We start from the raw sequence: 72089 nt of genomic DNA on the forward strand, positions 1-72089 counted from the left end.
TGTGCCATATATTCGTTGATTCACTCACAGCAATAATATAAAACAACATACCGTAAATCTGAACATACAAATGCGTTTGTTCCACAATATATTCAACGACAATATAAACTTCACATACACATCTAAGGAAATATATACACTACTAATATTGCAATCCTTGCTTAAGAGGAGGGACCTTCCTCCCTAGCAGGGTGCATGAATGGAATAAAAATGCTTAAGAATTCAACATAATAATCGTAAAATCATCACCAAGTACTTGTTGTAATAAAATGGCTGAAAGTTACAAGATCAAAATGTCGGTGTTGTTTCAAAAATTGTTGCCCCCTTCTCAGAGGACTGGGTCTCCTTATAAAGTCTTACAGAGCCTCGAAACCAAGGAATGAATCAGTCATGGGAATCTCATGATTCTCATGCTAATCATTTTAACAGAAACAAAGTAAAATAGAAATTGCTACAACCAGTTTCCAATTAAGGATCTATTATAGTTACACCACTTTTCATAGCTATAACTGCTAAGATATTTTCAACGTTGCGTATAAAGTTACAGCTCAAGGTCTTCATATATATCTTTAGAATAGTTGCCTCGGTCTTTAACAATTTGCAGCAGCATCACAGTGTAAACAACTGTCCGACCAAAATCCTTGATAATTACAACATCACCTAAAAGAAAAACATCTAGAAGACATTTTCTACAATTGCCCTGGTTAGTCATTTCAGAAAGACATTGTTTCTTTCGATACTCAACAAAAATGGCACAATAATATGTCATAGAAAAAGATTACTTTTCGACCAGGGAGAGTGTCATGTAAAGGGATTGATTGATTCGGTGGAGAGAAATAGCTAAAAGTAGGGAAAAAGGTGCCTGAAATACCCCTAAATACAGCACCCAACACTCTGCATGTCAGTTGTGTTATTAGTTTGCAATCCTTTTTTGCATTTTCTTTATCACCTGTTCTAGAAAACCCTAATTATTTAGCCTATGAGCATTTTCTATTTGATGTTATTTTTACTATGCATTATTGCTCCTAGCTATCTTCAATTTAGAATCATAACACCTTCTATTGCGACTGGACCGTTGGCTCATAATAATTCTTTGTCCCCTTGCTAGGAATATTTTGTGTGACTCTTTGTACCATTGTATCTCGTTTGTCGATTCCTTGCCTTTCCAAAAAACTCCTTTATGTTGTTGATGACTTTTGGCGTTACCTTGACTCATATTTCGTTCTCTACATTGTGCGAGGAGAAGTTTTTGTTGAAAAATTTTGTTCTCTACATAAACATCTCTCTGTATGAATCCCCATTTTATTTGAGTATGAACTATTATCCTATTCTATTTGTTAGAAAATTATATATTACAGAGCAATGGAACACATAAAATATTGCAGAAATATAAACACAGAAAACGCATAAAACAAGAGAGACACAGATATACGTGGTTCACCCAATTTGGGCTACGTCCACGGAGAAACAACCAGTCCTTACTTTTATATTATCCAGCGAACTGAAGAGATACAACCTTCAGCAGATCCGCTATAACACCCTCTTCGCTCTCAATCTCCACTCTCTTTCTCACTCAGAATACAGATCTACATAGATGCAATACAATTCCCTCATATATAGTGAGGGGTTGCCTTCTAGGGCAAAAAAACCTAAATTAAACATAACTTCTACCGTCAGATCTCCGCCTAATGAACGGCCTAGATTGACTAGAAATTACTATACTTTTACCCGGTAATTTTTCATCTATTCTTAGCTTTAGGGGCGCTGCCCCTGAAACCCCCCGCCAGGGGGGGGCTTCCTAAAGGTCGTAGCCGCCCCCCCCCCCCCCTTGGACCCCCCTTGCAGCGAATATTTTACGGGCAGCGTTGCCGCCCCATTTCGAACTTGGGTCCAATGTGGTGATACCTTTGAATACAGAAGATAATCAAGCTCCATACCCAACACTATCGTCTGTTGGAAATAATGAGAATTTATCTTTAGGGTTCTCTTCCCGATCTCCATTTCAATGTGAGAGAATGCCCTGAATGCAAAGGTAGAGTTTTTGGTGATGTTATTCATTGTGATATACTTGACTCCAACAACTTGTATTCTAAGAACAATTAGGGTTGGATGCTACACTGAAAAGAAAAGAAAAAAAAAAACAACAGTTGAATTATACGTCATACATCAAGAATGTGACAATAGTCAGAGAGAGACGTGAATGCCCTCTCTCATCACGCATTGGAACAATGGAATAACTTAGAGTGCACCAACTTGAATATCCTTTGAATAATGTCATTGAAAAAGTTCACAAAGACAGACAACGTCATTAGTAATCCTATTGTGGGAGTTGCAACGATCCTTAGATTTTTTTTGATCCCCATGATGAAATCGAGACATGGAAACAAACTTAGAAGCATGCTTGAATAGGATCCAAGAGACAAAGTTGTGGTGAGAGCAACGACAAGGTTTGCTACAATCAAGAACATCAGTAACATGCTCGTCATCACTACACATCTCTGCCATTTCTCTTATAGTAGCTACGAACACATGAATTGTTTGGAAGGTCATTACAAGTAAAGATGGAGAGTTAATTCTATACATTTTTTCATATCTGTTCAATAAGAAAGCAACACCACTAATTTTATTTATGGGATGATGTTCCTACCATGCACGTAAATTGATTTTGAACAATTTCTCTAGCCTGCCCACTACTTTTTATTTTAAATGGTGGACTCTTCAGGAAATAATACTTTTCACCATTTTTATTTTGGGATGGTTGGGCTCAAATCCTCATGAGGAATTTATCTGCGGGATTTTGACTTGTTGCAACTAGATTTGGAAGAAATTATAGAATAATGGTAATTTTCAAATAGAGGTTTTGTAAATTTTACCTATACTTTTTTTAAATTAAGGGGTGCATTTTTTGGTTGAATTCAACATTATTCATGTGCTTCAATTGTTGGAAAATGATTCATGGAGTGTTAAAATTACTGAACAATATGATATTTTCTATTGTTGAAGATACAAAAATAATAAGCAAGGGCACTCTCTCAAACATTCTAACCTTTTTTCAAAATGCACGAGATAACATTGAGCTTTTGTAGCTTGAATCTCAACTACAACAACATGAGCTACAACGAAAGATCATCATTTTGAACTGGTTTTTGCCCAGAACAATTGCTTTTTTGAGTTCGATATAAACTCTTATTATCAACCAAAAATTCATCAAATTTGTGAGGTTGATGTTGATTCACATCAATTGCCCATTTTAGGAGCATATTTGCTTAAAGATGTAGAAGTTCAACCTGCACTTCTCAAATCGATCATCAGGCCTTGGGAAGAATTTCTCAACAACAAGAACAAAATTGGTCTTGGATATGACAAGGATGTGCCCTTTCATATTTCATACTATTATAATCCCATCTGGTTTCAAAATGTTGGGTTTCTTCAAAGCAACTCAATTTCACCTACTCCTCTTCCACAATCGTAGATTTGCATGTGCGAATATCGTGACATCATTGGCCATGTGAAATATCATTATTTTGATCTTCACCCGTGTGATAATTGTGATAAAATAACCATCATTCAAACATATGTTCCATAAATAAGCCTCCTACAAGAACGAAGATTCACCTTGGATGGATCACTTTTTGGAAATGGGCTTCAATAGCCAAGAAGATATATTGGTCATAACACTGAATTTGTTCTCGAGTATTGACACATCTTTAGCGGAGATTTCTTCATCTTCTCACCTTATATCTGATAGGGGGGAATTGATGTTCAGTTATCAAATTTGAAGCCAAATCAAGCAAGAATGAGCCACAACCTGAACCAAGCCAACTGTTAGAGCCTAGATCCATAATCAACCATAGCCAGATTTAGAGTTGTAGCCAGAGATAGATTTGTGCTCTATGAGCATGCTTTTTTGGTGGCCTACCTTAAACCACCACCAACATAAGACTACGATTTCTGCTACATCAGTTTGTGGTCATCTACATACCATTATCAAGGAGTTCTTCCACTAGCATAATACTTAAGATTCTATCCAGATTTGAAAAAAAATCAGTAACTGCATCAAGCTTTAGTTTTAGAGTTGGTGGTCAACCTTACTAAACCACTATTGGTTGAGACCTCGAGTTCTCCCACCTCATTGGGTTTTGGGTCTTCCTTAAAAACCACAATTTAAGAGAACACATCCAACCATTGGCTACCATGCATTTTTTCACTTTCGCTCTCTTCTTAGACTCGTATACACCCCTTTGGATTAAGGTGGGGGGGGGATGTTGGACACCTAATCCATAAGGGTTGGTGTGGACGAATATGAACAGATGTAGAAGTCTAGGAGACCTCTTGGAATATGAAAACAAGGGCCATAAGGCAATGTATTTATATTTACATTCTTGTGAGTAATAAGCATTCCAATATTTGTCTAAATCTGACCATTCATTTATGCGTTTAAAAATAACTAACAACTCCCCCCCTTCTCCCATGGACTCTTATAACAAAATAGCCCCAGGTCCATGAACCTCCACAACCTCTTTAAATCTTCTTTTTTAGAAGGGTTGACCAAGCCTCTATATTTCAATGAAAGGAAAATCATGATTCACTAATCCATAAATTGTCATAGTTATTCCCCTCGATAATTCGTCACAACATATCTAATAAACTTATCCTTAAAAAATTGAAATATACACTATGAAGGTTTATTTCTCTTTAGATTTATGGGTGTGTAAAAATACTATGATTGTGCATGCATGCATATTATAATTTTGTAGAAAATAGAGAACAACGAAAAAAAAAACTCACACACCATAATTAACACAAGATATAACCTAGGAAACCCTTTTAGAAGAAAACCCACATGTGAGGTGAGGTCACTCTACTCTTTATATCTAAATAGACAATGGTTGCAAGTACAAAGAAGTAAGGCCTATGGTCTGTGGACCACTACAGTGCACAAATCCTCTTTGTGTTCTCTCTCCCAATCCCTCTTAGCTACTCTACTCGTCTATGGAACAAAATGCAATCGAAAAGAATGAAACCCCTTTTTCTCCTAGTGACTCGGTTATAATACAACCTAGTATCCTACTAGTGGTTAGGTTTGACTCCTTAAACTATTAACTAGAGTTACATTATGGACTCTTCTAGAGTCTTCTTCATCATGATCATGTCGCTAGCCCCTTTTCCATGAATAACTAGGGTTGACGTGACATCCTCTCGAATTATGATGGTCAAAATAGGAAGGTCAGCTTTTGAGTGGCAAAAACTTTTGCATACAAACATTAATTGAGGCAATTATAGTGTCGTTGGAAATGACCTTGTGTGTAGAATATGAAAAGAATGGTGATGCACTAGAGCAGAAAATTTTTACCCCCCAAAAAATGTCGTTTAATACCTCAAACTATTCTCAAAATCCAAACCATGATTCCTCCACTTTTTCCACTCTAAAAGCATCAATATGGATGAAAAATAATAATGATCCAATTCAGATCACACTTCCCCATTTTGGGAGGCTTTTGGTCCCCAAAATCTTCTACCAAATGAGGTGAGGAGATTTTTCCTTCACCTTCTCTCGGGTGTACCATTTATCTTTGCCTGGAAGTTGTCCTTTCTGTTGAAAATAGCAACAAGAAATGATAAATATGGAAGTGCTAAAAATAGCACTGCCATAAATAGCATTTCGGGATACCTTCCTATTTTAGTTAGTCCCTGAACTAAAATAGAGAAGTAAAATTCGAATTTGTTCTTAGTAGTTGTTTGATTAATAATTAATTAATTCATCTTGAATTAATTAGTTGGAGAAAATCAAACATGAAGTCTATGTGAGGACATGCAACAGTTATACCATTGATTGAGGAATTTATCCCTTAGTTAAAGAGATAAGGATGAGTTGTAATTAGTTAGCTCAGTTAATTGAGTTAAGTCCAGTTAGATTAGTTCAAATAGTTTTTTGAACTAATTGTGAGTTTAGTTAGTTAATGCATGCATGCATGTAAGAAGGGAAGGCAATCCATTCCAAATCCAGTTCTTCCCATGGTGGGAAGAAGTTTGACAAATTGAAAGTGTGATGCTTCCATTGTCATGAAGTGGGACATTATGCTACGAATTGTCCACAGAAGAAATCCAAGAAGGGATCCTCGAAGGGATCTGATGGTGAGGCACGGGCCTCACAGTTTGAGTTGGATTTCTCTCTTATCGCATGCATGGTTTCATCCATGGTGGGATGTGTGTGGTACCTAGACAGTGGAGCTTCATTCCACATGTCAGGTGACAAGAATATTTTCAGTACCTTGGAGGAGAAGGATCTCCAAATGCGGATCGAGATGGGCGATGATGGAAAGTACCATGTTTCAGGTGAAGGTACAGTTATGTTTCAGAGGGAGCTTGGAGCTCATCTCACCCTGACTGATGTAAACTATGTACCAAGTTTGAAGAAGAATCTTATGTCTGTTACTATGCTAGAAGACAAAGGCTATGATGTAGTCTTTAGTAAAGGAAAGGTATTCCTGAGGCATATCGGCACTAGACAGACCAAGCGAATTGGGATTCGAGTAAAGAATCTCTACAAGATGGAGGTAGACGAATGTGTTGCATTGATTTCCAAAGATGAGATGGTGCAGAGCCAAGATGTTTGTGAGCTGTGGCATAGAAGATTGGGCCACTTGCACCATGGAGCCCTGAAGATCATGCAACAGATTTCTACTGAACTTCCCAAGGGAAAACTGGAGCAGATGAATACATGCAAAGGTTGTACCTTGGGTGAGTATGTGAAATATTCCTTTCCAGATCGAGACAATAGAGCTGGAGCAATCCTGGAGCGATTTCACTCAGATGTTTGTGGACCATTCTCTACAGCCTCCACCACTAAACAAAGGTACTATGTTATTTTTATTGATGATTTTTCTCGTATATGCTAGATCTACTTTGTGCAAAAGAAGGATCAGACCTTCTTGAGGTTTTGTGAGTTTAAAGCTTTGGCAGAGAAAGAATCTGGAATGAAAATAAAAGCCTTACGTAGCGACAATGGTGGAGAGTATGTCTCCCAACAGTTTAAGGACTTCTGCGCTGCAGAAGGAATTAAACGGGAGTTGATGGCACCCCATAACCCACAACGGAATAGGGTGGCCGAAAGGAAGAACAGATCGATTATGGGAGAAACTCGAGCGATGTTTCATGACCAAAGCCTACCACCACATTTGTGGGCTGAGGCATGCAATACAACATTATACTTGTAGAATAGAAGCCTGCACCGTACACTGGGAATGAAGACACCTATGGAGGCCTTTTCCAGGAAGCGACCAGATGTAAGTCACTTCCGAATCTTTGGATCATTGGTTTATTTCCATGTGACCAAAGATGCCCGAAAGAAGCTAGATCCAACAACTGAGTTGGGGATACTTGTGGGGTACACTGATACACCCCACAACTATCGAGTGTACCTGCCTACCATTCAAAGGACAGTGGTACGCAAAGATCTGAAGTTCGACGAGCAGAAAGCCATGTGAGTATCACTTGAGAGGGAGCTCAAACTGCATGCAAAGGAGGAACATTCAATTCCTAAGGAGGAGGAGCCTCAAATTGATGCGGAGTAGCCGCATGCAGAGGATCTGGGAGTGGAGACATCCACTCATGCTGAGTCTCCAAGAGATGGGCGGAAACGCTTAAGGGAAGTTGACATGTTGATGTTGGATGTGCGGGAGAATGTGGGATAGCCATCTTCTCAGCACAGATAGAGGAGGTCACCCGAGCGGTACACTGGGTACATGGCCCTGGTTGGAGAGTGTGTAGAGTCTGAACCTTCTTCATTCAAGGAGGCAATGCAACAACTAGTCTGGGTTGATGCAATGGTAGAGGATTATGACTCTATCATTCGGAACAGTGTGTGGGATGTTGTCCCAAGACCTCAAGACAAGTCAGTGGTGAGTTCCATATGGCTTTACAAGGTAAAGCAGGCAGCTGATGGCAGTGTTGAGAAACATAAGGCAAGGTTTGTTTCCTATGGTTTCTCACAGGTCAAGGGGATCGACTACGATGAGACCTCTGCTCCTGTAGCAAGGTACTCATCTAGCCCATTGATGTTGGCATTATCAACTCAGATGGGTTGGAAGATTCATCAGATGGATGTGAAGATAACAATCCTCAATGGGAAGATTGAGGAAAAGGTGTACATTAAGCAGCCATAAGGTTTCAAAACCTTTGATCGTGAGTCGCATGTGTGCCGACTCAAGAGGGCTTTGTATGGGCTGAAGCAAGCACCTCGTGCTTGGTACACCAGGATCAACAACTATTTCATCGAGTTGGGCTTCACCAAGAGTGAAGCAGATGCGAACCTTTACCACATCATGGTAGAAGGTAAGCCATTGATCATTTTTCTTTATGTGGATGATATGATTTTGACAGGTGATGATTAGTTGATCAAGTCTTGCAAGGAGGACCTTGTAAGAGAGTTCGAGATGAAATAAATGGGTCTTATGCACTACTTTCTAGGTATGGAGGTGTGGCAGAAAGATGGGGAAGTATTTGTGTCTCAAGGCAAGTATGCCAATGAGATACTCAGGTGCTTTCACATGGAGAAGTGCAAGCCCATGCAGACTCCTCTAGCTGGGAACTGGAGGAAGGAGGATGCTACTTCAGGTGAGGTAGTAGCTACTACTGTTTATCGGCAGCTTGTGGGTTCACTTATGTATCTAGTGAACACACGACCAGACTTATGCTTTGCAGTGAACCAACTAAGTCAAGCTATGGTTCAACCTACCAAGCTGTTTTGGAAGGCAGCGAAGCATGTGCTGAGATACCTCAGAGGCACATCTCAGTTTGGATTGTGTTACAGAAGGACAGAGGGAGTGAAGCTTTAGGGCTTCACAGATGCGGATTAGGCAGGGAGTCCATCAGACCGGAAAATCACTTCTTGAGGAATCTTCAACCTTGGTTCAGCTGCAGTTTCCTGGTACAACAGGAAACAGAGGTCAGTTGCACTTAGCTCAGCAGAGGCTAAATACATGGCTGCTAGTCAGGCTGCATGTGAGGCCATTTGGATGCGGAAGATTCTAGTGGGATTGATTGGTCAGAGGATGGATCCACTGTGATCTACTGCGATAATCAGAGTTGTATCAAACTCTCTGAGAACCTAGTTTTTCATGACAGGTCCAAGCACATTGATATCCGGTATCACCATCTTCGAGACTTTGTGGTCAAGAGGATCATGTTGTTGCTGTATGTTTCAACCGAGGAACAGGATGTAGATATTTTGACTAAGGCATTATCAAAATGCAAGTTAGAGTTCCACAAAGACGGGATTGGGGTTACTGATAATCTCTTTCTTGTTGAAAGGGAGTATTGAAAATAGCAACAAGAAATGCTAAATATAGAAGTGCTAAAAATAGCACTGCCATAAATAGCATTTAGGGATACCTTCCTATTTTAGTTAGTCCCTGAACTAAAATTCAAATTTGTCCTTAGCAGATGTTTGATTAATAATTAATTAATTCATCTTGAGTTAATTAGTTGGAGAAAATCAAGCATGAAGTCTATGTGAGTACATGCAACAGTTATCCCATTGATTGAGGAATTTATCCCTTAGTTAAAGAGATAAGGATGAGTTGTAATTAGTTAGCTCAGTTAACTGAGTTAAGTCAAGTTAGATTAGTTCAAATAGTTTGTTGAAATAATTGTGAGTTCAGTTAGTTAATGCATGCATGCATGTAACTGTTGCACTTCAAATAACTGAATATTCTCTCATAAATAACTCATGCATGTCAGTTCAGATAGAGACCCAGTTGAGATCAGACAATGGGACTGTGTACTATCAGTTACAGGAATATTCCATGGAGTATATCTCTTGCATGTAGAAGGAATTCATTCCTTGGAGATTGTGCAGTTACTTTTGGGTTTGGTGAGTGTGTGATGAGGCCAATTCACACAGGTGGCAACATTGGACCCCAAGGAAATCTGCGCAAGGAAATAGGAGGCTTGGAGGGCTAAGGGAAGGTATATCTTGTGTCTATTCAGTCTGTGAGCTGTATTGTTCGATTGTACTGAGAGCATGATAGCTTGTGAGCTAATTCTTTGTGTAATATGAACATATTTTCCACTTGTATGATAATACAAAGATCGGGGTTTTTAGCTGAGGCTTTCCCCAGAGTATTCTTTTGTGTTCATGTGTGATTGCTTTCTCATTCTTAGTTATATGTGTTCTATTTGATCTTGCTCATATTCGATTAAGCTTATACAAGTTTGTTGTAGAAGCAGATCTTGTATTTTGCTTTAGTCTATCGCATAATCTGTTGATCTACTGTGGGAATTTCTACACTTTCAACCCAATCTGCCAAAGGTTATGTTGCCCCAAGCTTGTAGTATTGGGACTTTTCTACAAAACTATATCTTCTAAAAACTTTGCCTGGGAATTTGGTACCAAATCCTCCACTAAAGGTATGACTTTTTCCTCTTCCTCATCTAACATGGAAGGCTCATAGAGTTTCAGATTCTCTACATTCACAACTGAGTAAAAGTGCATGTATAGGGGTAGAATAAGTCTATAGGCATTATCTCCCACCTTTTCAAGTATCTCTGTTATGAAACCAGCTCACAAAAAGATAGAAAAGAGAGATCCACGCCTTATAATTCAGCCTCTTCGAGGGGGCAACCTCCTTTACATTACATAAATGAACAATTCTTGGATGATACAAATGAAAATACCTCCTTTCTATATATAGGAGTCTAAGTGGTCCCAATACAATCAGAGCCTACATAACAATAATATTGTAGGGCACAACAATAACAATAGTGGGCTTCTATGTGGCACAATAGTAACAATATGGGCACTACATGGGTACATCAATATAAATAAGGGGTATAACTACAATAGTAATGGGGTAATCACTAGTATTATAGGGACCCAACATGCCCCTCTCCTTCAAAAAAGTGTTGTCCTCAACGCTTGAGTAGTTCAGGATACTTCTGCATAAAATTCTCATCCTCCCATGTGGAATCTTCAGCGGATAAGTTCTTCCACTTGATAAGGTACTCTGAAATTGATCGATTTCGTAGCTGTCGAGTTCTTGTTTCTGTAACTGCTTCTGGTTCCAATATAATTTTTCCTTCTTCGTCAAGTTCTGGCAATATTGTTTGAACTGGGAGCTTGTCGCCTATAACCTTCTTTAAGCATGAAACATGGAAAACTGGGTGCAATCGAGAAGCTGCAGGAAGCTCCAATTTGTATGCCATAGTACCAATCTTTTGCAACACCTTGTACGGACCATAATACTTTGGTGATAATTTATTATCCTTCTTAGCTTGCTTGAGGGACATTTGCTTATATGGTTGTAGCCGTAGGAATACCCAATCACCTACATCAAAACTTCTTTCACTGCGATGTTGATCTGCCTGTTGTTTCATTCTATTCTGTGCCAACACAAGGTTATCCTTTAAGAGTTGGAGGACTTGTTGTTGATGTTCGATGTGATGTTCCACTGCCTGAACCTTAGAATTTTCTCTTAAATATGATGTGATGGATGGTGGTTGATACCCATAAAGTGCCATAAATGGGGTCATTTTTGTTGTTGTATGAAAGGAAGTGTTATACCACCATTCAGCCAGAGGCAACCATTTGACCCATTGTGTCTGTTTATCAGATACAAAGCAACGAAGATATCCTTCCAAACATTTGTTTACTATCTCAGTTTGCCCATCAGATTGAGGATGATAAGATGAGCTATGAGCTAACTGAGTACCAAGACAAGAAAATAATTCTGTCCAAAAATTTCCAGTGAAAATGGGATCTCTGTCACTTACAATAATCTTTGGGTTTCCATGTAGCTTTTGAACTGTTTCCATAAATGCAGTAGAAACTGTACTGGCTTTAAATGGATGTGATAATGCACAAAAGTGTGCATACTTGGTAAGTCTGTCAACTACCACCATGATGACACTCTTTCCCTCAGACTTGGGTAAACCTGTGATAAAATCCATTGAAACCTCCTCCCAACGTTGGCTTGGAATGGATAAAGGTTGTAATAGACCCGGTGTCTTAATTGTTTCAACTTTATTTTGCTGGCAAACCAAACATTCCGCCACAAACTTTTGAATATCTGATTTAAGGCCATCCCAAAAAAATTCCTTCTTAACCCTGTGGTAAGTTTTTAAAAATCCTGAGTGCCCTCCTAAGGGAGAAGTGTGCAATTCCATAAGAATCTTTTGTTTTAGCTGGGAATTCTTACAGAGGTATAAGCGATCTTTGTACCATAACGAATCATTTTTCCAGCTAAATGTATCAGAAGTACTGGAATCTTGTTGTAGCTTTTGAATAAGTGCCCACACTTCTTCGTCATTCTTCCATTCCTCCCTTGCTTCGTTTATCCAATCTGGTTGGATAATAGAAATGGCACACAACAATGCTTCCACATCCTCATCCTTTCTTGAGAGTGCATCTGCCACCACATTTTGCTTCCCTTTTTTGTAGATGATTTCAAAGTCATAACCCAACATCTTTGTGACCCACTTTTGTTGCTCTTCAGAGGATAATCTTTGTTCTAAAAAGTATTTAAGGCTATCATGATCCGTTTTTACCTTGAAGTGTCTTCCCATTAGGTAGGGTCGCCATTTCTTAAGTGCATGGAGTATTGCCAACATTTCCTTCTCATAAATAGCTTTTCTTAAAAACTTTCCCTTGATTGGACGACTTTCAAAAGCAATGGGTCTTTCATCTTGCATTAGAACAGCACCAATTCCATTTCCTGAAGCATCACATTCCACAATAAAGGTTTTTGTGAAGTCCGGTGTAGCTAAGACCGGTGCTTGGCACATTGCCTCTTTAAGATGTTCAAAGGCCTTTGTTGCTTCCGAAGTCCATGAAAATGAATCTTTCTTCAATAATGTTGTTAGAGGTGCTGCTATTCTCCCATAATTCTTAACAAACTTGCGATAATACCCTGTCAACCCAAGAAATCCTCGCAGATGCTTTATGGATGTGGGGATTTTCCATTCCTTAATGGCTTTAATTTTGCTAGGGTCTACCTTAACTCCTTCATGAGATACAATATGACCCAAATATTCCACCTCCTGGACTCCAAAGAAACATTTGGATCTTTTTGCATATAATTGTTTCTCCTCCAATAGTTGTAGCACCCTGTCAACATGTTCAACATGATCCTTCCAAGACTTGCTGTAGATTAGTATATCATCAAAAAATACTAACACAAATTTTCTAAGGAATGGTTTGAAAATTGAATTCATCAAACCTTGAAATGTTGAAGGTGCATTGGTAAGGCCAAAAGGCATGACCAAAAATTCATAATGACCCTCATGAGTTCTAAATGCTGTTTTCGGAATGTCTTCAATCTTCATTCTGATTTGATGATATCCCGAACGAAGATCCAACTTGGTGAAGTAAATTGATCCATGCAATTCATCCAGTAATTCATCAATAACAGGAATGGGGAACTTATCTTTAATAGTGAGCTTGTTGAGCTCCCTATAATCTGGACACATGCGCCATGATCCATCCTTCTTGTGCACCAATACTACTGGAGCTGAGAAAGAACTTTGACTCGGTTGAATTATACCAGCCTCTAGCATTTCTGCAACCATACGTTCAATTTCACTTTTTTGGACATATGGATATCTGTACGGCCTGATGTTTGGAGGAACACTTCCTGGAATCAGATGAATAGCATGATCATGATCACGCATAGGTGGGAGACCTTTGGGAGTCTCAAATACCTTGGAATGATTGTCCAGGACTTTTTGGAGATCTGGAGAAATAGATGATTCCAATGTGGAAACATCTAGCGAACATAATTGTGCAATTACACCTCTTTGCTCCTTTTTTAGAAGCTTTGTCATTCCATTAGAGCTGATTATCTTTCCTGGTTTCCCTGCAATACCCCTTAATTCAACTTCCTTTCCTTCCACAGAAAATTTCATGAAAAGTTCTTGAAAATTAAAAGCTATTGTACCCAAGGATTGTAGCCATTGGACTCCTAGTACAACATCAGCACCTCCCATTGGAATGGAAAGCATTGGGCTAGTCAATACATATTCTCCCATGGATAGCTTGATATTATGGCACTTTCCAGAACAATTTATTGTTCCTCCATTTGCAATCATCACTTGACACTCTGGTGCTGGATATAGGAAGCAATTCAATTCTTTTGCTACCCTACAATGAATAAAATTGTGGGTGCTTCCTGAATCAATCAACACTATTACCTTTTTCTTCTTGATTTGTCCTTCTATCTTGATGGTTTGAGGAGTGGTAATTCCCGCCAATGCATTACAAGATATGGTCGGATTTATTTGTTCTTCATCTAGGCTTTGTTCCTGGAATATATCCTCTTCTTTTGACCTTTCTTGCTCCTTTTCTTCTTCCTCTTCACAATCTATGTAGAATAATTTCTTCTCAGCACACTTATGACCTTTTGTGTATTTGCTATCACAATTGTAACAAAGCCCTTTTGCTCTTTTTTCTTCCAATTGTTGTGGTGTCAACCTTGTAGGTTGTGGAAGACTATGGGCAACAACACTTCCGTCTTTATAGTTGTGAATGGTATGCTTCCGAGTTGCCATAATTTTGCTTTCCATTTTTCTTGCTAACCTGAATGCCTTCTCTAATGAATCAGGTTCCCAAAGGCGCACATCATGTTGGATATTATCCTTTAAAGACCCTATGAACACATCAATCCTATGCTCCTCTGGAATATCTTTTACCCTTATGTTCAATTTTTGGAACTCCTCAATGTGCTCCATTATTGAACCCTTTTGTTTGAGACTTATCAATTGGCTAAAAAAAGTGTTGCTTTTTGTATCCTCATAATGTGCTATCAATTCTTCCGTAAAAATTGCCCAAGTGATAAATTGTTTACGAGAACAAAGCCATTGATACCATACAAACTGATTTGGTTCCAAATATAAAGTTGCCATACGTACCTTTTGTGTGTTTTGCACATTATTGAGATCGAAGAATTGCTCCATCTGTAATATCCATGTGGCGGGATCCTTGCCATCAAACTTCCTCATATCGATTTTTGGAACATGATGAGTCTTCGATCCAACATTAGCATCTATGGTATCATGATTAACATTTCTTTTGTTCTCATCATGAGTTTCCTTTACTACCTTTTCACCATTAGTGACCCTTTCTTGTAGCAACTTCTTCAATTCATCCATCTTATCATCCATGCCATCAAATTTAGCATCAATCTTAGCTTCCATGCCATCCATCTTAGCTTCCATGCCATCCATCTTAGCTTCCATTCCCTTTATCTTAGATTCCACGCCATTTACCTTAGATTCCACGCCACTTATCTTAGCTTCTGTTAGCTTTTGTGAGCGTGACATTTGTTGCACTTGTTCTTGTAATTTTGATATATCATGTAGCATTTCTTCCTCTTCTTCATGAGTCATGCTAGAGCTTTCAGGTTCCTTACTAGGTGTTTTCATTTTTTTTCCTCGGGGCATCAGTTACCGATAATAAAGTTTTACTATGCCCTTTGAATTCCGTTAAACCAAGCTTACACAAAAATTAAAAAAAAACTACACACCTTTTTTCACTTTATAGAAGCCTGATATTGAATCTGATGTATCTCTGTAATTTCAGATCCTCCAATTCTGAAATTGCTACCTGTAGTAGCCTTCTGCGTCCTCTTTCCAATGCCACAAGTCTGAGCCAAATTGGATTCTCCAAGGAAGAGTTATGTGAAATCTCCCACAGTTACTTGCTTTTAGACTGGTTCAGTAGAGCGAACTTGTACGACGTGCCACGAGTCACTGTTTCAACCTTTGAATCTGAAACACACGCACAAGAAACTACAGTCCGTCCTCTTTCTGTACCTTTTTACGAAATTTCAATCCGATCCTCAGAGAGAGAGTTATGACGATTTTCCCCAGGTCACCTGTTTTGAATGTAATTCAGGAGTCTGCAAAAAGACCAACTTCCTCAGATCATATCTCCGAAACTATCGCGAGAAAAGCTCTGAAATTCAGACCCAAGGTTCAGCGCCAATTCTTCTCAAATGGGTTTTTTTTGCGACTTCTGAAACGTCCCAGAAACAAAGTTATAGCGAAAATGCCACGATGACCTGTTTGGAGCAGCGAAACCCTAGAATCCAAAGCTCTGATACCAAATGTTATGAAACCAGCTCACAAAAAGATAGAAAAGAGAGATCCACGCCTTATAATTCAGCCTCTTCGAGGGGGCAACCTCCTTTACATTACATAAATGAACAATTCTTGGATGATACAAATGAAAATACCTCCTTTCTATATATAGGAGTCTAAGTGGTCCCAATACAATCAGAGCCTACATAACAATAATATTGTAGGGCACAACAATAACAATAGTGGGCTTCTATGTGGCACAATAGTAACAATATGGGCACTACATGGGTACATCAATATAAATAAGGGGTATAACTTCAATAGTAATGGGGTAATCACTAGTATTATAGGGACCCAACAATCTCAAAGGGACCATATCACATATCCTTAATTCTCTTGCCAAGACCTCATGCCTCCCCTTATTCAACTATAACCATACTCTATCTCCCACCTTAGACAACTTCTTTATTTTGTGTTGATCACGCTTCACTTTATATTATTATTGCGACTTTTTTAGTGTCTTTTGTACCTGTAATGGATTTGTTAAATCTTCCCAATATTTTTTTTTCCCTTAAGTCATCCCCTCTAAGATTCTCGCTCACTCGTCCTTACTGCGCATATGCAATATCAAAAGGTCAAGGTGGCAGATATCCAAAACAAGTTTCAAATGGGGACTTACTAATAGAAGTGTGGACTACTCTGTTATATGAGTGTTGTATATATACCAGATTTTCATCTTAGGTCTTTGAATGCTTTGGATTGTAATCTCTCAAAAGATACACCAAAGTCTTATTGACTACTTTCTTTTGCCCACATGTCCATGGATGGAATGTGGTAGACCTCTTTAGCTTCATGTCCTTCTTCTCCCACAATGTAGTCCAAAATGCATTGAGAAATCTTGTGCCTGTCTAAAATGATGCTCCTTAGTATCCCAAAGTACACCCATACCTATCTAAATAACAAGTTCATTGCTTCTTACCCGCTGATGGTATTTTTACAGGGCATTAGAACACACATCTTGTTGAACTTGTCAACTACCACAAATAGGTAGTCATGTCCCTTCATGGTTGTTGGTAAACGTCCCACATAGTCCATGGAAATGTTTTCACAAGGACAAGCATGTACATGTAAGGGATGATATAGGCCTTTTTTCCTAATATTAGCCTTGATTATACAACAAATTATGCATCTTATTTTGAACATAGCTACCTATTCTCGCATCTTGGGCCAATACACATACCTCTGCAAGTTTCCCATTGTCTTCCCTGCACCAAAGTGCCTTGCAACCTTGGAGGTGTTAACCTCTCTAATTAGCTACAATCTCTCACCTTTAGGAACACATAAAATATCTAACCTATAGAGTAACATGTCTCGGAGAAGGTAGTCAACGGTGTTGTCACCATCATGCACATGACTCTAGCTCTGCAACTGCTGAAACGCCTCCTTGGAGTCCCCAGCCTCTAAATATGCCTCTATGTATGAATCATGGGTGAATGAATCCATGTGCATGGATTTACCAAAGATATGATCTTTGATTTGGGTGGCCTTAAAATCATGTAGGTCAACTTGTTTGTGTTGACCTTCTTATACTTTATCACTAAATGAAACTGTAATAGAAACCCAAATCACTTGAAATGTGTAGCATCTTGTAGCTTATCTTGGGCCTATAGGTATTATAGTGTATGATGATCTATGTGGATTATTATATCCTTTCCCATTATATAATGTTTCCACTTCTTCATAGTGTGCACCAGGGCATAGAGTTCCTTGTCGTAGGTAGGGTAGTTAAGAACTACCCCATGACATGCCTTCCTCCTTGCATGAAAACCACTCCCATAACATACCAATTCATATTTGTGTCCACATCGAAGGGTCGTCGCAAGTTTGGTAATGATAGAATTGATGCTTTACTAATCTTCTTCTTTAGCTCCTCAAAGGCTCTCTACTAACCCTTCCCCACTTGTTGTTATGGCATGGAGTGGTGTTGCCACTACTGAAAACGAGGCTATGAATTTCCTTGGGTACTGTGCTCCCCCAACAAAAATCCTAACCTCAAAAACATTAGTAGGCACCAACTATTTAATTATGGCCTTCATCTTCATAGGATCTATCGTCAACTCTCCTCCACCTATTACATACCCCAAATACACTAAAGTTGTTGTGTAAACTCACATTTCTTGAGATTTTCTAGCAGCTGGTGCTTCTTCAATGTCTCCATCACCTACATCAAATGTGATATGTGCTCCTCCAAGGTAGAATTGTATACTAGTATATCATCCAAATAGACAATAACAATTGAATCCATAAAAGGGCATAATATATCATTCATTAACCTCATAAATGTACTTGGTACATTCCATAGGCCAAATGGCATGACCAACCACTCATACAAAATTTGCCTATTTTTTAAGATGATTTTCCAATTATCTTCTTCTTTGACTTGAACCTGATTTTCCAAACTTAAAGTCCAGCTTGGTGAAGTATTTTTCGTACTGCAACTAATCCAACAAAGCATTTATTTTGGGTAGGGGGTACATGTTCTCTAGTGTAATTTTGTTCAATCCCTTACAATCTATACACATTCATCAAGTCCCATCCTTCTTTGATATAATGACAATGGGTGGCACACACGGTGATGTAATCGGTTGAATGATACACTGTACCAATAGCTGTTGCAACTATTTCTTCACCTCACTTGCTTCTATAATTGATCCAGGTGGATGTTGGTGGCCACCCACCTATCCCATTTGGACCCCCACAACTGTCTCTTTCAGTCTTTTCAGTTTCCTAAATTGTAGCACAGTTTACTATTTTTAGCAGTTTTTCGGGTCTTGAACTTCCGGAGCCGTTTTGAGGCCCTAAACGACGTTTTTTTGGGAATCTGGGGCAACATCGACCCATGTTGCCTCCCAAAGTGGTAGTACTCAGATAGATCTTTCTAACGAGATATCGTACGCGTCAAACGGAGATCGTATGCCAAAGTTACGACCCCGGGAAATTGATGTACCAATTTACCCAAACGGGGCCCACAATTTGGTGTTTCATCTTCTAGGGTTAGGTTTTGGGATGTGAAGGGTTTTCCATTGTTTCTCAACAATAAATAGGCCTTCGAGCCTCATTGTAACACAGTTCAGAACAGTTCAGAGGCATGTAGCCGCACATCTCTTCTCAGAGATAAGCTACCATCGCCCTAGCTGGTTTATTTCCATTTCTGGTTGTAAGCATATTTCAGTATTTTATAGTAATGAAATGAAGTATTATTTTCGCTGCATCTTTGTGTTTATGGTTATCTCTGTATTTTATTGCGTTCCTGTTTAAAATCCGGATCAGTGGTATCAGAGCGGTCTGCTTTTTCTCTGTTTTTCTTTGCATGTCCCCAACGAGGTCGGGATATAAGGAGTTAGGGCTTGAATTGGTCGAACCTTTGCAAGACCAGCCTCGCAAATCTCAACGACCTCCCATGGCGGATGAGAAGAAAGATGAGGGGGCAGGAGATCCTATCAGAATCTTACTCGAAGAAGCCCTCGAGCGGCAAAGGAACGCGATGATGGATAGCTTTGCGCAGATCCTTCAACGGCTACCCAGAGGTGACACATCAACTTCCAACAGCTACTCTGGAAACGCCACACCATTTAAGGTACAAGTTAATTTTGAAATCCCCATCTTCGAGGGTCAAATAGACGCAGATGCCGTAGATAAATGGTTAAATCTGCTAGATGGGTATTTTTTTGTTCACGAATTTTCAAGTCGGGAAAAGATTGTTTTTGCTCTTCTCAAAGCAGCCCCCCACGTCAAGGACTGGTGGGAAACCTACTGCGAGCAGAAGGATGAAAGTACAGGCTCACTATTTTCAGCCGCACTGATCCGGATTTAAACAGGAACGCAATAGATTACAGAGATAACCATAAATACAGAGATGCGATAACCATATACACAAAGATGCAGCGGAAATAATACTTCATTTCATTACTGTAAAATACTGAAATATGCTTACAAACATAAATGGAAAGAAACCAGCTAGGGCGATGGTAGCTTATCTCTGAGAAGAGATGTGGCGGCTACATGCCTCTGAACTGTTCCGAACTGAGTTACAATGAGGCTCGAAGGCCTATTTATTGTTGAGAAACAATGGAAAACCCTTCACATTCCAAAACCTAACCCTAGAAGATGAAACGCCAAATTGTGGGCCCCGTTTGGGTAAATTGGTACATCAATTTCCCGGGGTCGTAACTTTGGCATATGATCTCCGTTTGACGCGCACGATAGCTCGTTAGAAAGATCTATTCGAGTACTACCACTTTGGGAGGCAACATCGGTCCATGGACCCATGTTGCCCCAGAATCCCAAAAAAACGTCGTTTAGGGCCTCAAAACGGCTCCGGAAGTTCAGGACCCGAAAAACTACTAAAAATAGTAAATTGTGCTACAATTTAGGAAACTGAAAATACTGAAAGAGACAGTTGTGGGGGTCCAAATGGGTTAGTGGGTGGCCACCAACATCCACCTGGATCACGCACCCACTTGGAATGACTTTCGGGATGCCATCAAGGAGCAGTACTACCCTGTCGGAAGCTATGAGGACAAATACATCAAATGGACCACATTGCGGCAAGGACGAGACCAAGATGTGCCGGAGTTCACAAACATTTTTCATGCCCTTCGCACACAGTTGGGTATCAAAGATTCTGAGCTGCATCTGGTACTCAAATACCGCAGCTGCCTACATAAATACATCCAGGAAGAGATGGGGTTCTTGAACATCTCCTCACTCGGCACAGCATACCGATACGCTGTCAAAATCGAGCAAAAGTTCAAACAGAAGAAGCAAGACTTTGGATCTGCAAATCCGAAGCCCAATGGACAAAGCCAAGGCGGGGTGACCCAAGAAAACCCGTCGAAGCCGCAAGAAAAGAACAACACCACGAAGCCGAGGAAGGACACAGGAAAGTGGTGTGAGTTCCACAAGAGTCCCACTCATAACCCAAGTGAGTGTCGGACCAAGCAGTCGCTGGTGGCCGAGTTGAAGGCTTCCGAATCAGATGCATGTTCCGACCCTGAGCCAGAACCCGACAAGGGGAAGGGCAAAGGGAAGCAGATCATTGATGCGGATCCCAACGCCACTGTTGCCACCGCCAAGATCCAGAAAGATGAGCCCGAAAATCCAGAGGAAGGGAAGCGTCTTTTCCACTCACAGATGTGGGTGAAGGGTTCGCCGCTACAATTCATTGTCGACAGTGGCAGCCAAAAGAACCTCATTTCAGCAGAGGTCGTGAAGCGGTTGGGCCTACCGACTACACCGCACCTGCAGCCGTACAGTATCGGGTGGCTTCACGAAGGGCGAGATCTGAAAGTTCGCCAGCAGTGCCGCCTTCCCTACATCATCAAACCCTTCACAGACGAGGTATTGTGTGATGTTACACCTCTAGATGTTTGTGATGTATTATTAGGCCAACCATACTTGTGGAGGCGACATGCTGTGTATGAGTCCAGGCCTCGTGCTGTCATTATTTCTTTGAATAATTCATTATACAGGATACCGGAGGTAGCCCCACCTACCGCCACATCTTTGATCACCGCTAAGAAAGGCAGCAAGCTCATCTCACAGACCAGGAAATTCATCTGTCTAGTTCACTCCCAAAGTAAGGGGAAGATTGCCATCACATCCATGACCTCCGTGAAGGGTTCCCCCATGCAGCAACAGCAGCAAAGGGATACAGTCATGACAGAACATAGGAACAACTTCTCCTCACCCACAGGGGTACCACACAAGTTTCACGTGGGCGACAAAGTTTGGTTACATATGCAGAGAGAACGCCTTACCAGAACCCATCAGAAACTCAGGCAACTCCGACATGGTCCTTACACTAGTACCAAGGCTACGGGCAACAATGATTTGAAGCATAGCATTCCTCCATTCCTTCGCTTGCACCGAGTGTTCAATGTGGACCATTGTCGACCTTTCTTTCCACCATTTCTGGACACATCAGAGATTGCAGAACAACTCACCAGAGACCCAGCTCAGCAGAAGCTTCCTCATCTCAGGGAGGAACTCAACGCAATGGGGACCATTGCTTCCTAAGGGGGGAGGAATGATCCAGGTGGATGTTGGTGGCCACCCACCTATCCCATTTGGACCCCCACAACTGTCTCTTTCAGTCTTTTCAGTTTCCTAAATTGTAGCACAATTTACTATTTTTAGCAGTTTTTCGGGTCCTGAACTTCCGGAGCCGTTTTGAGGCCCTAAACAACGTTTTTTTTGGGAATCTGGGGCAACATGGGTCCATGGACCCATGTTGCCTCCCAAAGTGGTAGTACTCGGATAGATCTTTCTAACGAGCTATCGTACGCGTCAAACGGAGATCGTATGCCAAAGTTACGACTCCGGGAAATTGATGTACCAATTTACCCAAACGGGGCCCACAATTTGGCGTTTCATCTTCTAGGGTTAGGTTTTGGGATGTGAAGGGTTTTCCATTGTTTCTCAACAATAAATAGGCCTTCGAGCCTCATTGTAACACAGTTCAGAGGCATGTAGCCACACATCTCTTCTCAGAGATAAGCTACCATCGCCCTAGCTGGTTTATTTCCAATTCTGGTTGTAAGCATATTTCAGTATTTTACAATAATGAAATGAAGTATTATTTCCGCTGCATCTTTGTGTTTATGGTTATCTCTGTATTTTATTGCGTTCTTGTTTAAAATCCGGATCAATAATGGACTGCATATATAACACAAAGTTTGGCAATGGGGAGTCTAGAAATAACTGGATCTCATGCTCCACTTCCCTCTTAGGCGTTAATCTAAGCTCATGGAATACATCCTTATATGGCTGTAGAAACTCTTCCAGTTATTATTTTTATTTATTAGTACACCCCTCTAAGGACACCTTTGCTTTTGTTGACTCTTCTACAAAATTATTTTCTCTTAAAAATAGTAAGACATACTTCTTGCTAAAACTAATCAATTTCTTAGCTTGCTCGACACATATTAGCAGAATTTTCGACTCGCCTTTGTGTGTGTTGATGGCGAATGATTTCCCATCCTTGACGAGGTGGTATTGATCGACTTTCTGCATGAATATTGCATCCCACATATACATTTATGGGCTTCCAAACAACACTCGACACACATCAATGGGAACCATATTTAGTTCTACGTCGTCAATAAAATCAATGCTGATAGGAAATCTGATTTTGTATTATTTTGTTACCCTTATTTCTTGATCCTTATTTACCCAACCCAATAGATATGAGCTTCGATGATCGCAAACTTCCAATCCCAAGTTGTTGACTCACTTTGTTGTAATGAGATTCACCTAAAATCCTGAGTCAAGTAAAGCATCAATCTTGATCTTTTTAACTTGCATATTTATATGGAAGAGCCTAGTATTTTTGTTTGCTTACTATTGCTAAAGGTTATTGAGGTCACCTCCTTCTGCATTGGAGTACAAACAATCTTCTCGTCTAAGCTTGAGATACTTTCAACTTGGTTGCTCGAACCAATGGCCATGATATTCTTCTTCTTATTATTTTTCTTTTTGTTCTTTGGGTTAAGCTCTCCATGCAACTTCTAACACTTCTCCTCTACATGATTGTTAATGTTATAGTGGTTGCAGTGGTTGTTGGGATCTTTGCATTGGTGTGTTGTGGCCACTGTCAGTTTGTCTTTTCTCCCTTTCCACTTTTTATTCCCCTCCTTAGAAGTGTTTTGGTGGTGCTTTTGCTTCGATCCATTTGATTGCCCTTTCTTTAGGCCTATGTTATTCAGGTACTATGCATATACACAAACCTCACCCATTGATTTAGGCTTTAACAACATCACTTGCTTCAACATATAATTATCCCTAGATATTTGAGGAGTACATATGGATTCTTCGAGGAGATACCCAACATTATGGTCATCTTTCTAAATTTCGTGGTCTACTCCTATACACTCTTATCCCTGCTTCTACATGAAGTAATGCCACCGGATCCATCGGTCCTCTACATGCCCAATAGGGTAAAATTGCGGCTTTATGATGGTTTTAAAGTCCTCTCTCTTAGTCAGCAGAGGATCTCCTTCCAACATCGAGGTCTCCATGTGGATTTCCCACCAAATTTGGGCATGGCCCTCTAATTTGAGTAGCGCAAATGCAATATTTTGTTCTCCCTTTATATGATGAACACTGAAAATAAACTTTTAATCGCTGCAACCATTGATTTAGCTTAAGAGTGTCAATCTCACCTTGATACAACTTGATATCAATCTTCGCTTCTATATTAAATAGGGACTGTGAATTGTTCATGGCACTCGAACTGGTTTGATCTTTTTCAAGTTATTTCTTCAACTCTTTCTTTGTTTCTTCCTCATCTCCTGATCTCCCCTTTGATCAAACCTTTGTGTTATAACCCCCATCCTCTATGAATAACATGTGCTTATTGGTCAGAGCAACCATGAGGAGGTTCACATTACAATTTATATCTACAGCTTGTGCTTCTAGCTACAAAAGCCTCTCCTCTACGAGATTGAGAGGGTTATTCACAAATTCGTTGCCCGTGATTGGGGCTTTGTTACTTTTGGCTTTGCTAATATAGATCCCCCATAAATATCCACTATATACCCAAAGAAACCAGCTATGATGCCAATATGATTTGTACACTTTTGTGGACATTCCACTCGACTATCCATCACATTAGATCCGATAAAATTTTACTTTAAAATTTGAAATCTATACTATGAGGGTTTATTTCTCTTTAGATTTTTGGATTTGTAAAACTGTTATTATTGCATACGCATGAAAATTATATTCTTTTAGAACATAGAGAACAACGAAATAAAAACTCACAAACCACAATTGACACAATATATAACCTAGAAGACCCTTTTAGGAGAAAATCTAGTTAGAAGGTGAGGTTGCTCTGCTCTCTTTCGCTAAATAGAAAATGGTTGCAAGCACAAAGAAGTAAGGCTTGTGGCTAAAGGGCTAGTACAATGCACACATACTCTCTGTGTGCTCTCTCCCTATCCCTCTCGATTGCTTTGTTAGTCTATGGAACAAAATGCATTGAGAAAGAATGAAACCTCTTTTCCTCCCTGGTTATAACATAACCCGATAACCTATTAGTGGTTAGGTTTGACTCCTTCATCTCTTAACTAGAGTTACAATATGGACTCTTCTAAAGACTTTTTTATCATGATCATGTGGCTAGCCCCTTTTCCATCATTAACGGGGAATGATGTGGCATGCTCTCAAATTATGGTGGCAAAACATGAGGGTTAATTTTCAAGTGGCATAAATTTTGCATACAGACTCCAATTGAGGCATTATTTTTGTTGTTGGAAAGGTCTGTGTGTGTGGAATAGGAAAAAAAGGTGTTTCACTAAAGTGAGAATGTTTTACCCCAAAAAAAAGGTTGTTTAATGCCTTAAACTACTCCCAGAAGGCTTCAAACTCCAATTTGCCGAACTGGGTCCCACTAATAAAAAGTGGTCCTGTGAGTTGATTCCTCCACTTTTTCCATTCTAAAAGCATTGAGATGGATGAAAAAAAATGATGTTCCAGTCCATATCATTCACCCACAAGGGCGGTATTCACAACTCTAAGGAGTCGTCTAAGAGATAATTGTTTTTCATTCATCACCTCCCTATCAACTCTTTACCACGTCATCGGGAGAAATGATTTCTCACTTCTCTCTTCTTTGTTAAAATCCCTCTCCCCAATCATGGGTGAATGAATCCATGTGCATGGATTTACCAAAGATATGATATTTGATTTGGGTGGCCTTAAAATCATGTAGGTCAACTTGTTTGTGTTGACTTTCTTATACTTGATCACTAAATGAAACTGTAATAGAAACCCCAATCACTTGTAATGCGTAGTATCTTGTAGCTTATCTTGGGCCTGTAGGTATTATAGTGGATGGTGATCTATGTGGATTATTATATCCTTTCCCATTATATAATGTTTCCACTTCTTCATGGTGTGCACCAGGGCATAGAGTTCCTTATTGTATGTAGGGTAGTTAAGAACTACCCCGTGACATGCCTTCCTCCTTGCATGAAAACCACTCCCATAACATACCCACTCACATTTGTGTCCACATCGAAGGGTCGTCGCAAGTTTGGTAATGATAGAATTGGTGCTTTACTAATCTTCCTCTTTAGCTCCTCAAAGGCCCTCTACTAACCCTTTCCCCACTTGTTGTTATGGCATGGAGTGGTGTTGCCACTACTGAAAACGAGGCTATGAATTTCCTCGGGTACTGTGCTCCCCCAACAAAAATCCTAACCTCAAAAACATTAGTAGGCACCAACTATTTCATTATGGCCTCCATCTTGGTAGGGTCTATCTTCAACTCTCCTCCACCTATTACATACCCCAAATACACTAAATTTGTTGTGTAAACTCACATCTCTTGAGATTTGCTAGCAGTTGGTGCTTCTTCAATGTCTCCATCACCTACATCAAATGTGATATGTGCTCCTCCAAGGTAGAATTGTATACTAGTATATCATCCAAATAGACAATAACAATTGAATCCATAAAAGGGCACAATATATCATTCATTGACCTCATAAATGTACTCGGTACATTCCATAGGCCAAATGGCATGACCAACCACTCATACAAAATTTGCCTATTTCTTAAGATGATTTTCCAATTATCTTCTTCTTTGACTTGAACCTGGTAATATCCAAACTTAAAGTCCAGCTTGGTGAAGTATTTTTCTTATTGCAACTAATCCAACAAAGCATTTATTTTGGGCAGGGAGTACATGTTCTCTAGTGTAATTTTGTTCAATCCCTTACAATCTAGACACATTCATCAAGTCCCATCCTTCTTTCGCATAATGACGATGGGTGGCACACACGGTGACGCAGTCGGTTGAATGATACACTTCACCAGTCGCTGCTACAACTATTTCTTCACCTCACTTGCTTCTATAATGGGCTGCATATATAACACAATGTTTGGCAATGGGGAGTCTAGCAATAACTGGATCTCATGCTCCACTTCCCTCTTAGGCGGTAATCTAATCTCATGGAATGCATCCTTATATTCCTGTAGAAACTCTTCCAGTTATTATTCTTATTTATTAGTACACCCCTCTAAGGACACCTTTGCTTTTGTTGACTCTTCTACAAAATTATTTTAACTTAAAAATAGTGAGACATCTTGCTAAAACTAATCAATTTCTTAGCTTGCTTGACACATATTAGCAGAATTTTCGACTCGCCTTTGTGTGTGTTGATGGCGAATGATTTCCCATCCTTGACGAGGTGGTATTGATCGACTTTCTGCATGAATATTGCATCCCACATATACATTTAGGGGCTTCCAAACAACACTCGACACACATCAATGGGAACCATATTTAGTTCTACTTCATCAATAAAATCACCGCTGATAGGAAATCTGATTTTGTATTATTTTGTTACCCTTATTCCTTGATCCTTATTTACCCAACCCAATAGATATGAGCTTCGATAATCGCAAACTTCCAATCCCAAGTTGGTGACTCACTTTGTTGTAATGAGATTCACTTGCAATCCTGAGTCAAGTAAAGCATCAATATTGATCTTTTTAACTTGCATATTTATATGGAAGAGCCTAGTATTTTTGTTGCTTACTATTGCTAAAGGTTATTGAGGTCACCTCCTTCTGCATTGGAGTACAAACAATCTTCTCATCTAAGCTTGAGCTACTTTCAACTTGGTTGCTCGAACCAATGGCCATGATATTCTTCTTCTTATTATTTTTCTTTTTGTTCTTTGGGTTAAGCTCTCCATGCAACTTCTAACACTTCTCCTCTGCATGATTGTCAATGTTATAGTGGTTGCAGTGGTTGTTGGGATCTTTGCATTGGTGTGTTGTGGCCATTGTCAATTTGTCTTTTCCCCCTTTCCACTTTTTATTCCCCTCCTTAGAAGTGTTTTGGTGCTCCTTTTGCTTCGATCCATTTGATTGCCCTTTCTTTAGGCCTATTTTCTTCGGGGTACTATGCATATAGACAAACCTCACCCATTAATTTAGGCTTTAACAACATCACTTGCTTCAACATATAATTATCCCTATATATTTGAGGAGTACATATGGATTCTTCGAGGAGATACCCAACATTATGGTCATCTTTCTAAATTTCATGGCCTACTCCTATACACTCTTATCCATGCTTCTACATGAAGTAATGCCATCAGATCCATCGGTCCTCTACATGGCCAATAGGGTAAAATTGTGACTTTATGATGGTTTTAAAGTCCTCTCTCTTAATCAGTGGAGGATCTCCCTCCAACCTCGAGGTCTCCATGTGGATTTCCCACCAAATTAGGGCATGGACCTCTAATTTGAGTAGCGTAAATGCAATATTTTGTTCTCCCTCTATATGATGAACACTGAAAATAAACTTTTAATTGCTGCAACCATTGATTTAGCTTAAGAATGTCAATCTCACCTTGATACAACTTTATATCAACCTTCGCTTCTATATTAAATAGGGACCGTGAATTGTTCACGGCACTCGAACTGGTTTGATCTTTTTCAGGTTATTTCTTCAACTCTTTCTTTGTTTCTTCCTGATGTCCTAATCTCCCCTTTGATCAAACCTTTGTGTTATAACCCCCATCCTCTATGAATAACATGTGCTTATTGGTCAGAGCAACCATGAGGAGGTTCACATTACAATTTATATCTGCAACTTGTGCTTCTAGCTACAAAAGCCTCTCCTCTACGAGATTGAGAGGGTTATTCACAAATTCATTGTCCTTGATTGGGGCTTTGTTACTTTTGGCTTTGCTAATATAGATCCCCTATAAATATCCACTATATACCCAAAGAAACCAGCTATGATGCCAATATGATCTGTAGACTATCGTGGACATTCCATTTGACTATCCATCACAATAGATCCGATAAAATTATACTTTACAATTTGAAATCTACACTATGAGGGTTTATTTCTCTTTAGATTTTTGGATTTGTAAAATTGTTATTATTGCACACGCATGAAAATTATAATGTTTTAGAACATAGAGAACAACAAAATAAAAACTCACAAACCACAATTGACATAATATATAATCTAGAAGACCCTTTTAGGAGAAAATCTAGTTAGAAGGTGAGATTGCTCTGCTCTCTTTCGCTGAATAGAAAATGGTTGCAAGCGCAAAGAAGCAAGGCTTGTGGCTAAAGGGCTAGTACAATGCACACATACTCTCTGTGTTTTCTCTCCCTATCCCTCTCGATTGCTTTGTTAGTCTATGGAACAAAATGCATTGAGAAAGAATGAAACCTCTTTTCCTCCCCCGTTATAACATAATTCGATAACCTACTAGTGGTTAGGTTTGACTCCTTCATCTCTTAACTAGAGTTACAATATGAACTCTTCTAAAGACTTCTTTATCATGATCATGTGGCTAGCCCTTCTTCCATCAATAACGGGGGATGATGTGGCATGCTCTCAAATTATGGTGGCAAAACATGAGGGTTAATTTTCAAGTGGCATAAATTTTGCATACAGACTCCAATTGAGGCATTTTTTGCGTTGTTGGAAAGGTTTGTGTGTGTGGAATAGGAAAAAAAGGTGTTTCACTAAAGTGAGAATGTTTTAGCCCCCCAAAAAAGGTTGTTTAATGCCTTAAACTACTCCCAGAAGGTTTCAGACTCCAATTTGCCAAGCTGGGTCCCACTAATAAAAAGTGGTCCTGTGAGTTGATTCCTCCACTTTTTCCATTCTAAAAGCATTGAGATGGATGAAAAAAATGATGTTCCAGTCCATATCATTCACCCACAAGGGCGGTATTCACAACCCTAAGGAGTCGTCTAAGAGATAATTGTTTTCCATTCATCACCTTCCTATCAACTCTTTACCACGTCATCGAGAGAAATGATTTCTCACTTCTCTCTTCTTCGTTAAAATCCCTCTCCTCATATATATCTAGGCCTTCCATAAGCCCCGAGGGTTAGCTCAATTGGTCAAGTCCGTGTCGTTAAAGCATCTTTGCTATTGAAAGGTGACATGTTCAGTTATCTCGACACTCTTAGTGTTATGCTCCATTGTTGAGCTGACAGGAAGTGATCCCTTCATGTGGATCTGCATAGTACAAATATTCCATGGACGTAGTAATCATAGATCTTTGGGACCTCTGAACCACATAGAAAAAAATTAGGCCTTCCACATCTCCCATTATCATTCCACAATGGATTTTTTCCTAGGCCTTTGATTATAATGAGAAAAGTGATCCGATAGATCACTAGAAAAGCTCCCAACGCCCTCACTTTTCCCATAACCATTGGCAACATCCATGCACATTTAACCCCTTCATTAACACATAATGTTAACATAGAATGACCCCCCTAGGGAATCCTACTGTTCCCCCCGTTTCCCTCCTCCCAATTTTGATAGACTAGAGATAAAAAAGCCCTTTCCCCACTTCCAAAGAGCCTCAATTTCACATGCCCCAAGTCCCAAATAAAATATTATTATTAGGAAATTGATGAAAACTAAAAGAGAAAAATTTCCAATGGTATATGCGTAGAAATTGCATGTGGGAGTTGATCCATTTGGGTCTTGAGAACCCCTCTAAACCACTATATGGGGGGGGGACACCAAAAGAGTCAAGGATGCTTCAACCAAAATACCCTTCACAAAGGCCATTAGAGTTTCCATAGAGGAATGAACCCCCCCACCTTGAGAATCTAGCATTCGATCCTCCATCCCAGTAGGCATAACCACCCCCCACCCTTTATTGTGCCCATTAAATCATCTCATGTCTTTAAATCCTTTATGAACCATGTCTTACTTTTGATAGGCAACAAACAATGTAGTCACATGCCCATAGTTATGACATTTATGACACTTGAATGATATCCTTAAATAATCCAAAGTTTGGTCAACCCTATTACCTCTTTGCAAAGTCATGTAGTTGGACAAACTCTCCCTCAAATCAATTATTACCAGAATTTGAGAAAAGGACATAGTACTGGAGTCCATGAACAACATGTCTAAATTTATGTATTGCCACAATGCATTCCCAATCTCCTTAAAAGCTTTAGGTGACCAAAAATTGATCAAAAGACTAGATAGTTTGACCCACATCAACGTTGTATCTACTCTTCCATGTATAGAATCAAAGTAAGGAGACCGAGACTTCCAAGAAAACACAGTAGAATTTCGACTCCATTGAACCCTCAAAAGCTTCTCCACATATGAAGAGGAACTTAAGATAAACACCAACAATTCTTGAGACATCACATAGCAATTAAAGAACAACATAGTAGAGGCTGACATCTAGCTACAAGCTAATCCTTCAAGGTATTCCCCATACAACATGCAAGAAATTAACCTACTAGGTCTTGTTTTGCCATTACAACGCTTCGTTCATCTTAATTTCTTTCCAACGCTAAATTTACTAGCGCAACTCTTTATTTTAACATCTATTTTCTCACCTTTCTAACTCCCTCACCTCTTTTTACTTACCTTCAACCACACCTCCCAAAACCACCACATAATTCTACTTGAAAAGCCCTTGAACCCTCAAATTTATAATATTAATACTAGTGCTATCACCTCATAAAGGGGCTAGATCTAACAATCGACCGACAAAACCAAAACATTCTATATCCCTTCATATCCTAAAAGAAACTCAAAAAATATGGATAAGGATTCAATTAAAAAAAAAACATCAATAAATAACTTAAAAAAAAATACCTAACAAAACCAAAATCCCAAGCCACATTCAACAACTTAACCTCATAATTACTCTTAATTACCCCATTCCTCACCATTAAATCCCAAACCCATCCACTAATCGAAATAAAGGAAATAGGGTATAAAAAAGCCTAAAGAATTCGATGTATTTGACAAATCTACCTTCTCCTTCTCTGGGTTAAAGTTTTCTACCTCACATCTTGGTGAATTAATTCATTTCAGTTTTTATTTGTCTAATAATGATATTTAAATAATTTAATGATAAAACTTGGTGGAGAGAGGCCCAACAAGAAAATTTGATACCCCATTTAATGCAGCAAATGAGTGTTGACTTACAAATGGGGAACCGTCGATAATGGGCGCCAACTCAATAAAGGGAACAAATTGGCGGGAAAGATGGGTGGCATCCATACACACATCCCCCTCTACCGGCCCTCCACGTTAACATCACCTCACCTTACCCCCACACCTTTACATTTGAATAAGATTGTTAGCGGGAAATTTGAAGCCAGCCATGGGCGGGACATTAGCGTCTAAAATTTTATTAAAGGTTCTCATTCAGACTCGAAGATTCAGGCGAGCGGGAGACTTGTATCTCTAGCCGAACATTGGAATTCCTGCACTGATAACTTGAATACTTAAATTCTCATAGGGGTGTTTGGATCGAAAAAATTTAGAACTCGATTTCTGACTGTTTGCAGTCGAATCTTGAATACCCTATCCGCAGTTTTTTCAGTTCTGATTGGTTTCAGCCCGGCAAAATGTATGTCATCAAGCGAGATGGCAGACCCGAGGCTGTGCATTTTGATAAGATCACAGCCAGATTGAAGAAACTCAGCTATGGTCTCAACTCTGATCACTGCGATCCTGTGCTTGTTGCACAGAAGGTTTGCACAGGGGTTTACAAGGGGGTCACTACGAGTCAGCTTGATGAGCTGGCGGCTGAGACCGCAGCTGCCATGACCGCAAATCATCCGGACTATGCTCTGGTAAGTCAAGGAATTCCTGCCTATATATTCCTTTTGATTCGAATGTTTTGCACATATATTGAAATCATAATCGCCCACAATATTTATTAATTTCTGCGTTTTGCTGTTTATTGGATGTGGATTGCAGTTGGCTGCAAGGATCGCTGTTTCAAATCTCCATAAAAACACCAAGAAATCATTTTCCGAAACGTGAGTTGTCTTATATATATGCGCACTTGGTACATTATAACACTCAGTCATGTAAACTGTTTGCAGTAATGCTCTAGTTGACCTTCGTGCATTTTGATCTTTAGTCCATGGAGAATCAGGCCCACTTTCATCCCCGCGTCATGTTCAAGCATATGCTTATGTCTATGTTTGCTTTTAGTGCCCTGTGAAGCCTACCTGGCGTATGAGACCTTTTTCTCTCAGAGTCAAAATAAAAATCTATTATAGTCACAGATCTGATTGGGTTGGGCTTTCAAGCTCTTGTATGGTCATTTATTTACATGTTTAGTGGATTCTTAGCTCAATTTTTATGGCTTACTTGCTGTAATAGATTCAATTGTGTAATTGGGCTTGTTACCGTTACAGAATAAAGGACATGTATGCTCACGTGAATGTAAGGTCTGGTCAGGCGTCCCCTCTAATAGCAGATGATGTTTATGATATCATCATGAAGGTACTGCTTTTGTTATCCCTCCACATTTGTATAATTTACGAGTAATTGGTGCTGATCATGCCTTTAAGTTTTTCGATTTCTATGATTAATTTCTTGCATGACGAAGGTTCTTTGTTTTGGTGAATCTCGTTTGAATGTCCAAGTATTTATTAGCTATTTATTTCCCTCTAAATTTAAGCCACATTACAAGGATACTGTGTATGCTGGTCTAACAGGAAGTATTAACTGCATTGTATTTGTGTAGTTTATGTATAACTATTCCAAGGCTTTTAAATTGATTGATTTGTTCATTATTATTATTATTATACTTGCCTCTGGCAGTATATATATAGCAATCTGCTTGCCTTTAACTTTGCATTAGTCAAACAACTTTCAACGGTGATTTTCAGAACTATCTGTTAATGATTATGCTTGTTTATGTTTTTTGGCGGGTTCAGAATGCTGCTCGGTTGGATAGTGAAATAATCTATGATAGGGATTTTGAATATGACTACTTTGGCTTCAAGACATTGGAGAGGTCCTACTTGTTAAAATTGAATGGGGTTGTTGTGGAGAGGCCTCAACATATGTTGATGAGGGTTTCTGTGGGAATCCACAAGGATGACATTGAATCTGCTATCAAGACTTATCATTTGATGTCACAGCGTTGGTTTACGCATGCATCTCCAACTTTGTTTAATGGTGGAACTCCAAGGCCTCAGGTATGTGCCTCACGATGTGGCTTAGGTTTGGATGTTGATATCATGATGAGAGATACATTTTAAGTTAGAGGCATGATTCAAAGCTAATAAAGACATCTGTTTTGTTACCATTTGAGTTAAAAATCAGACTATATGAATCATAGATGAGATATTATCAGAAGAAATGTGGACTTTTAGATTGATATTCCAATTAAAACAAGTCTCTTGATTTAAATAATGCATTTTGATTGGCTATCAATAGGTTCCGGATTGCTGTCATAGAAATAATTTTGGGTATTGCTGATCTATTTCATGTTTTAAATTTGGAGCAGTTAAGTAGCTGCTTTCTTATCTGTATGAAGGATGATAGCATTGAAGGTATTTATGATACCCTCAAAGAATGTGCTGTGATTAGCAAATCAGCAGGAGGCATTGGAGTTTCGATCCATAATGTTCGTTCAAATAGTTACATACGTGGAACAAATGGCACATCAAATGGTATTGTGCCAATGTTGCGTGTGTTTAATGATACTGCTCGCTATGTAGATCAAGGAGGAGGCAAAAGAAAGGGTAATTGGGAATGCGGTTATTTGCTGGCATGCATTTTTGTTTTTGTTTATACTTACTGGCTAGTTCTTGTTTTATTCTTGTAAGAATGACGTAAATTAACATTTTGAGATGTAGTGCGTTGATGACGTTATTATCACTAGAAAATATACTCAATTTGATTAGCATTCTTCACAGGTGCCTTCGCTGTATACTTGGAGCCATGGCATGCTGATATTTTTGACTTTTTGGATTTGAGAAAAAACCATGGCAAGGTAAAGTTGGTTGTGCATTTTGAGGAGGATTTTTAATGTATGTGTGGCAAGGTTCATGGGTAATAGGAATCTTGTGGGTTGTTAACAGGAAGAAAACAGGGCAAGAGATTTGTTCTATGGTCTATGGATTCCAGATCTCTTTATGAAGCGAGTCCAGGACAATGCTACTTGGTCATTGTTCTGTCCTAATGAGTCTCCTGGATTAGCAGACTGTTGGGGGGAAGAGTTTGATAAACTGTACCTCAAATATGAGCAGCAGGTATGCTAGCAATCTAACAAACATCTCATGTATTTTTTTGGGTTCTTTGACATCATTTTTTTTTTTCTTTTAATTTTTAAAATTTATAAGTTATGTATTGTATTTAAAATTTAAATTTGGCTGAAATCATTTGTCTAATTAGGGTAAGGCCAGGAAGGTTGTACAAGCTCAGAAACTCTGGTTTGCAATTTTAGAATCTCAGATAGAAACTGGCAATCCTTATATGTTGTACAAGGTAATTCCATTCTTTCATATTTTATAGGCTTTGAGTTTGTTCTTTGTTGCAACATTTGTTGATCATAGTTTGGGTTTCAGGACTCGTGCAACAGGAAGAGCAATCAGCAGAATTTGGGAACAATCAAGTCTTCAAATCTTTGCACAGAAATTATTGAGTACACTAGCCCAACAGAAAGTGCAGTTTGTAATTTGGCATCAATTGCTCTGCCACGATTTGTAAGAGAAAAGGTATGCTTGTTGAAAGTTATTCTTGTTACTATTTTAACCTTAACAGGCAGAGGCCTGAAAGACAACTATCTCTATATTTTGCAGGGTATTCCTATTGAGTCTCATCCTTCAAAGCTTGCTGGCAGCCTGGGTTCTAAGAACCGATACTTTGATTTTGATAAGCTAGGAGAGGTTAGTTTTTAACCTATATTTCAAAATATTTGGTTTGCTCTTTTTGAGAGTGGTGCTGATTTCTTGCTATTGTGGCTTTGATTGACACATTTGCAACATTGCTTTTATGATAGGTTACATCAATTATTACTGAAAACCTGAATAAAATCATTGATGTGAACTACTATCCTGTGGAAACTGCAAAGAGATCAAATATGCGTCACAGACCTATTGGCATTGGTGTTCAGGGCCTTGCTGATACATTTATCTTGCTTGGTATGCCATTTGACTCAGAGGAGGTAAGCTTCACAAAAAAATTCGAGTGAATGTATTTTGGTGATTGTTTTTTCTAATAAATATACTGAATGGTTATTTACTCTTTGAAATCTGCACTGCAGGCTCAGAAGTTGAACTCTGAGATTTTTGAGACAATTTATTATCATGCCCTTAAGTCATCTTCTGAACTTTCTGCCAAGGATGGTCCTTATGAAACCTATGCTGGGAGTCCTGTAAGCAAGGTAGGGTGTATTTATTTTGGATGTAACGATTTTGGTTTGCACTATATTGGTATTTGTTGAAGTGGAACTTATCTTTGGAAGTGTATTTACTGGCAAATGTCTAATATGCATTATGAGGGTCAATGGTTTTGAGTTTTAATTGCTTTTCAAATTGGTGTGCAGGGCATACTTCAGCCAGACATGTGGGGTGTTACACCTTCAAGTCGTTGGGATTGGGCTGCCTTAAGGCAAATGGTTGCAAAAAATGGTGTGAGAAATTCTCTCCTTCTTGCTCCTATGCCAACAGCATCAACTAGTCAAATTCTTGGGAACAATGAGTGCTTTGAGCCATACACATCAAATATTTATAGCAGGAGAGTTTTGAGGTAAATTTCTCCTCATTATGAATATTTTTCTAAAATATTACAGTGATTAAAATGTAATCTCTGTTTTTTTTTCTTTGCAGTGGTGAATTTGTAGTGGTCAACAAGCATCTTCTCCATGACTTGACCGACGCTGGGCTCTGGAATCCTGATCTGAAGAATAAGATTATTTATCACAATGGTTCAGTTCAAGACATCAGTGAGATTGCTAATGAACTGAAGGCTATATACAAGTTGAGCACTGCATCATTATCCCAATAAGTTACTTTTGGCCAAGGTGTTAGGCTTTTTGACTGTTTCTGAACTGCTGTGTTTGCTTGTATCCAAACAGGACAGTATGGGAGATCAAGCAACGTGCAATTGTTGATATGGCTGCTGATCGTGGTTGCTATATAGATCAGAGCCAAAGCCTCAACATTCACATGGACCAACCTAATTTTGGGAAGCTAACTTCCCTTCATTTTTACACTTGGTCAAAGGTAAAAGTTTAAGGACTATAAGGTCTCCGAGTGCCTGTTTCTATTTATGATGCCAAATAATTTGATCTGCTATCACGTTGTTCTGCCTTCATGGATTCAGCTATATATGACAGGTCAACTGTTCGGAAAGGGTTAGCCTTACTTTTGACTAAGATGCTAAGATACATGGGTAACTGTACTAAATTTGTTTGGGACTTGATAACAACAGTGCTGTTGGAAATGGGGGTTCTTCCTATTGGAAATTTGGTGAATGGTGTAACAAGTGCCATTTTCAACAATGGGCCAACACCCCATTGGCTTAACTTTTGAAATTAAGCATTTGTATCTGTCTTCCTTTCTATTTGCACGTGTTTCTGCATTTTTCTAGGTTCATATATGTCTATTGAATTGAAAGAAAGTCTTCAACTATCTTCTATTCTTTTATTGTACTGTTTGCAAATATAATTAATAGTAAATTGACATGTTGGATGCCTCCTCACCAGGGATTGAAGACTGGGATGTACTATTTGCGTACTCGGGCTGCAGCTGATGCTATTCAATTCACAGTGGATGCTACAAGTATTAAGGTGCTTTTTTTATAAGTTTCAAATACTCACTGGATATTGCAAGTATTGGGTTTTTCTTGTTCACTACAAATCCCTGAAGTTCTTATATTCTTTTATTTTGTGCAGGACAAGCCCAAGTTAGAGCCTGAAGACATGGATACAAAAATGGCACAGATGGTGTGCTCATTGGAGAACAAGGATGCATGCCTGTCTTGTGGGAGCTGAATAGGCATTTTTCTGCTGCTGGTCAGCCATGATTAGGCATCTCGCTATATTATGGCTTTGTTGAAAAAATAAATTAGTTGTTATATGAAGGTTGCGAAGGCCCGTGCCTTCAGTAATGGTTCTATTGTAAATTGCCTACATCTTGGTGATCTTATAAGCTTGTGGATTGGATTTGGAATTGAATAGCATGATTAAATCAATGGCAAGTTCATTCTTGTATTACATGACAGCCTTTATTCGGTTTAAATCAAAGGTTGTATATCCAGAGATGTCAGTGGTCTCAATAGCCCAGACATTGTAAATGACCGTGAAGCGTAAATCACAGTCCATGTGGGATTAGGATCTGGAGGTGACTGTAATGTTAAGTATTTGATGAATAATATTCTTTCTGGCATGCCATGATAGGTTTTTCTGGCATGCCTTAGCATGATTTAAATGATGTTATAAGTTCAAACAAGGCTTATATGCATGATGTTATTCTCATTTGATTAACAATATTGTCTTAAATAGCTGATTTGATTTTCCACAGTAAAACTGCTGATATGCCTTCATATATTTTAAAAAACCACTGAATACATTTGCTCTTCTTTTGGACTGTTTTTTTCATTTACAGAAGAGATTGATTTTCAGTAATGATATGATTCTTGAAAAGTTGGAACTAGAGGTGTTGGCTGAGGTGGCCATTCTGCTCACCCTTTCATTTGTCATGTTTAGGGACATGAACATTCATGCCCAGCGTTTAAAAGATGCCAAGTGTTATTAAATATCTAGGCAATAATGTTTATAAATTATCTAGGAGAGTTGCACCCTAGAATACTATGCCATGTAACTACCTCAACCACTACAATCAATAAAATAATCTCCATGTGAATTGCACCTTGGGAAGAAATGCCAAAGTGGTTAGTCATAAATAAAAATATTAAACCACCTCCCTAAGGATGCTCAACCAACCAAGAGAGGGCATGCCTTAGTGTGACAACCTCCCAAATAATGATAAAATAATGCATGCAAAAATTAAATTGTGTCTTATAGCAAAGTGTTTTTTTTTTTTTGTTTTTCAAGTCTCCTTCAAATAAGTCCCCTCCAAGTGAAAAACTACGAGTGAAGAGGGTACTAAACAATTTAAATAAAAGAGGATTAAATTTATTATTGAATGGTTAAATCAACCTCAAGATATATGTGTGAAGGTTAATGCTCAAATAAACCATAGTCTAACTTACCAATAGTCACCAACTAATTAAATCAGCATGAACATGTGTTCCAACAAAAGTGAGGGTGCATTCATCAAGTATTTTTCCATACCATTAGATGTTCTCCTTAGTAAGAACCCACAACGGTAACATGATGAAATAAAAGCTTAATCTAGGTTTGTGATCTAGGTGGATATTGGTGGCCACTTGCCAAGTCCACTTGGACTCCTACTGTTGTTTTTCTCACCTTTTTAGTTTTTTTAATTGTAGCACAATTTATTATTTTTAGTAGTTTTTCGGGTCTTGAATTTCTAGAGTTGTTTTGAGGCCTTAAATGATGTTTTTTGAATACATTGGGAGCAACATGGGTCCATGGACCGATGTTGTTCTTCCCAAAGTTGTAGTTTTTGGATAGATCTTTTTAATGAGATATTGTGTGTGTTAAACGGAGATCATATGTTAAAATTACAATCTCAGGAAGTTGATGTACCAATTTGGCGTTTCATCTTCTAGGGTTAGGTTTTTGGATGTTTAGGATTTTCCATTGTTTCTCAACAATAAATAGGCTTTTGAGCTTCATTGTAACATAGTTCAGACGCATGTACTCGCTGCATCTTTTTTCAGAGATAAGCTACCATCGCTCTAGTTGGTTTATTTCCATTTTTGTTTGTAAGCATATTTTAGTATTTCACATTAATGAAATGAAGTATTATTTCTGCTACATTTTTGTGTTTATGGTTATCTCTGTAATTTGTTGCATTTCTATTTAAATTCGGATCAGTGGTATTAGAGCAGTTTTCTTTTTTTCTTTGTTTTTCTTTGCATGTCCCCAATGAGGTTGGGATATAAGGAGTTAGCGCTTGCATTGGTTGAACTTTTGCAAGACCAATCTCGCAAATCTCGACAGCTTCCCATGGTGGATGAAAAGAAAGACGAAGGGGCAGGAGATCTTATCAAAATCTTGCTCGAAGAAGCCCTTGAGTGACAAAGGAATGCGATGATGGACAACTTTGTCTAGATCTTTCAACAACTACCCAGAGGTGACGCATCGGTTTCCAGCAGCTACTTTGGAAATGCCACGCCCTTTAAGGTACAAGTTAATTTGGAAATCCCCATCTTCGAGGGTCAAATAGATGCAGATGTCGTAGATAAATAGTTAAATCTGCTAGAGGGTTATTTTTCTGTTAATGATTTTTCCAGTTGGGAAAAGATTATTTTTGCTCTTTTCAATGTAGTCCCCCACGTCAAGGATTGGTGGGAAACCTACTGTGAGCTCAAGGATGAAAGTACAGGCTCACTATTTTCAGCCGCACTCACTTGTGATTCATTTCGGGATGCCATCAAGGAGCAGTACTACTTTGTTAGAAGTTATGATGATCAATACATAAAGTGGACCACGTTGCGGCAGGGAAAGGACCAAGACGTGCTAGAGTTTACCAATATCAATACATAAAGTGGACCATGCTGTGGCAGGGAAGGGACCAAGACGTGTCAGAGTTTACAAAATTGGGTATCAAAGATTCAGAGTAGCATTTGGTAGTCAAATACCGTGGCTGCCTGCACAAGTACATCCAGGAAGAAATAGAATTCTTGAACATCTCTTCGCTCGACACGACATGATATGCCGTCAAGGTCGAGCAAAAGTTTAAACAGAAGAAGTGAGACTTTGGATCTGCGAATTCAAAGCAAGGGAAAGGTGCCCCCAAACCGCATAACAAAGGACAAAGCCAAAGCGGGACGACCTAAGACAACCCGCCAAAGCTGCAAGTAAAGAATAGCGTTGTGAAGCCGAAAAAGGACACGGGAAAGTGGTGTGAGTTCCATAAGAGCTCCACTCACAACACAAGTGAGTGTTGGGCCAAGCAGTCACTCGTGGCCGAGTTAAAGGTTTCAGAAACAGATGCATGTTCCGACTTTGAGTTAGAACCCGACAAGGGGAATGATAAAGGGAAGCAGATTATCGATGCGGAGCCCAACGCCACCGTTGCCACCATGAAAATACAGAAGGAGGAACCCGAAGATCCAGAGGAGGAGCGTCTTTTCCACTCCCAGATGTGGGTAAAGGGCTCCCCGCTATAGTTCATTGTCGACAACGGGAGCCAAAAGAACTTCATTTCGGCAGAGGTCGTGAAGCGGTTGGACTTATCGACCACAACACATCCACAACCGTACACCATTGAGTGGCTTCACCAAGGACGGGATTTTTGCATGAGCCAGCAGTGTCGTCTTCCATACAACAGCAAGCCTTTCACAGATGAGGTATTGTGTGATATTGCTCCCCTTTAAGTTTGTGATGTATTATTAGGACAACCATACTTGTGGAAGCGACATTTTGTGTATGAATCAAGGCCCCGTGCTGTTAATGTTACATTGGGAAATAAGTTGTACAAGATACCAGAGGTAACACAGCCTACCGCCATCTCTTTGGTTACTGCAAAACAATGCAATAAGTTCATTTCCAAAACTGGAAAATTTGTTTTCCTAATGATATGCCTTCAAGGAAAGAAGAAGACGGTGGCCATGAATTCCAGAGAGGGCCCCTCCGCACGACAACTACAGATGGACAAGGTCGTGGAGGAGTACAAGGACATCTTCACTTCCCCCGCAGGGGTTCCTCTGCACTGTCAGGTCAAGCACTCCATCGATTTGACCCCAGGTGCGTCGCTACCCAATGGACCAATCTATCGGTGCTATGTTTTGGAGAACGATGAAATTAAGAGGTAGATTCAGGAGCTGTTGCAGAAAGGTCACATCCGTCCGAGTTCATCGTCTTGTGAGAGCCTGATCGTGTTGGTACAGAAGAAGGATGCGACTTGGAGACTCTGTATTGACTATCGGGCGCTGAACAAGATCACTGTCCGTAATAGGTACCTAATCTTGCGGATTGATGACCTCCTGGACCAACTGAAGGGGGCAAAATATTTCAGCAAGATCGATTTGAAGTCAGGATATCACTAGGTACCACCAGGTACCAATCGAACCCTCCGATGTGTGGAAGACTGCCTTCAAAGCCAAGGAGGGCCTTTTTGAATGGTTGGTTATGCCTTTCGGATTGACGAATGCTCCTGCAACCTTCATGAGGCTAATGGATGACATTTTGCGGCCATTCACCAACTCATTTGTAGTGGTATACTTGGATGACATCCCGATCTTTAGCCAGAGTTGGGAAGAGTACCTCCACCACATCTAACAGGTTCTCCAAACACTGTGGCAACACAAGCTATGTGCCAATTTGGAAAAATGCACTTTTGGCATAACCCAGGTTCAATATCTGGGATACATTTTTGATGAATAGGGGGTGCATGTGGATCCAATCAAGATCCAAGTCATTTGGGATTGGTCATCTTCAACCACTCTGACAGAGCTCCGCAGCTTTCTAGGTCTTGCCAACTTCTACCGCAGGTTCGTGTTGGGATTTTCTCATATCACTTGGCCCTTGAGTCAAGTCACCAAGAGAGGAGCGAAAGCAAAATTCTTTTGGTCTGAATCTCAACAGAAGGCATTCACAAAATTGAAAGATCGCCTCTGCACAACACCAGTGCTCGCGTTACCATATTTGCAACAACTATTTGAGGTCGAGACAAATGCCCCTGACCATGCTATCGGGGCAATCCTTACTCAACACGGGCATCCAGTGGCATATCACAGTGAGACACTTTCAGACAGTACGGAAGTATCCCACTTATGACAAAGAGATGTATTCCATTGTGCAGGGCTGTCGACAATGAAAGCATTACATTTTTGGCAAGGAAATGGTCATCCACACAGACCACCGACCCCTATAGTTCATACAGACCCAAGGGAAATTACAGAATGATCGCCATCAGAAGTGGTCCACATACCTGCAACAGTTCCATTTGAATATCAAGTATAAGAAGGGCAGCACTAAAATGTTGCAGATTGCCTTAGTCGACCATCGATCATGGCGTTAACTACTGTGCTCAACTCTTGTGGGCACGAGACTTCTGATTGGTCACTTCTCCACAAAAGCGACCGAAAATTCGGCCACACATACCAGACATTCTTGGAGGGTTAGCATGTTCCAAATTTTCACCTCTAGGATGCCCTGTTATGCCACCTGGGTCACCTTTGTGTTCCTTCAAGCGAGCGTGCCAAGATGATTTGGGAAGCACACTACAGTTGGACTGTTGGGCATTTCAAGGTCTAGAAAACGATGGCAGTACTGCAAAAGTATTTCTATTGGCCGAATGTTATGAAACCAGCTCAAGAAAAGATAGAAAAGATAGATCAACGCCTTGGAATTCAGCCTCTTCGAGAGGGCAACCTCCTTTACATTACATAAATGAACAATTCTTTGATGATTCAAATGAAAAAACCTCCTTTCTATATATAGAGTCTAAGGAGTCACAATATAATCCAGCCGACCTAACAATAATAATATAAAGCCACAAAAATAACAATAGAGGGATTCTATGAGCACATTAATAACAATATGGGGGCAATGAGGGCACAACAATATAAATAAGGGGTATAACTACAATAGTAATGGGGTAATCACTAGTATTATAGGGACCCAACATGCCCCTCGCCTTCAAAAAAGTGTTGTTCTCAACGCTTGAGTAGTTCTGGATACTTCTGCATAAAATTCTCATCCTCCCATGTGGAATCTTCAGCGGATAAGTTCTTCCACTTGATAAGGTACTCTGAAATTGATCGATTTCGTAGCTGTCGAGTTTTTGTTTCTATAACTGCTTCCGGTTCCAATATAATTTTTCCTTCCTCGTCAAGTTCTGGCAATATTGTTTGAACTGGGAGCTTGTCGCCTATAACCTTCTTTAAGCATGAAACATGGAAAACTGGGTGCAATCGAGAAGCTGCAGGAAGCTCCAATTTGTATGCCATAGTACCAATCTTTTGCAACACCTTGTACGGACCATAATACTTTGGTGATAATTTATTATCCTTCTTAGCTTGCTTGAGGGACATTTGCTTATATGGTTGTAGCCGTAGGAATACCCAATCACCTACATCAAAACTTCTTTCACTGCGATGTTGATTTGCCTGTTGTTTCATTCTATTCTGTGCCAACACGAGGTTATCCTTTAAGAGTTGGAGGACTTGTTGTTGATGTTCGATGTGATGTTCCACTGCCTGAACCTTAGAATTTTCTCTTAAATATGATGTGATGGATGGTGGTTGATACCCATAAAGTGCCATAAATGGGGTCATTTTTGTTGCTGTATGAAAGGAAGTGTTATACCACCATTCAGCCAGAGGCAACCATTTGACCCATTGTGTCTGTTTATCAGATACAAAGCAACGAAGATATCCTTCCAAACATTTGTTTACTATCTCAGTTTGCCCATCAGATTGAGGATGATAAGATGAGCTATGAGCTAACTGAGTACCAAGACAAGAAAATAATTCTGTCCAAAAATTTCCAGTGAAAATGGGATCTCTGTCACTTACAATAATCTTTGGGTTTCCATGTAGCTTTTGAATTGTTTCCATAAATGCAGTAGAAACTGTACTGGCTTTAAATGGATGTGATAATGCACAAAAGTGTGCATACTTGGTAAGTCTGTCAACTACCACCATGATGACACTCTTTCCCTCAGACTTGGGTAAACCTGTGATAAAATCCATTGAAACCTCCTCCCAACGTTGGCTTGGAATGGATAAAGGTTGTAATAGACCCGGTGTCTTAATTGTTTCAACTTTATTTTGTTGGCAAACCAAACATTCTGCCACAAACTTTTGAATATCTGATTTAAGGCCATCCCAAAAAAATTCCTTCTTAACCCTGTGGTAAGTTTTTAAAAATCCTGAGTGCCCTCCTAAGGGAGAAGTGTGCAATTCCATAAGAATCTTTTGTTTTAGCTGGGAATTCTTACAGAGGTATAAGCGATCTTTGTACCATAACGAATCATTTTGCCAGCTAAATGTATCAGACGTACTGGAATCTTGTTGTAGCTTTCGAATAAGTGCCCACACTTCTTCGTCATTCTTCCATTCCTCCCTTGCTTCATTTATCCAATCTGGTTGGATGATAGAAATAGCGCACAAAAATGCTTCCACATCCTCATCCTTTCTTGAGAGTGCATCTGCCACCACATTTTGCTTCCCTTTTTTGTAGATGATTTCAAAGTCATAACCCAACATCTTTGTGACCCACTTTTGTTGCTCTTCAGAGGATAATCTTTGTTCTAAAAAGTATTTAAGGCTATCATGATCCGTTTTTACCTTGAAGTGTCTTCCCATTAGGTAGGGTCGCCATTTCTTAAGTGCATGGAGTATTGCCAACATTTCCTTCTCATAAATAGCTTTTCTTAAAAACTTTCCCTTGATTGGACGACTTTCAAAAGCAATGGGTCTTTCATCTTGCATTAGAACAGCACCAATTCCATTTCCTGAAGCATCACATTCCACAATAAAGGTTTTTGTGAAGTCCGGTGTAGCTAAGACCGGTGCTTGGCACATTGCCTCTTTAAGATGTTCAAAGGCCTTTGTTGCTTCCGGAGTCCATGAAAATGCATCTTTCTTCAATAATGTCGTTAGAGGTGCTGCTATTCTCCCATAATTCTTAACAAACTTGCGATAATACCCTGTTAACCCAAGAAATCCGCGCAAATTCTTTATGGATGTGGGGATTTTCCATTCCTTAATGGCTTTAATTTTGCTAGGGTCTACCTTAACTCTTCATGAGATACAATATGACCCAAATATTCCTCCTCCTGGACTCCAAAGAAACATTTGGATATTTTTGCATATAATTGTTTCTCCTCCAATAGTTGTAGCACCCTGTCAACATGTTCAACATGATCCTTCCAAGACTTGCTGTAGATAGTATATCATCAAAAAATACTAACACAAATTTTCTAAGGAATGGTTTGAAAATTGAATTCATCAAACCTTGAAATGTTGAAGGTGCATTGGTAAGGCCAAAAGGCATGACCAAAAATTCATAATGACCCTCATGAGTTCTAAATGCCGTTTTCGGAATGTCTTCAATCTTCATTCTGATTTGATGATATCCTGAACGAAGATCCAACTTGGTGAAGTAAATTGATCCATGCAATTCATCCAGTAATTCATCAATGACAGGAATGGGGAACTTATCTTTAATAGTGAGCTTGTTGAGCTCCCTATAATCCGGACACATGCGCCATGATCCATCCTTCTTGTGCACCAATACTACTGGAGCAGAGAAAGAACTTTGACTCGGTTGAATTATACCAGCCTCTAGCATTTCTGCAACCATACGTTCAATTTCACTTTTTTGGACATAGGGATATCTGTACGGCCTGATGTTTGGAGGAACACTTCCTGGAATCAGATGAATAGCATGATCATGATCACGCATAGGTGGGAGACCTTTGGGAGTCTCAAATACCTTGGAATGATTGTCCAGGACTTTTTGGAGATCTGGAGAAATAGATGATTCTAATGTGGAAACATCTAGCGAACATAATTGTGCAATTACACCCCTTTGCTCCTTTTTTAGAAGCTTTGTCATACCATTAGAGCTGATTATCTTTCCTGGTTTCCCTGCAATACCCCTTAATTCAACTTCCTTTCCTTCCGTAGAAAATTTGATGAAAAGTTCTTGAAAATTAAAAGCTATTGTACCCAAGGATTGTAGCCATTGGACTCCTAGTACAACATCAGCACCTCCCATTGGAATGGAAAGCATTGGGCTAGTCAATACATATTCTCCCATGGATAGCTTGATATTATGGCACTTTCCAGAGCAATTTATTGTTCCTCCATTTGCAATCATCACTTGACACTCTGGTGCTGGATATAGGAAGCAATTCAATTCTTTTGCTACCCTACAATGAATAAAATTGTGGGTGCTTCCTGAATCAATCAACACTATTACCTTTTTCTTCTTGATTTGTCCTTCTATCTTGATGGTTTGAGGAGTGGTAATTCCCGCCAATGCATTACAAGATATGGTCGGATTTATTTGTTCTTCATCTAGGCTTTGTTCCTAGAGTATATCCTCTTCTTTTGACCTTTCTTGCTCCTTTTCTTCTTCCTCTTCACAATCTATGTAGAATAATTTCTTCTCAGCACACTTATGACCTTTAGTGTATTTGCTATCACAACTGTAACAAAGCCCTTTTGCTCTTTTTTCTTCCAATTGTTGTGGTGTCAACCTTATAGGTTGTGGAAGACTAGGGGCAACAACACTTCCGTCTTTATAGTTGTGAGTGGTATGCTTCCTGGTTGCCATAATTTTGCTTTCCATTTTTCTTGCTAACCTGAATGCCTTCTCTAATGAATCAGGTTCCCAAAGGCGAACATCATGTTGGATATTATCCTTTAAAGACCCTATGAACACATCAATCCTATGCTCCTCTGGAATATCTTTTACCCTTATGTTCAATTTTTGGAACTCCTCAATGTGCTCCATTATTGAACCCTTTTGTTTGAGACTTATCAATTGGCTAAAAAAAATGTTGCTTTTTGTATCCTCATAATGTGCTATCAATTCTTCCGTAAAAATTGCCCAAGTGATAAATTGTTTACGAGAGCAAAGCCATTGATACCATACAAACTGATTTGTTCCAAATATAAAGTTGCCATACGTACCTTTTGTGTGTTTTGCACATTATTGAGATCGAAGAACTGCTCCATCTGTAATATCCATGTGGCGGGATCCTTGCCATCAAACTTCCCCATATCGATTTTTGGAATATGGTGGGTCTTCGATCCAACATTAGAGTCTATGGAATCATGATTCACATTTCTTTTGTTCACATCATGAGTTTCTTTTACAACCTTTTCACCATTAGTAAGTATTTCTTATAGAAAATTTGTCAAATCTGTCTTCAAATCTGTCCTCAAATCTGTCTTCAAATCATCCATCTTAGCTTCCATGCCCTTTATCTTAGATTCCACGCCATTTATCTTAGCTTCTGTTAGCTTTTGTGAGCGTGACATTTGTGCACTTGTTCTTGTAATTTTGATATATCATGTAGCATTTCTTCCTCTTCTTCATGAGTCATGCTAGAGCTTTCAGGTTCCTTACTAGGTGTTTGCATTTTATTTCCTCGGGGCATCAGTTACCGATAATAATGCTTTACTATGCCCTATGAATTCCTTCAAACCAAGCATATGCAAAAAAAAAAAAAAAAAAAAAAAAAAAAAAAAAAAAACTACACACCTTTTTTCACTTTGTAGAAGCCTGATATTGAATCTGATGTATCTCTGTAATTTCGGATAATCCAGTTCTGAAATTTTGACCTGTAGTAGCCTTTTGAGTCTTCTTTCCAATGCCACAAGTCTGACCCAAATTGGTTTCTCCAAGGAAGAGTTATACGAAATCTCCCACAGTGACTTGCTTATAGACTAGTTCAATAGAGCAAACTTGTACGACGTGCCACGAGTCATTGTTTCGACCTATGGATCTAAAAAATGCATACAAGAAACTACAGTCCGTCCTCTTTTTGTACCTTCTTACGAAATTTCAATCCGATCCTCAGAGAGAAAGTTATGATGATTTTCCCCAGGTCACCTGTTTTGAATGTAATTCAGGAGTCTGCAAAAAGACCAACTTCCTCAGATAATATCTCCGAAAATATCGCGCGAAAAGCTCTGAAATTCGGACCCAAGGTTCAGCGCGATTTCTTCTCAAATGGATTTTTTTTTGCGACTTCTGAAACATCACAGAAAAAAGTTATATCAAAAATTCCACGATGACCTGTTTGGAGCAGCGAAACCCTAGAATCCAAAGCTCTGATACCAAATGTTATGAAACCAGCTCAAGAAAAGATAGAAAAGATAGATCAACGCCTTAGAATTCAGCCTCTTCGAGGGGGCAACCTCCTTTAAATTACATAAATGAACAATTCTTTGATGATTCAAATGACAAAACCTCCTTTCTATATATAGGAGTCTAAGGAGTCATAATATAATCCAGCCGACCTAACAATAATAATATAAAGCCACAAAAATAACAATAGAGGGATTCTATGGGCACATTAATAACAATATGGGGGCACAAAAATATAAATAAGGGGTATAACTACAATAGTAATGGGGTAATCACTAGTATTATAGGGACCCAACACCGAATCTGCGACAGGATGTCAGAAAGTACATCAGATCATGCACTGCCTGCGCCATTGCCAAACCGACCATCAAGAAGCAAGGCCTCTACACCCCGCTACCTACCCTAGTCGACCTTGGGAATCCATCTCCATGGATTACATGTCAGGCCTTCCTTCCACTAAGCATGGAAATGACTGTGTTTTTGTGGTCGTCAACAGGTTCTCAAAGATGGCCATTATGGCGGCCTGCAAGAAGAATATCATAGCAGAAACCATTGCTAAACTCTTCTTTGAATGAGTGTGGGTGCACTTTGGGATCCAACAGTCTATCATCTCAGATCGGGACAGTCGGTTTCTCAGTACATTTTGGTCCAGTCTCTGGTCGATGTTGGACACCAAACTCACTAAGTCCACAACCTTCCATCCTCAAACTGATGGCTAGACAGAGGTTGTCAACAGGATGATTGTACACATTTTGCGCATTTACAACTCAAATAATCCACGCACATGGGACGAGAGCCTCCCCTATGTTCAGCACAGCTACAACCAAGCTCTTCACACCTCGACTGGCCACAACCCTTTTCAGGTGGGCTTGGGATTCCAGCCACTATGTCCTATTGATGTGGCCATGCCATTTGCAGCTACTCACGCAGATTCGGCTCATGTCCAATCCGAAACAGATAAGGCAACCAGCTTCATTGAGCACATCCAACATATTCGCCAGCAGGTCCATGACATTCTGGAGAAATCAAATGCCAAGTACAAGCAGCGACATGATCAACATTGGGTGCCACACAAGTTTTAGGTGGGCAACAAAGTCTGGCTGCATTTGCAAAAGGAACGCCTTACCGGAGCCTATCGAAAACTAAGACCACTTCGATATGGTCCTTGTTACACAGTAATTTGTCACCATTGGTCACCATCCCTGTTACCCCTTTCCCGTACTTTGGAGGACTCATTCCGGGACCTGTGAGCAGTGACATAACTTGAAAACACTTGCATTATGTTCTCCTAAGTATGGACTTCATGTGCCCTGAAGACACCTCCTGCAAAATATCCCTGAAAAGTGTCATTTTTCCATTAGCGCGGGTCCACAATGTACTACCCGCGCCAGTGAACGAGATCCTCAAAAGAAGGTGCGACCATTGGCGCTCTGTCTTAGAGTAACACCCGCGCCAACCAAGTTTGGAAAAGATTTTTGACAAACGCGCGCCCAGATGTTTTTTCCTTCAAGTCATGAAGTCTTTTGAGGATAAAACTCATCTTCTAGATGTCGAGAGTCATCATCTATCCCTTACATCTATCCACAGCGGCTTTTTGGAGATAATGCCAATCCATAATGGGTGTCTTGATGCATTGTATCTTCCTCCCCTTCTCCATCTATAAAAGTCTGTCCTCATGCATTTGACAAGCTAGTTTTTGAGTAGTGGTGATAGTGTTAGTAGTGATAACGCTTGTCTTGAGTGATAGTAAGAGTCTTGGAGCATAGGGAGGTTATGCTGCCAGAAGTCTGAGCTATGTATTCATAAGCAAAGAGAGAGAAAGGTCTATTGCAAGACATAAGTAGCTGCTCGCCCAGCCAGAGGAGAGATTCAACGTCAGAACTTTGGTTGTATTTTTCTCTGTTGATTATTCATTAATAAACGACTATCATTATGGTTCCGATTTTATTGTTCATGTTTGATCTATATCTTTTCTGACTGATGTATAGTTGTATTTAGTGGATTTTATGCTTGTATTCGCTTCGTTCTTTGCATGTGCAGGTATCCATTCGCGGAGATCGTGAGGATCGTGACCTGCCGGAGCAAGGGAACGGGAGTATCAACTCTTCTATGACACTAGCGTTGGACTCCAGGTTGGTTCTCATAATCCACTTTCAATTTGCAACTAGGAACTTGCATGGTAGCGTTAATTGATTGTTGCTAGACCCATTTTGGGCTAGTGGGATCGCCTCTGTCCGCAGAGGGGATTTACCTCTCCAACAATTTGGCGACTCCACTGGGGAGAAGCTATTTGTTGTTTGATTCATAAACCTTGGACGGAGCCTGAAGCACGGCCAGGCAGCCTTCGAAACGCTATTGCTTTGCATTAGCGAAGTAGATCAACGCCACTTCAGTCAATCTCCGGTTTGGTTTACGAACCGAACAGCTTAGAGTTTGTCTTGTGTTTTGGTTTTCTCTTGTTTGCTTGCGTAAATAAGCTTTCTGGGTTAGTTGTTAAGTTGTTTCTTGCTGTTTGATCTGTCTGAATACTGTCGACCAGACCCTGGACTGTTTGATTTATTTTTTAGGCCAACAAACTTTATTAGCGCGTTTTTTTGCCTGATAGTCGCGCCAGTTGGCGCATGTTGCACAAAAGCAACTCGCGCTAATTCCTTAATAGCGCTAGTTACAGGCTGATAGTCGCGCTAGTCCTGTCTTTTTACATCCTTTTCAGCTACTGGAGTGTGTCAGAACTCTGTTTGACTGGTTTTTTACCTTTATCCTTCGGGTGTTTGCCTATTTCCATCGACCTTATATCCCAGCCCTAGAGCATCTAGTGGCTTTGTATATCGAGCCTTCCGAGGGAGTTTTTGGTTCTTTGATTGTCCAGTCGACTTTTTGGTTGTTTTCCGCACTTGTCTAGTGGTTGTCAAAACTTATTATTCTATGCTTCGAGCAATTCACCTCTAGCTCGTTTTGATTTTGCTTGGCTTCGTTGAGCTTAGATCACATAGCTCATTGAGGTCTTTGTGATTCTCCTTGTTTTGACAGGTTGTCTTGGTGTTTCAGACTTGGTTCTATTTGCATTGAGTGAAATTTCTCTGTTTACACTTGTTAACATCTCTCGAGATTTCTTTAAGTGCATTGTGCCATTTTAAAAGAAAAAAAAAATAAATGATCTTTTTGCATTATATTAGTTAGCATTTATTGTTATTGGCAATTAGTCACTTTTAAAAGAAAAAAGAAAAAAAAGTTTCATTTATTGCTATTAGCTGCATTAGGATCTTTGTTGATTGTTTGGTGATCATTTTGTTTGTTTGAAAATCTCAACTCTTCTGTAGTTAGCATTCATTGAATGGAATGATATATTTTGGCATATAGTTTGCATTTACGAAATTCTGAGAGATCACCTACGGTAGGACCTAAAAACTGAAACCTAATTGAAGATCAACTGTAAAATAAACCAAATGAATCTAACAACGCATTGGAACCTAACACATACATTCTAGAGGTCTAGGCTAGAGACGTGTTCCGGCGTCGTTAAACCTAGTCACTGTTGTTTCACATTACGGTTGGGTGATTCCTCCTTTTGTGACTCGATAGTGGTCTAGCACGGATTTGTGCTCCCACATACCGTCGAGTATATGTGGAGACCCCACTAGGTTATCATCCTTTATCCACAGGAAGCCGTGTCTGCCGCCTTACAAGCCGTAATGCACTGAACACAGCATTCGGGAAGATTGACTGCCGTACGGGAAGTCCTTGGTTTTCATCTAATTGCCAAGGTGTATAAGCAGTTTTACGGATTGTTTGGTAAACCCTTTGCCTAGAGTCTCCAGAGTAGTCACTTTTGATCCTTTTCGGACTCCTTAAAAGAAAAGGTGCCAGTGAGCGTCTTGTCACTTCGTGCTCATTAAACATTCGAAGGAGACTAGAGTCACCTTTTTGTCCTTTTCTCGACTCTTAAAACATGAAAAGGTCAAGTTGTGTCTTTGCGTCTTAAAATTTATTCGGCCACGATACACATTTACCCGGTTAGATTTTGTTTGCGTTAGTTTGAGTAGGGTTTTGTCTCGTTAGATTCCCTAGGATTTTGTGAAGTTTCATCCTGGCGGAATTACCAATTTCGTCTTCTTCCTTTGCCGAGATACCGGTTGTGAGTGAAATCCTTCCTGTTGTTCCGAGTATACAACCGATTAATTCTCGTGCTCCAGGCGACGAGACTTACGAGTTTCATTGGAACCCTGTTTGGGAACCTTCTGAGGACGGTATCCCTTTTTGGGAATACACTTCTCCTCGTGTTTCAGTCCCACCTTTTTCCTCCGACATGGAGGACGTATCCCCTACTTCGACTGAAGAATCCGTTGCGACGAGCGGTGAAATTCCCACCGCAACGGAACCTACACTTGTTAGTAGCACTCCTACTACTGGGAGCCTACCTCCAGGCTATAAAGCATTAAGGGATGCTATGCCCTCTGGAACTCCTTTCACGGGTTCTATTTGGTCACAACTCGCTTTTCCCACCACGGAGCCTTTTACTCCACAAAGTCGCAGTACGTCTGTTACCTCAATCACAACCGCTCCAACGGTATGTGTAGCTTCTTCGACTCCTATTTTCAGTCGTCCTTCGGCTTCTTTATTCGGAGTCTTTGATCCTACGTCCAACAACCCAGCGGAGGGCCCATACGATCAGTATTTACCACATCTTGGTAGGCCTTTGCCGTCTCAACCGATTGTTGAGATTTCAGTTCCGCTGTCAATTGATTGGGGCTCCACCTCTTTTCATGGTGGCCAAGTATCGTCTGCGCAACCCCAAAGACCACCTCATCAAGAACAACAAGGGCAATCCTTCCAGGGAAACCCTTTCGCCTTTGGTAGTCCATTTTTCCCCTCTTATGTTCAACCTTCTGGTAACTCAGGTCAATCTTCTGTTCAACAAGCCCAACCTGGTATCCAGCAAGGTTATCCTACTAGACAAATTAGTCAATCATATGTTAACCCAAACCAATCCAATGTCCAGTATGGTCCAATATCTGGACAAGCTACTCAACCACATGGTCAGTCCACCATCCAGTATAGTCAACCTTCTGGGCAAGTCGGTCAGCCTCAAATCCAGTCAGGCCAACCAACTGCCCAGCCCACTCAGCCATCTGGTCCTTTAGGACAACCTTCACCTGTGCAACAACAACTCCACTCCCAGCAGGTACAACCTTCTGGGCAGGGAGGCCAACCTCAATATCAACAAGGTCATCCTTCTGGCCAGATAGCCCAACCTATAGGACATCCTTCTGGCACTGCTCAACCTGGTTTTTTACCCCAGGCTGGACCCCAGACCCCATCCGGTTTTCAAATGCAAGCTGGAGTTCAATCCCAACCAGTCTATCAAACTCAGCCTGTTTCTCAAACTCAGTTCAGAGTCCAACCCCCATATGGTTACCAGCAACCTCAAGGGCAACCTTTGTTTGCCCCATATCAAAATTATCAACAACTGCAGGCAAATCCTTTTCAGAATTATCCGCAACCATACGGTGCTCCTGCAGGACCGTTTGGTAATCCATGGAATGCTGGGGGCCAGAACCCAAATCTCTACGGACAAAACCCTATGGGGCCAAACCCGCCCGGACTAAGCCCTTGGGGGCAACAGCCGGTTGGTTGGAACCCTATTGTTCCATCCCACCAGCAGCCCCAGATGTCCTTCAATCCTTAATTACCTTTCTTAGCGACTTTAGAATTACCGGATGTGTCCAAATTGACCAATGATCCTATTCTACATAATCCATATTGGCCTCCGGTTCCAACGAAAATTCCTGGTGATTGTCCAAAATTCGATGGTAAAGCTAATGAAGATCCACAAGCTCATGTCATGACTTATCACCTGTGGTGTTCATCCAATTCATGGCTTGATGATTCGATTCGGCTTCGACTTTTTCAAAGGACTCTCACTAGCTCTGCAGCTAAGTGGTATATTGAGCTCAATCGCGGATCCTTTCAGGATTTCAACTCATTGGCTATGGCATTTCTCACTCATTTTCAGTTGCCCATTCGATATGAAACAGGTACACACCTCCTCACATCCTTAAGATAGACAACGGCTACGCATATCTCTGATCATATCCATGAATGGAGATGGCGTAGACGTATGATCAAATTTTGGATTCCCGACCAACTTCTTACCGATTGGTTTACGACTTCGTTCGTTCCTCCAATAGCTCGGGACATTGCCATGGGGGCGTGTGTCACTGAAGAGCAAGCTATCGCGCGCGCTCAGTACCTTGACTTGGTTTATTCTCAGTCAGGTACATTGTATGATTATCTGCCTGACGCCCCGAGACCAGGAACATCCAAAGCCCCGCCAACACCAACTGTTGACGGTATTATTGGTTCTGTTAATTCGTCCTCGAAGAAAAATCCCGCGAACCCTGGGAAGCAAAAATCAAGTGCTTTGAATGAACCCACTTCTCAGGTAACACCTGCTTCGAATGTTACTTCCGAGGTCAATGCCGTCCAGTCCACCACGGCAGACAAAGCCTCGAAAGGAAAGAAGAAAGGGAAAGCGAAGAATAAGCCAGATCAACCTAAACAGGACTCCCCTAAACCTCCGCCCGAGGACGGTGCCAAGCGCAAACCCAAGTATCCTTGTCTTATCTGTGATGAAGATCACTATACCAAAGACTTCCCTAGGCGGTCCAAAGTTAGTCGTTTGTTGAAAGGCGCTCCCGGGACTCCTGCGGTGCTCAAAGAACCCTTTCCCTCACAACAAACTCAAAAAACTCAAATGGTGGCTGATCCCTCTCAACCTCCCTCTTCCTTCGGTTCTCAAGTGTTTATGGCTGGAACGATACCTGTCAATATCAGTACTCGAACAAAAGATTATCCGTCATCTGCCGGGAAAGAGCCTGAGGTCCCCTCCAGTGCTCCTCCGTTCAGTTCAGGCCCACTCCACATCGAGAGACCTAGTACTGAGACGCCTATTTGACCCCCTCCAAAAGGAGTACTCCGGAAATATTCTTACAACCCAAATGCCCGTGCTGCACAGCACTACAATATCGTTGAGGTTATTATTAATTCTAAATCGATTCATCGTACAGTCATTGATGAAGGTGCTTCAACTTGCATCATGTCTGTAGCCTGTTGGAAAGCTATTGGATCTCCTACGCTGAACCAGTCTCCCACAACCTTGGAAGCTTTTGATGGAAGAGCATCCTGTCCTTATGGTATACTCCAACGTTTGCCCATCTCTTTGGAAGGGAAGACGGTCGAAATGGAAGTTGAAGTTGTTGATGCTACTCTTACCTACAACCTCCTTCTCGGACGTAGCTAGATATACGCGATGCAAGCAGTAGCTTCATCTTTGTTTCGTATCATCCGTTTCCCTCATCAAGGGGAGATCGTTACCGTAGACCAGCTATCATTCTTCACTTCCTCTTCTGAAGGCAACATCCCTTTTGTGGAGCATACCTCGAAATCATCTGAGAGTCTGGGAGCCGGACTTTTCAAGGATCCCGCCCTTATGGGTGTTTTTACGCTCCCACCTCCTAACGTCGCTTCTGTTAATATGATTGCTACTTGTTCTGATCCGTGGATCCTCCCTCCCACCGACCAAGTAGATTCTTGGGGCGACCAGATGCTGTTGAGTCCTGTCGAGCTCAACTATGTCGAAATCATTGCTGCATCGGCTCCCTCTTCTGAACTTGCTCCTTCGAGCAAGGTTCTCCACTCGTTCGCTCCATCCTCAGGGCTTGTAGATGAGACTTCTTCGGACCCTTTAAAAGAAACATTCCCTTCCGACGAAGCCATTATTGAGACTATGTCTCTCGAGGAACCTCCTTGGCATGATTCTCACCATCGTTCCTCGTTTCTCCCTGCCCCTCAGGATATGCTGACTTGTCTCGAGCGGTTTGCTCCTTGTCTCCCATTTCAAATCCTTCAAACACCTATCCAAGTTTATCAAGTGTCCTCTGAAGGAAATATGGCGAACATTACGCAAACCCAGCCCATCGACATCTCTGTGAAACCAGGGATTGTCGAACATCTTCACATTGGAGTCACTTGTACTCCGGAGGAGATTCAACTTTATTCCAATCTTTTTCGCGAATTTCGTGACGTCTTTGCATGGTCCTATGAAGAAATGCCTGGCATTGATCCTAGCATAGTGGTGCATGAGATAATCACGTACCCAGGTGCTAAGCCTGTTCGTCAACGTTTACGCCCTGTACACCCCCAAAAGGCTGCAGCTATTAAGGCCGAAGTCGAGAAGCTTCTTAAAGCCGGTTTTATTTATCCTATCCCGCTCACAGATTGGGTTTCCAATATCGTACCTGTGAATAAAAAACAGGGTACAATCCGTGTTTGTGTCGATTATCGTGATATAAATCGGGCCTGTCCTAAAGATAATTTTCCCACACCATTCATTGATCAAATTATTGACGAGTGTGCCGGAAGTGAAATGTACTCTTTTATGGACGGTTTTTCTGGATATAACCAGATCAATATTGCTCCCGCTGATCAACACAAGACCGCCTTTATCTGTCCATGGGGCACATTTGCCTATAAGAAGCTCCCTTTCGGTCTTAAAAATGCCGGTGCTACCTTCCAACGTGCAATGTCCTATGCTTTTCATGACATTCGACACATTGTACAGCCATACCTGGATGATCTTCCAGCTCATTCAGCCAAACGTCAGGACCACCCTACTCACCTTCGCGAGATCTTTCTTCGCTGTCGATACTATCGAATCAGACTTAATCCTCACAAATGTGTCTTCTGCGTTGAATCCGGCCGACTTCTCGGGTTTGTCGTCTCCCGAGAGGGCATCCGTTTGGATCCCCTTAAGGTCGAGGCTATAGTGAATCTTCCTCCCCCTGCTTCTTTACAGCAATTGCAAAGCTTGCAGGGTAAAGCAAATTTTCTGCGACGTTTCGTTCCAAACTATGTCGAGGTGGCCAAAGGTTTCACACGATTACTCAAGCACGATGTCCCTTTTCATTGGGATACCATTGCTCAGGAGTCTTTTGAGCGTCTCAAGGGTCTCCTTGTTTCTGCTCCATTGCTCCGTCCTCCGAACTATTATCGTGACTACACCCTGTATTTGGCTTCCGCCGACACCACTATCGGCATGGTTCTCGTTCAAATTGACGATGATGACATTGAGCATGTTATCTATTATCTCAGCCGCAACCTTTTAGACACGAAAGCTCGATATGCTTATGTTGAGAAGTTGGCTTTAGCCGTCGTTTGTGCTGTCCAACGCTTCCGTCACTACATTCTGCTGCGCACTACCACCGTGATTTCTGATTGCAACCCCATGACCTATATTTTTTCACGCCAGTTGCTGGGGGGCAAGTACTCAAAGTGGATTGTCATCCTCCAAGAGTTCGACTTGGAATTTACCACTGCCAAGTCCAAGAAATCCCTCGTATTTGCTGAGTTACTTTGCTCTTTGCCATCTTCCTCCTCGACCTCTCACGTAGAGGATCAAATTCCGGATGAGACTTTATTTCTCATTAGCACCCTCGATCCCTGGTACGGCGATATCATTATATATCTGCAAACGTCCTCCTTTCGCCTTGACGTGTCCAAGGACGCTCGGCGAAGGATTCGTCATCAGTCTCAGCCATACCGTATCATTGGTGACACACTGTATCGCCTCAGCGCCGACTCTGTTCTCCGCCGATGTTTAACTCTCGAGGAAGCTGAGCGTGTCTTGAATGACTGCCACTCAGGTGCCTGTGGTGGTCACATGTCCGGATATGCTACTGCCCAAAAAATCCTCCGTGCTGGCTACTTTTGGCCCTCTATCTTTAAGGATTGCATTCTTGCCGTCCGCTCTTGTCATGAGTGCCAGATATACCAGCGGAAGATGCGAGCGCCTCCTGCTCCATTGCACCCTGTTGTCACCGTCGGCCCTTTTGCAAAATGGGGCATTGATTATATGACCTGTAACCCTCGCTCAGCCGGGGGGCAGGGGTTTATTATCGTTGCCGTCGATTACTTTACTAAATAGGCCAAGGCGATGCCTACATTAACTGAAGACGGTCACACAGCGGCGCAATTTTTATTCAACCATGTTATCTCGCGATTCGGCGTCCCTCAAGCCATCGTCACTGATCACGGGAAGCATTTCCGTAATCATATGATGTTGGAATTAACAACTCAGCTAGGCTTGCAGCATGATAGTTCAACTCCATACTACCCTCAGTCCAATGGCCAAGTTGAAGCTATCAATAAGATTTTGGTTACAATGCTTCAGCGTACCGTTGGCATGCATAAGTCTAACTGGCATTTGATGTTGTTCCCTGCCTTGTGGGCCTACCGAACCTCCGTGAAGGACGCCACTGGTTTCACTCCATTTCAACTAGTTTATGGACTAGAGGCTACCCTTCCAATCGAATGTGAAATCCCTTCATTAAAATTGGCTGTCGAGCTACTTCCCAACACTACTCCGTTAGAAGAACGCCTTCTTTACCTAGAACGGCTAGATGAGACCCGTCGCTTGGCCTCTTTGGCCATCGAAACACAAAAGAAGCGAGTCAAGACTCACTTCGATCAGACTGTACATCCACGTTCTTTTGTTGAGGGAGATTTAGTCCTGCTGTACGATCAGGCAAAGGATAAATTAGGAGCAGGAAAGCTCGAGCCTATGTGGCTAGGCCCTTACATTGTCAAGAAAGTTTTGCAAAAAGGGGCCTACGAGCTAATTGATTATGAAGGGAACCCTCTTGGGAAGCCCCGAAACGGGCTGTATTTGAAAAAGTACTATGCATGATGCTTGTACATTTTATTTTGTACATACATGTACTCTAGCAAGTGTGTTGTGTGTATGTGTGTCAGTTTTAAAGGCGTAACTGCCACTTATTGTGTCTTTCGCTTCTTGTGCAGATGTCTGATGCACCTTATGTTGGTTTCGCTGATGGTGCCTGCCGCAGTACTCGCAACTTGTCCTCTGCGGCGTGGGTGATCTATGATCCTCATGGCGAGCTGATAGATTTTCAAGGTGTGTGTTTGGGTCGTACCACTAACAATGTCGCCGAATATTGTGCTGTAATCGAGCTACTTGCTGAAGCAATTAATCTCGGCATTCGTGCATTGGTAGTGAACCTGGACTCTCAACTTGTCGTCCACCAGCTCAACGGGCAATATTCCGTCAGAGACCATCGCATTCTAAGGTTGTATTTACGTGTAAGATTGTTAGAAAGGAACTTTGATTTGATCACATATCAGCATATTCCACGACAATTAAACACATTATCTGATGCATTGGCTAATCATGTATTAGATAGACATTTGCGTAATTTGTAATCAAAACATTATACAAGCAAGCACATGAAAGCACAATGATGAACCATAGGCATATGTATATATATACGTGTGTGTCATAATGTTTGCGCCGTGCGCGTTACATAGTCCAAAAATTAATACATGTCCAAATCTCATATGGCCGGAGACAACATGTCTCTCAAAAATATGCAAAAATGAAACCTAGGCGTCTAATCACGGTGATGCTCATGATAGCATGTCACCGCTCGCACCAAACGTCTCAGCAGACGGTGGACGCGAGTTGGTACTCCCACTGTGTGCCTCTGGTACGCGAAGGGCACATCCGCCAATCTGGCATAGTCTGGAATCCCTCGAGTGAGTCCCTCAAGGTTCTGTACTAGCTCTTCACCCACACCACCCTCTACCTGAGGGTCGGCTGCGGGTTGTACCCTCCGTGCTATGTGAGACAGACCAGCCAGTCGCTCTGCACCAACATCTGCATACATATATATAGCTGTTGTCAGAGACATGCATGTATTACAAAAAAATTATTAAATACATCAAAAAATCAAAAACACAAAGAGTTCTTACCAAGCTCCTCATCCGAGTCTTCTCCCACAGGCAATGGGAGATCTGGGTCTCCAGTAAAATCGGTGCCCGCATAGGGCCAGTCCTCTATAATGATCATCTGGTGACGAAGCCATATGAAGAACTCGGGCCTCCAGGCCATCTGCTGGCCCCCTCCTCCTCTGGGCATGAGTGCTGCCCATCGAGTCAACCTCGGTTCCCGTGGCACTGGATCTGCCACTATACCTCCCTGAATCCGGAAAATCGGCAGTCGCTCCAAGAAGAAGGATACCACAATGGATCCATACCCGAACTGTTTGTTACCCCCACGCTTACACTTCGTAAGCTGCCTCTTGATGTTTGTAGTCACTGCTGTGGCCCAGTCAAACAGAGTAGGTTGGAGACACTCGGTTGCCAGCAGTAAATGATTCTTGCTGGCCTCGTGGGGCGCCTGTACCCCAGCCGTCCGTGTGATAGTGAATAGTATCACCCATAGCACTAGGTCTGGAACTGTGACAATATCTACCTTGGCACTGTTTGATCCAAACTGTGCCCCCGGACAAACCCGTTCCATCACCTCCCCCATCTTTTTCCTGGAAGGCCTACTTCCAGTCAAAATGGGTCGTGCACCTCTCCGCGATAACCCAGTGATAAAATAGACATCGAAAACATCCAGCTCCAATGTCTGATCTCGCAAGCGGAATACCTGATCCTCTATGTCCCAAGCATCCACGATAAATCATAGTAGCTCCGGTTGTGAACGCAAATAGGAGGTGAGGAAAAACTTCTTTAAGCCACAGTCCCTCAAAGCATCCATGCAGGCTTCATCCTCTAGTGCCAGAGCATCTATAACATCATGCTCTCTTTCTCTCCATTCTACAACCATTTTGACGAATCCCTACAACCATAAAGTCGAAAATACCATCATTAGATCGCGGGTGAAACCATAATCCAAGGAAATTTGCAAAATTAACGGTAAAATCCATGGGAAAATTAGGTCGCGCGGTTGGCGCGACTGTTTTCAAAACAGTCGCGCCAATGTCGCGCCCCCTTTTGGAAAATAATCCCATTGGCGCGGTCCCGAGTGGGAAACCCGCGCCAATGGCGCAACCCTAAATTTTGCAAATCCCCTTGCAGGGGATCCGTCTGTGGATGAAAAACTGAAAAAATGGAATGAAAATGAAGCTAAGGACAAGACCTCTTACCTGCTCCAGACGACGGCTCGATTGCTTTCCTGGATTGATCACAATCAACGGTTGAAGTTTGCACCCAAAACCCTCCAATGGTAAACTCACAAGGTGAAAAGTAAAAAGTGAATTTGTTTTTTACCATTTCACTATTTTATAGCATTTTTGACCTAAAAATACATTAAAAATATTATTTTTTGGGTATTTTTGAATATATTTATATCAAAATGGGTTTTACGCTGTTTTTGGTATGATGACAGGTGTTGGTGCAACTCAAGCAACGAAACGAGCTCCTTTTTTCTACTTTTTCAAGCTCAGTAAAACATGTGAAAAGGTTACTTTGAGGTCCGCTTTTAGCTCTTTTCTGACCGTTTAAAGATGAAAAGATTGCCGAGTTACTCCTCTTGACTCGTTAAACGTTAATAAGGGGCGGTCGTTTTAAGTTCTTTTTGTCGACCGTTAAAACATAAAAAGATTACCGGGTTTTTGTCGTTTCAGACTCGTTAATGGTTACGAAACGACGTGGTTTTGATCGCTTTTTTACTTTTTCAGGTCGAAATCACTATTTATGAAAAGTACTCCTCGATCGTAATGGTCGGGCGGTTCTTTCGAGCATTGTTTTATACTTTTTCGGGCTCGAGAGACACAACTTTACGAAAAAGGACACCCCTGGAGTTTCCTTTTCTGTTGTCTTTTCAAACTCTCTAAACATGAAAAGACGTCGAGTTCTTCCTTTGTCAGACTCGTTAAAACCTGATGACATCGGATTCTGTCGAAATGACGCACCACAAGCATATGCTATCCCCATCAAGCTTGTTAAAAATAATTGGGGTACTCGCCAGAAATGGCGGGGGAAAAATGGAACCATAATTATTGTCGTGTCGACAGTATGTCACTCTTGAACATGGCACTTGTCTGCTTTTGTGTCTAGGTGGGGATATCTCATCTCATTTTTCACTTGCCTCCGTGGATTTGGGTAATCCTGTTTGACCTCTCATCTGCTCATTGCTTCGTCACCATGACCTCTGATCCATTGATGTCAAATACTGCCAATTCCACTATCAGCCTCCGATATGTTCAAGAGAAGTTGACCTCTGCAGAAAAACAACATCCCTCTGATAACTCACATAATCCTGATTCACAACATTATCTCTCTGTCTCGTGTCGCTGATGTGGGAAACATCATGGCCCACCTTCGATCAAGGTCACTTCCTGTCGACTTCAGCTCATTATCCAGGAAGCTGATCTAGAGACTCCCTTCCGGTGCCTTGGAGCCTGCATGCCTCAATGGCAGGTTCTTCATGTTCGACGTGAGGTTTTCATCATTGGCCTCCGATCGAATGATTCTACGGGTGTTCGACGCCAGATCACTAATTCGCACGCCATAGATTGTACCTATAGTACCTTGAGGGCCATTGCCATTATTGGTGGTACCTCTCGCGTCTGTTAATAGTTTTCAATATTGACTGGTAATCAGACGATATTCATGCATGTTCGACTTCAGCTCATATATTCGCATGCTTGAACTTGTACTTTAGTTCGGGTCGAGATGGAGCGCAAGACCCTGGATTTTGTCTGTTGTAATCCAGGCATGATTCTTGTTACATGACTCATTCACTGGATGGCTGCGACCATACCTGAGTCGATTAATTGATCCTAACCAGATGGTTGCGCCCATACTATGGATCTAGATTATTATGTACTCTCTTATGGATGGCTGCGACCATACCACATATATCATGTACTTGAGCTATCAGTTGTATCTCTCGATGCAGAATCTCGGCGGCAGCTACATGTGTTTTTGTAAAGCATTTCACCCCTCTCTCTCTCTCGGGCCTCATGCTTTAGGGGGCATCTGTTACACAGTAATTTGTCACCATTGGTCACCATCCTTGTTACCCCTTTCCCGTACTTTGGAGGACTCATTCCGGGACCTGTGAGCAGTGACATAACTTGAAAAAACTTGCATTATGTTCCCCTAAGTATGGACTTCATGTGCCCTGAAGACACCTCCTGCAAAATATCCCTGAAAAGTGCCCTTTTTCCATTAGCGCGGGTCCACAATGTACTACCCGCGCCAGTGAACGAGATCCTCAAAAGAAGGTGCGACCATTGGCGCTCTGTCTTAGAGTAACACCCGCGCCAACCAAGTTTGGAAAAGATTTTTGACAAACGCACGCCCAGATGTTTTTTCCTTCAAGTCGTGAAGTCTTTTGAGGATAAAACTCATCTTCTAGATGTCGAGAGTCATCATCTATCCCTTACATCTATCCACAGCGGCTTTTTGGAGATAATGCCAATCCATAATGGGTGTCTTGATGCATTGTATCTTCCTCCCCTTCTCCATCTATAAAAGTCTGTCCTCATGCATTTGACAAGCTAGTTTTTGAGTAGTGGTGATAGTGCTAGTAGTGATAACGCTTGTCTTGAGTGATAGCAAGAGTCTTGGACCATAGGGAGGTTATGCTGCCAGAAGTCTGAGCTGTGTATTCATAAGCAAAGAGAGAGAAAGGTCTATTGCAAGACATAAGTAGCTGCTCGCCCAGCCAGAGGAGAGATTCAACGTCAGAACTTTGGTTGTATTTTTCTCTGTTGATTATTCATTAATAAACGACTATCATTATGGTTCCGATCTTATTGTTCATGTTTGATCTATATCTTTTCTGACTGATATATAGTTGTATTTAGTGGATTTTATGCTTGTATTCGCTTCGTTCTTTGCATGTGCAGGTATCCATTCGCGGAGATCGTGAGGATCGTGACCTGCCGGAGCAAGGGAACGGGAGTATCAACTCTTCTACGACACTAGCGTTGGACTCCAGGTTGGTTCTCATAATCCACTTTCAATTTGCAACTAGGAACTTGCATGGTAGCGTTAATTGATTGTTGCTAGACCCATTTTGGGCTAGTGGGATCACCTCTGTCCGCAGAGGGGATTTACCTCTCCAACAGTCCTTACACCATTACCAAGGTTGTGGGAGACAATGCATTTGAGCTCAGCATTCCCCCATTCCTTGGCCTGCACCTAGTGTTCAATGTGGACTGCCTTCAGCCATACTTTCCACCATTATTAGACATATCCGACATTGTAGAACAACTCACACCCACAGAATTAAATCCAGATTGCATGGAACACGCTGCAACTGATCGGATCATGGACACACAGATCAAGCACACTCGCCAACAGAATATTCAACTGTATCAAGTTGTCAAAGCAGGCCAACTCCTTCACCAGGGCAAGTGGCTCACCAAGGACCAAGTTCAACAGAAGTTTCCTCATCTCATGGAGGAACTCAATGTAATGGGGACCATTGCTTCCTAAGGGGGAAGGAATGATCTAGGTGGATATTGGTGGCCACCTGCCAAGTCCACTTGGACCCCCACCGTTGTTTCTCTCAGCTTTTCAGTTTCCTTAATTGTAGCACAATTTACTATTTTTAGCAGTTTTTTTTTTCGGGTCTTGAACTTCCGGAGCCGTTTTGAGGCCCTAAACGATGTTTTTTGGGAAAACTGGGAGCAACATGGGTCCATAAACCGATGTTGGACCGATGTTTCTCTTCCCAAAGTTGTAGTTCTTGGACAGATCTTTCTAACGAGATATTGTGTGCGTCAAATAGAGATCATATGCCAAAGTTACGACCTCAGGAAGTTGATGTACCAATTTACCCAAATGGGTCCACAGTTTGGTGTTTCATCTTCTAGGGTTAGGTTTTTGGATGTTTAGGGTTTTCCATTATTTCTCAATAATAAATAGGCCTTCGAGCCTCATTGTAACACAATTCAGAGGCATGTAGCGGCCACATCTCTTCTCAGAGATAAGCTACCGTCGCCCTAGCTAGTTTATTTCCATTTCTGTTTGTAAGCATATTTCAGTAAATTTTCACATTAATGAAATGAAGTATTATTTCCACTACATCTCTGTGTTTATGGTTATCTCTGTAATTTGGCGTTCCTGTTTAAATCCGGATCAGTTTGAATCTTAATTTATAGTAATTTATAGGTAGAACACGATCAACGCATCATTAAACCTTGGGAAAAGGCTTGATCACCAAAGGTTTATGTTGTTTAACCACATGATGGAGGGCCAACGGTTGGGCTTGTTATCGCAAAATCTAGCAAGCCTAATGCAAAGACTTGCTAGGCAGATCCATAGCTTGTGGCAAAAAGAGCGCAGTCATGGCCTTATGGCATGATCCATGTGCTTGAATGAGTAGGTGTTGGTCGTCACATTTGTGTTATAGGATAAAAATGTTAGCTAAAATAAAACATAACACGTAACTATTTTGCAAGGAAAACAATATGCAAACAATAAAAGAAGAATGCAAGACACACGATCCTATTATAACCTAGACAAACATGTAGTGCAACATTAAGTATAGTCATATAATTAGTGAATCCAACATGTTGTAACATCAATATCATGCTCTTTATCTCTATGCTTAATTATGAGATGGAACAAGGAGATATCACAATCATTGACCCTTATCTCATAATACTTAAATATTGGATGAAAGTAATAACGGTTGGTGGTGGGAAATTACAACAAGTCAACCATGGCTCTTCCTTGCTTGGATGGATTGAGGATGAAAAGGGAAAGCAAAATTTTTTCCCACACCATTGCATCCTCTCTTGCAACTTGAAGATAGAGTAAATAGTGATTAATTTTAAACATTCTTGCCCAATAGTTATTTCAGACATACAACTCTTATTGATGTCACATACGAAACCTCAAGGTTCCTTGAGCACAAAGAGGTAAAAGGTCTCTTTTGAAGATGCCTCTAGTAGTAGCAAGGGTGATATGTGTCAATGGCCATGAAAAAATTCTCCCATTGGGAATATGGGCACCATTAGTATGTTTTACCAAATAATATTGTATCTTAGGGCTTCTACAATGGTCAAGGGAAACAAAAAAGGGCCTTAGGTTTGAAACAAATATTCCTAGGCTATGTGGCCATCATCAAGGTTTTAAACCATGACATACATACTTTTGAAGGGATCTTTGGTCTTTGGGTGATATATGGACACCATTTAGAGGTTTGGGACATCATAGTTGGGCACCTTAACATTGTTAGGAGGTTTTGTGCACCCATGTATGGCACTCAAGCCCTTAACCATGGTTAATGAATGGACATACACATTCTCATTTCATATTTTAATATTCCTAGGATTAATCTTTGTGAACTAGTCCTTGAATAATTACAATAGACCTTTATATGGGATCTTCACCCTTTGATTAAGAATATGGCCACCACTAGTATGTTTGCATAATAAAAGTGGATCTTAGGGATTGTACCATGGTTGAGGGTTGAAAATAAGGGCCTTAGGCCCAAGAATTTTAAGCTTAAGGGCCATGAATAAGGCCTCTAACCACTCTAAGGGGTCTTTGGCATTGAGGTGTGATATTGATGCCATTCAAAAACCAAGTTTTTCATTCTACAAAAAATCAATATTAGTAGGCATGGGGTGTAAAAAGGAGCAATGTTTGTATCACATTTTAGAGATTATATGGTAGAATGGGTGTCTTCTATGGTATCCATGAGAATTGGGTAAAGGGGCAAGCATAATATATTTTATGGTGATGTAGGAGAAGAGGATAATGTTGATAAATAAGGGGTATTTTGGAGTGGAGCATTCGGGGAAGCCTCCCTTGTTGTTGTGTATGGATATTATCCTTGCAAAGGAGGCTTCCCCAACAAGTCTTAAACACTGTAACCCAAGGATTCTTATACTAAAAACCCTAAGGACACTGCTAAATAAACACCCTAGAATAATATTCAATAAAGTAAGGTTTTAGATGAAATGAGCTAGTGAGCTCAAAAAACTTATGGCCAAGTCTAGAGGGTTAAGTCTTGGAGATGCTCAAATAGATTCCAAACACGTGTTGCCTTGAATTAAGTGACTGTTGTTATAAATTAGGGTTTAAGATGAAGAAACTTTTACATCATGCAAATTTATGAAAACAATAATAAAAGCAACCTAAAGTTAATAATAATGAGTAAACAATCAAAGGCTATTTAAAGAACAAACAAAGAAAAAGATCACAACTTTTCAATGGTTAGAAATTCACAAAACAACAAGTAAACCCCATATGTCATCCTTGGAATTATGGTTGAAAAAGCATAAAAATGATATTTTCCCTTTCCCATTCAAGAGATGCAAAGCCCCTAGGATAATAATATATAAGGTATGTTATGCTATTTAATGCAAATTTTATTGTAACCTAACCCTAATTTACTATAAAAAAAGAAAAGTTTAAGATTTTTAAAACATTAACACACAAGGACTAGTGCCTTATCAATATTGGTATGGAGTCAAGAAAGGGCAAGGTCAAAAGTGGAAGACCTTAATGGAGTGAGTAAGAGAGAGAACCTCTCAATAAACTCTAGTGTTATCAATAAGTAGGAGATTTAGGGTCAATGAATGGTATTCTAAGTTTCATTGATGGATGCTATGTGACACAAACTTTGCAAAAGAGATGTTAGAGCCATAAAATATTCTACATATCATGAAAACTTCATAGACACCCTAATTATATAACTTTGCAAAATGGAAGAAGATACTCACAATAAAATATCATAATGCATTGTATCTTCATCAATCCAAATGAGATTCCTCTTAGCATTTTTATCCTATCACAAATAATTCACTATCATTTAACGTTCCATTGTATCCAAGAGACAAGATAACTAGTTTGCACTCTTTCACTAGAGAAATAATGAGTGTGGGTAATAATGATCCTTGTAAATCAACTTTCCTCTATTTATATGAGGAAAACAAGTTGATTTAGGGAAAAATTACACTAAAAGCCCTAAATATAAATATTTTAATTGTTTAGAAGTTAAGTGGGTCACAAATTGACCTAAAAGATAACTCTCTAAATGATAAAACATAAAATTATCCCCTTCTTAACTCACATGCATGAATAAAAATGCCTCCAAGGGTGTTGTCATCCTCTCCAAGTGAAGATTTCCATCAAAAAGTCACAAGTATGTGCATATGTGTGCTCCTCACTCAGCCATCTCTACATCAACAAGGTTTCCAATCATCAAACAACATCAAACTATTTCCATTAGCCAAGTCCATGTCATCACTCTAGATCTCATAAGGGTGGCGTCACAAGGCTAAGGCATGATGTCATCATCAAGAAACATGTACCATTCCTTCTGGAGGGACATTAAGTCATCATCACCATCAAATTGGTATAGGAATAGGGCAACATCTATCAAGAGGTGTAAGGTCATCTTGGGGGTGTCCTATGGTCTCCATGGTACATGATATTTCATGGCAACATCCTAGCTTCAATGAGCAATGTTTTAGGCTCTAGAGGGAGAGGAGATGGTCATCATTAATGCTAGATCCATCCCATGGTCCACAGTCATCTCAAAGTTGTGAATGTCTTGGCTATGATCCTCTAAAAGGTCATCAAGTGGGGTTGGAAATAACGAGGGAGAGTGAATCAATATTTAATTATTTTTATCTTTTAAAACATTTGATGCACATAAATCATGAAACATAGTTCTTTACATAAGAAACACATACAATTTTACTTTGTAAATATTTTGTAAACTTCCCTGTACAAAGTAAGCACCAACTTAGAAATTTGTAGGCATTAGCTTACAATAGAGTTTAGTTCCTTAGCTGAGCATCAACTCAACAACTTCATAGACACCAACCTACAAGAGACTCCAATATCCTCAATTGAGCACCAACTCAACAATTTGCAGACACCAACCTACATCTTCAAGATACTTCACAATTTCACTTGTTTCATGAAATCTGTGTTTCTTCAGTGGGATTTGTCACCCAATCATGCCACTCTTAGATTTTCTCCTTCAAGCTTGATCATAACAACTTGCCTTTCTCCTTTGTCTTATCCTAGTCCTTAGCTCAGTTATCAGTCACTCCCTAGTCTTCCTTCCTTCTTTTTGATATGAACAAAGTTATTGATTTAACGAGAACTGTAACCTCAAAACAAGAACTCTAGCCCAAAAAACCCTTATTTTTGTGTAAAAAACATAAAAAAATACCCCAAAAACAAAAAAAGCGTTGATGCTACATCAACTTATTTTATTTTATTCGGGCTAAAATTCCAAATTTTTCAAGCAATGACATTAAAAACCATTTTTTTGTGTGCAATAAGCATGGAACTGTAACCAAAATTTCATTTTTTTTAAACAATGACATTAAAAACTAATATTTTTGTGCAATAAATGTGAAAAAACACCCTGAAATCGAAAAATATTGATGTTGCATCAATGTTTTTGTTGTTGTTGTTAAAATTCCAACATTTTTTAGTAATGACATTAAAAATAAATACCATGATTTTGAAAAACATTAAAATTCCAATAGTTTTCGACAATAACGTTAAAGTTGAAATATCTTGATTCTAAAAAGCCTAAAAATTCTAACAATTTTCAACCATGACGTAATACGTAAATCAAAGAGTCATTATACCAAGAGTATTTTTTTAAAATGTTAAAAGTATATCTCTTTAAAAATTTGAAACTAAGACATCGCTACACATTACAAACAAAATTTAAAAATCAACCATCAAATTGCCACATAGTGGGGGTGGACTTGACCCATTGCAATGAAAACTTAAAAATCAACTATGAAATTGACACACAATGGAGATGAATTTTGTTCCATTGTAATGAAAACTTAAAAATAACTAACAAATTGGCATATAATGAGGTCAAAATGGTTGTAGCAAAAACAAATAAATAAATAAATAACTAAACATTAAAAACAAAATGAAACAAATTTAAAAATAAATAAAAATAAAACATATATATATATATATATATAACAATAATAATGAAAAAAAAATTAAAACAAAAAAGAGTTAAGAAAACTTAAAAGGCCATGAAAATCATAATAATAATAATAATAATAAGTGCTACGTAGTAGCTAGTACTTGCCACTCAGTTTAAATATAGCTAAATTAAAGTAAAACACAATGATATGACATAAGCAACCATTAACCATATAAAATTTAAAAAATGAAACAAAATTTTAAGTATGTTCCAAGTATCTCCACATATCCATGAACCTCAATTGATTACACAACATGAATGTATTATTTACTAAAATGTGCTTTGTTCTCTAATTTGTAGCATGATATATAATAATGTGTAGATATAAGGTTTCAAATGAGTACCAATCAAACTTAATTGCCAATTTCTTTGGACCAAAATTAAATAAGAACAAATAACTTTTTTAACCAAATATCAACTAAATTAATATGAAAAATAATATAATTTTAAAATCTTCTTAGTTAAAATAGATATTGATTATCTGCTTCAATTTTATTTTTTCCTGGAAAAATTTTAAACTTTCTAAAAAGTGATGAACAATCTCAGATTGGTCAAATCTTAGTATGGAGTTTCTCATTGGTGGGAAATTTGCTAAAACTTTAATGAGCCTTTTAATAAAAGTTCACACTTTGAATGATAATACTAAATATTGAACTCTTTGAAACCAATAGTATTTGATAGATTTTATTCTTTGTATATGGGAAAAGAATATTGAAATATGAATTAAACAATTTAATGATATTTTCACGTCTAATCTTTTTTCAAATAAAACATTTATCAAATTGCTTTTAAAAAGTTGTTCAAGGGACAAGTCTATAAAATTGAAAGTCTAAAGATTGAAAAAATTGACATGATAGTTGAAATTTAAGAACTTAAATAATAAAAAAATTTAACATGATATATGAATTAAGCAAAGTCTTTCCGTAGAAATGACATAAGAGAAATTTTTGGCAGACTAACCAACAACTTAAATCCCTGAAAAAATTGACATGATATATTAACTCTTAGAACCTAAATAATAGAAAAAATTGACATGATATATGAACTTTAATAACTTAGAAATAATGGCAACACTAAATGCGTAATACCATGGCATCTATAATAACGTAACTAGAAAACAAGACCAACATAAAAAATTTAAACACCAATTAGCTTCACTTGCAAAACACTAGCTTTTACTTTGAATTGAAGTTTCTTATTACAAGAATTCCTAATACACTAGTTTCTTAAATATTTAACAAAACAAAATATATTCTTAATAATTATGTCTCAATGCACCTAATTATTTTCTAAACAAATAAAATAAAATAAAATAAACTTCTACAAAACTACATTATTGATTAAAAAATGTAACTAGAAAAGCTTAAACAATTACTCTTAAATGAAATTTCTTATTACAAGAACTCCTAATACACTTAAGTTCTCTGCACCAACAAAGA

The 72089-nt window shown here is 40.0% G+C and overlaps 1 protein-coding gene across 1 annotated transcript; it reads left to right on the plus strand.

Moving 5' to 3' along the window:
* The first annotated feature begins 32271 nt into the window (after nucleotides 1–32271).
* LOC149211673 (ribonucleoside-diphosphate reductase large subunit-like) lies at nucleotides 32272–38349 on the plus strand. Its single transcript, XM_089391569.1, has 17 exons — nucleotides 32272–32748; nucleotides 32876–32937; nucleotides 33322–33409; nucleotides 33847–34110; nucleotides 34422–34659; nucleotides 34834–34910; nucleotides 34999–35169; nucleotides 35312–35404; nucleotides 35485–35634; nucleotides 35719–35805; nucleotides 35919–36083; nucleotides 36183–36302; nucleotides 36465–36667; nucleotides 36748–36897; nucleotides 36996–37143; nucleotides 37626–37709; nucleotides 37815–38349. Exons 1-17 carry the CDS (start codon nucleotides 32521–32523, stop codon nucleotides 37911–37913), a joined length of 2427 nt encoding a protein of 808 aa, XP_089247695.1. The 5' UTR covers nucleotides 32272–32520; the 3' UTR covers nucleotides 37914–38349.
* The last annotated feature ends 33740 nt before the right edge of the window (nucleotides 38350–72089 follow it).

This window comes from Pinus tabuliformis, chromosome 1_1 (genome assembly GCF_031772625.1).
Source record: "Pinus tabuliformis cultivar Carrire ecotype Pingquan chromosome 1_1, CPIR1, whole genome shotgun sequence".
NCBI classification, from domain to species: Eukaryota; Viridiplantae; Streptophyta; class Pinopsida; order Pinales; family Pinaceae; genus Pinus; species Pinus tabuliformis.

Coding starts and splice junctions, on each gene's coding strand:
- LOC149211673 (XM_089391569.1), top strand. CDS start 32,521: ATGTATGTCATCAAGCGAGATGGCAGACCCGAGGCTGTGCATTTTGAT. Junction 36,668..36,747: donor TATAGCAGGAGAGTTTTGAG/GTAAATTTCTCC, acceptor TTTTCTTTGCAG/TGGTGAATTTGTAGTGGTCA. Junction 36,898..36,995: donor GAACTGAAGGCTATATACAA/GTTGAGCACTGC, acceptor GTATCCAAACAG/GACAGTATGGGAGATCAAGC.